The sequence below is a fragment of the Nicotiana sylvestris genome, chromosome 9 (assembly GCF_000393655.2).
Source record: "Nicotiana sylvestris chromosome 9, ASM39365v2, whole genome shotgun sequence".
Classification (NCBI taxonomy): domain Eukaryota; kingdom Viridiplantae; phylum Streptophyta; class Magnoliopsida; order Solanales; family Solanaceae; genus Nicotiana; species Nicotiana sylvestris.
Window position 1 is genome coordinate 100966754 of NC_091065.1, and position 72089 is coordinate 101038842.

Sequence of the window (72089 nt, forward strand, 5' to 3'; positions counted from 1 at the left end):
GGTACAAAGACGCTTACCCCGCTGGGGATGATGTGTAGTCTTATTTTGTATTTGTTTAGGGATTTTTGCACGGGTCGTGCTTGGGCCCGTTTGTAGGGGCCAGTGTAAATGATGTTTTGCTGCAAAGTAAAATTTACTTTTGTCGGCTTGTTTTTATTTTTTTGCATTCATCGCACATATGATATCGTTGACGCCCTCGACTATTGGGATGTTGCTTCGAACTGTTGTCGAGGTGGGATCTCGTCCTAGTTCAAACGAGGTCGAACTTATGCTTTCGTCGATGGCCTTGTCCAACGGGGTATTGCTTCAACCTGTCGTCGAAGTAGACTCCCATCGTAGTTCGAACGTGGTCGCACTTACATTGCCGTTGATGGCCTTGGCCATTAGGATGTTGCTTCGAACTATTGTCGAAGTAGAATCCCGTCGTTGTTCGAACGAGGTCGAACTTACATTGTCGTTGATGGCCTTCACCATTGGGATGTTGCTTCGAACTGTCGTTGAAGTAGAATCCCGTCGTGGTTCGAACGAGTTCGAACTTACATTGTTGTCGATAGCCTTGGCCATTGGGATGTTGCTTTGAACTGTCATCGAAGTAGAATCCTGTTGTGGTTCGAACCAGGTCGAACTTACATTGTCGTTGATGGCCTTGGGCATTGGGATGTTGCTTCGAACTGTCGTCGAAGTAGAATCCCGTCGTGGTTCGAACGAGGTCGAACTTACATTGTTGTTGATGGCCTTGGTCATTGGGATGTTGTTTCAAACTGTCGTCGAAGTAGAATCCCATCATGGTTCGAACGAGGTTGAACTCATATTGTTGTCGATGGCCTTGGCCATTGGGATGCTGCTTCGAACTGTCGTCGAAGTAGAATCTTGTCGTGGCTCGAACGAAGTCGAACTTACATTGTCGTTGATGGCCTTGGCCATTGGGATATTGCTTTGAACTGTCGTCGAAGTAGAATCTCGTCGTGGTTCGAACGAGGTCGAACTTACATTGTTGTCGATGGCCTTGGCCATTGGGATGTTTCTTCGAACTGTCATCGAAGTAGAATCCTATCGTGGTTCGAACGAGGTCAAACTTACATTGTCGTTGATTTGATCGTATTCCCATAGGAATACGTCACATGTCGGCTAGTTAAGATATGGTTCTGCACATACAATGGAGGTTTGATTCCGTACATACAATGGAGATTTGATTCCGTACATACAATGGAGATTTGATTCTGTACATACAATGGAGATTTGATTCCGTACATATAATGGAGATTTTATTATCTATATGTAGTTCCTTCATTACTTCGATCCGAAAGTCATATCGACGGGTCGAGGTAATGAACAACATGTCGCTCCTTAAGGCACCCCCTTTGTCGCCTCGTTAAAAACCTTCCCGGGAAAACCCGATTGGGACAAAACCCGGGTGAGGGAAAAAGAGTACGACTTAGGTGATGCCTTCTTTTAGAAGTGGAAATACTTGAGATGGGCGATGTTCTAGTTGTTTTGGAGTAGTTTTCCCTCCATTGTTTCTAGCTGGAACACTCCTTTGTTTGCTGCTGCTATGATTTTGAATGGTTCGTACCAGTTTGTTCCCAATTTTCCTTCATTAGGGTCTTTTGACGCTTGTATTTTGGCTTTGAGGACGTAGTCGCCAACTTTGAGTGGTCGCACCTTGGCTCTCTTGTTGTAGTATATTTCTACTTGCTGCTTCTGGGTTACCATTCTTATGTGGGCTATGTCTCTTCGTTCTTCAACTTCATCCAGGTCTTGTAGCTTGCTTTCGTCGTTGCCTGTTCCGCTCCCATTGGAGTATCTCAAACTGGGCTCCGCCACCTCGACCTCAACGAGTATGACTGCGTCGGTCCCATAGACTAGGGAATATGGCATTTCTCCTATGCTGGTTTTTGGCGTAGTGCGGTATGCCCATAATACTTCCGGTAGTAGTTCAGGCCATAGCCCTTTAGCTTCCTCAAGCTTCTTTTTCAATGTGTTCAATATTAATTTATTGGAGGATTCGGCTTGACCATTGGCAATAGGGTGGTATGGCGTGGAGAGTATTCGTTTGATGCACCACTTTTCGAAGAACTCAGTCGTTCTTTTTCCGACGAACTGAGGTCCGTTGTTGCAGCTGATTTGGGGATGCCAAAACGACATATAATGCTTTTCCATATGAAGGCGATGACCTCCTACTCGCGTATCTGAGTGTATGCACATTCTTCCACCTATTTAGAAAAGTAGTCAGTTAAAACCAAAAGGAAACGTACCTTACCTCATCCTGCTGGGAGGGGGCCAACTATGTCCATTCCCCATTTTATGAACGACCATGGCGAAGTAACAGAATGAAGGATCTCCCCTGCTTGGTGTATCATAGGGGCGTACTTTGGCATTGTTCACATCTCCTGACATAGTTGGCGGCTTCTTTTTTCATAGTGGGCCAGTAGTATCCGGCGCGAATAAGGCATCGGACGAGGACACGGTTTCCCGTGTGGGCACTGTAGTGCCTTTCATGTACTTCTTCCAGCACTTGCCTTGTTTGATGTGGCCCAAGACATTTAGCTAGAGGGCCACCGAACATTCTTTTGTAGAGATCGCCGTTTACTAGGCTTTACCGGGCTGCCTGCCCCCAGAGTTTTTTGGCTTCTTTTTTGTCTTGTGGGAGCGTTCCATACTTCAAATAGGCTACGAAGCGATTACGCCATTCCCAAGTTAAGTTTATAGAATGTACCTTGACGTGGTCTATTGCGGAATGAAGGAGGGTGACCACATTTTCTTTGTTGATATTCTTGGTGGCCGTAGCCAGTTTGGCGAGGCCATCTGCTTCGATATTTTGCGCCATGGGTATTTGATCGAGGCAACATTTATCGAATTCTGGCAGTAGTTTGTGGATTTCTGACTGGTATCTTTGTAGCCTTTACTATTTGATTTGGAAAGTCCGGTGACCTGATTCACCATGAGTTGGGAGTCGCAGTAGAGGACGAGTCATCGAGCACCATATTTGAGGGCTAACTTCAAACCTACAATCGCAGCTTCATACTCAGCCTCATTGTTAGTCATCTCGGGGCATCGTATGGACTGGCGAATTAATTCGCCTGTAGGGAGCTCAAGGATGAGTCCCAGTCCCGATCCCGAGGTATTAGAGGCACCATCGGTGTAGAGGACCTAGAGGTCGGTATGTGTAGACATGTGGAGTGCTTCCTGTTCTACCTCGGGCAATATTTTCGTGCTGAAATCAGCGATGAAGTCTGCGAGAACCTGCAACTTGATGGCAGTTTGTGGTTGGTACGTTATGTCGTGCTTGCATAGTTCTATGGCCCATTTGGCTAGTCTACCATATAGTTCAGGTTTATGTAGGATATCCCTTAGGGGGAAGGTTGTCACCACTTTTATAGGGTGACATTGGAAGTACGGTCTAAGCTTCCGTGAAGCTATGACCAATGCCAGAGCAAGCTTTTCAAGGTGAGGGTACCTCGTCTCGGCATCAATTAAAGTTTTGCTAACATAGTAAATTGGAGATTTCGTACCTTTATTTTCGCAGACCAAGACGACGCTTATCACAACTTTGGAAACTACTAGATTCACAAGTAGACATTCACATGGGTCTGCTTTGACGAGCAATGGTGGTGAGGATAGATACGTTTTCAGCTTTCTCAGGGCATCGATGCATTCGTTGTTCCATTGCAACATGTGGTCTTTCCTTAGTACATCGAAGAATTTATGGCATCTATCCAAGGATCGCAAAATGAACCTTGATAGGGCGGCTATTCGTCCCGTCAACTTCTGCACCTGCTTTTTGTTGGTCAGTATTTCGGTATTGTATCGATAGCCTTGATTTGATCCGGGTTGACCTTGATTCCCCTTTGTGACACTAGGAAAACGAGGAGCTTTCCAGAAGTCATGCCAAAGGCACACTTTTCGGGATTCAGTTTCATTCCGTACTGCCTTAGTATTTCGAAGGCTTCCTTCAGATGACTAATGTGATCTTCTTTTGTTGCTGACTTCACTAGCATGTCATCAATGTAAACCTCCATTGTCTTACCGAGTTTTTCTTTGAACATTTTGGTGACCAACCTTTGATACGTGGTCCCTGCGTTCTTAAGCCCGAACGACATCACCTTGTAGCAGTACGTACCTTGGTGAGTGATGAAAGTGGTCTTTTCTTGATCTTCTTCAGCCATTAGAATTTGGTTATAACTGGAGTACGCGTCCAAGAAGCTCAACAGTTCGTGCCCCGCTGTTGCATCGATAAGTTGGTCGATGTGGGGCAACGGGAAAGAGTCCTTTGGGCATGCTTTGTTCAAATCGGTGAAGTCGACACACATTCGCCACTTCCTGTTCTTTTTTTGACCATGACCACATTGGCGACCCATTGGGGGTATTTCGATTCCTTGATGGAACCGTTGGTGAGTAATTTATCAACTTCTTCGTTGACCGCCTCATTGATTATGTCATTAAACTTTCTCCTTATTTATCGTACCGGTGGATAAAGTGGATCGACATTTAGTTTGAGTGTGGCGATCTCCCTTGGGATTCCTGGCATATCTGAGTGGGAAAAAGCAAACAAATCAGCGTTGTTAGTTAAAAACTCACGATACTCACCTGGCTCTGAGAGGTTGTGTCCAACATAAGCCTTTTGGTGTAGGTGATGTTATCTAAGTGGATGGGATCAAGATTTTCTATGGTTGCTTTGCAAGCTTCTACAATGTCCGGATCTTTGATGACCTCTACTTGTATGTCGGGTTTGGTGCCCGACATGGCTGAGTGTTATGCTTCCGCGCTTGCCCCTTTTAGCTGTTTGGTGTGTGTGCAATCTTGGGCGGTACGTGGCTCACCTCAGATGCTGAATATCCCCCATGGGGTGGGAAATTTGATCACTTGATAGAAGCTTGAGGGGACCACTCGCATGGCGTGTATCCATGGTCGCCCTATGATGGCGTTGTAGGCCGTTTCCTGGTTCATGACATGGAATGTTGTTTCCAGGGTGACCCCTCTTGTTAGGATAGGTAGCACTATTTCTCCGGATGTCCGCTCTGCTGCATTATTAAAACCCGTTAGTGTTATGCAGCGCAGTATTATTTTATCCTCGAGCCTCATTTGCATGAGAACTCGCAGGTGAACAATACACATGCCGCTTTCATCATCTACCATGATTCTTTTTACATCGGTGTCAGCGATGCGTAAAGTTATAACCAAAGCATCATAGAGAGGGAAAGACAAACTGTCGGTATCTGACTTATCAAAAATGATACTATCTTCGAGGTCATCATACCGTTTGTGGGCGACTGTCCATTTGAGTTTGTGCGTGGTGGTGAACTTTACATGGTTGATTACCGTATCATCGCTGCCGCCAATGATCATTTGTACGGCACTGGCAATGGTGGCTTTGGACGTCCTTGAGATGGGTCGTACCCTCAAGCGAAATTGGCCCTTCCTTTATTGCCTAGCAGTTCTTTCAGGTACCCCTAGTTCAACATCCTAACTACTTCTTGCTGCAGACCTATGCAATCTTGGTCTTGTGTCCTCTTTCTTGGTGGAATTCACATATGATGTTCGACTTCCAGGTACTTGGATCCGATTTCATCTTTTGTGGCCACTGCACCTTCGTTCCCAATTTCTCCAGTGCTTACACTATTTCTGAAGGGGAAACACAGAAATTATGAGCAGATAGTAGTGGAGGCATACCTCTTTTGTTTCGGAGGGGTGCCGTTTGTCGTGGCACTACGTTCGCATGTCGCGGAGGGGGTAGGTTGGATGTGCGGGTAAAGAAATGATGGCCAATTTTGAAATGATGTTCCGTGCCATGAAAATGGTACCTCCGAACCATGACGCCTTTAAATAATGTTATGCAAATTTGAGAGATCTTTAGGCCATGGCATGGTGTCTTCCGGCTTTGAGGATGGTGCCTTTAGACTATGACGCCTTTAGATAGATTGGCAATGTTTCAGCCCATGAGATGCAATAACATGATGTAATAAGACAAGGTTTAGTCTTGCAAAGTAGAGAGCAGAGCTTAGCCTGATTGAAAAGCAGGTACATGATAGTAGAAAATAGAGCAATATTGGTGCAAAGAGGGATAGTGCTTAGTTCCATGCAAGTGGGGAGGCAAGGACTAGCCTTATGCAAATGGGGAGGCAAGGATTAGCCTTATGCAAACGGGGAGGCAAGGATTAGCCTTATGCAAATGGGTAGGCAAGGATTAGCCTTATGAAAACGGGGAGGCAAGGATTAGCCTCATACAAATATAGAGTCAGGGCTTAGACTCATGCAGAGAGAAGGCAGTGTTTAGCCTTATGTAAATGTGGAGTCCGGGATTAGACTCATGCAAATATGGAGTCAGGGCTTAGACTCATGCAGGTATGGAGGCAAGGATCAGTCTCATGCAAATGTGGAGTCAGAGATTAGACTCATGCAAAGAGAAGGCAATGCTTAGCCTTATGCAAAATGGAGGCAAGGCTTAGCCTCATGCAAGATTCGGAACAGGGCTTAGTCCCATGCAAAATGGAAGGCAGAGCTTAGTCTTATGCAGATATGGAGTTAGGGCTTAGACTCATGATAGATTGGAGACATGGCTTAGTCTCATGCAAATGTGGAGTCAGAGATTAGACTCATGCAAATATAGAGTCAAGGATTAGACTCATGTAAATGTGGAGTCAGAGATTAGACTCATGCAAAGAGAAAATAGCAGATAAGGGTAGAGTATATCTTAGCTAGGATATGTTCAGCGTCTAACGGCCGGAGGGATGGTGAATTTGCTTTGTGTGCGAATGATACCGTCAAATGTGCCTGTGTTCAAAGAAAAATAGTAAGTTTCATGAGGGGAGGTTGGTTCTTGCTTCGTCTGCCGGCCTTGCTTTGCTTCACTCTGGAAGCCCCCTTTCAAGTTCCCCTAGGTAGCACTTGACTGTTATGAAAAAATAGAGTTCTCGAAAAATATGCATTTATTGGTAAAATAGGATTGTTTTGGAAGAGTATTGATATATCAAGTAACTTTTGATGAACTAGCAACTGTGACACATTTCAAAGGCAATGCAACTCTCTTATGTTGGAATTTTGAGGGTCCTCCTCAAAATTCTTCCCCAGTTTGGCAGATGATTTTTAACCGCTTGCGGATAGCGGACCTTGCTGAATCTTCTTCGGAATTTTGAGAATCCTTCTCAAAATTTTGCCCTAGTTCTTGACTGATGACTGACTTCCTGGCATATGATGGCGCTGGCTGGACTTGTCCCGGAATTTTGAGGACCCTCCTCAAAATTCTGCCCCAGTTTCTAATTTTGAGGGAATGAAAATTTTATTATGATATGACCGAACGCATAAGGCTGCCTACGTATCCCCTCTTAAATGGGAATCAGGTCAAGCGTAGTTCAATTACATCAGAAAAGAAAATGTGAAATGATCTAGGCATAGTATCTCTTGACTGCATCTGAATTGATTGGTTTTGGCCAGATCTCTCCATCCATCTCTGCAAGTATGAGTGCTCCTCCTGTTAGTACTCTGTGAACCATATACGGACCTTGCCAGTTGGGAGAGAATTTCCCTTTGGCTTCATTTTGGTATGGGAAGATCTTCTTCAATATTAGCTGCCCTGGTGCGAACTGTCTTGGTTAGACCCTTTTGTTGAAGGCTATGGACATTCTGTTCTGATATAGTTGGCCGTGACATACTGCGTTCATTCTCTTTCCATCAATAAGGGACAACTGTTCATAACGACTTCTCATCCATTCTGCATCGCTGAGTTCAGCTTTCTATATGACTTTTAAAGAAGGAATCTCTACCTCGGCTGGGATGACAGCCTCGATACCATAAACCACCATGTAAGGGGTTGCCCCGGTTAACGTGCGAACTATGGTGCGGTACCCTAACAGAGCAAAGGGTAACTTCTTATGCCACCGCTTGTGATTTTCTACCATTTTCCTTATTATCTTCTTAATGTTTTTGTTGGCAGCTTCTACGGCTCCATTCATCTGAGATCTGTAGGCGGTGGAATTCTTGTGCTTGATTTTGAAAGTTTCACATATATCTTTCATTAGGTTACTGTTGAGGTTGGCGGCATTGTTAGTAATAATGGACTTAGGAATTCCGAATCGGCAAACAATACGATCCTTGACAAAATTTGCGACGACTTTCTTGGTTACAGCTTTGTAAGATGCAGCTTCTACCCATTTTGTGAAGTAATCAATGGCTACCAGGATAAACCAGTATCCGTTTGAAATAGGGGGTTCAATCGGACCAATAATATCCATTCCCTAGGCAGCAGTGGCCAAGGTGAGCTTGTTGCATTGAGCTCACTTGGCGGCAACTTTATTATGTCGGCATGCACTTGACATTGAAAGTATTTGCGGACATACTGAATACAATCCGTCTCCATGGTCATCCAAAAGTAACCTTCCCTGGGTATCTTCTTGGCCATAACAAAACCATTCATATGCGGACCACATGTCCCAGCATGCACCTCTTCAAGTAGCTTAGAAGCTTCTTTTGCGTCGACACACCTCAATAAAAGCAAATCCGGAGTTCTTCTATATAAGTTCCCTCCGCTGTGGAAGAAGTGATTTGACAATCGTCGGAGTGTGCATTTCTGAGTGTGATTTGCATGCTCCGGGTATTCTCCTTTGGATAAATACTCCTTGATGTCATGGAACCAAGGCTTTCCGTCCACTTCTTCATAAACATTAGTATAATATGCCAGCTGATTATGGATCCTCACCGGAATGGGATCAATATAGTTCTTGTTTGGATGTTGTATCATTGATGACAAGGTGGCTAATGCGTCGGCAAACTCATTCTGAATTCTGGGCCCATGTCAGAATTCTATCTTCGTGAACCTCCTTTTTGATTCCTGCATATGGTGCAAATATGGCAATATCTTGGAATTCTTGGTGGCCCATTCTCCTTGCACCTGGTGCACAAGCAAATCTGAATCGCCGATCACCAACAACTCCTGAATGTTTATGTCGACTGCCATGTTGAGCCCTAGTATGCAGGCTTCATATTCTGCCATGTTATTGGTGCAGGGAAATCTGAGTTTAGCAGATACCGGATAATGCTGACCTGTTTCTGATACCAAAGCTGCTCCAATGCCTACTCCTTTGAAATTTGCGGCTTCGTCAAAGAACATCCTCCAACCGTCATATGCTTTAGTAATGTTTTCTCCTACGAATGATACGCCTTCATTAGGAAAATATATTTTCAAGGGTTTGTATTTTCCTCCCACCGGATTTTCAGCAAGGTGATCTGCCAATGCCTGTCTCTTGACTGCCTTTTGAGTTACATAGACGATGTCGAACTCATTCAGTAGTATCTGCCATTTAGCCAACTTCCCAGTAGGCATGAGCTTCTGAAATATGTACTTCAAAGGATCCATCCTGGATATGAGGTAGGTGGTGTAGGCACAAAAATAATGCCTCAATTTCTGGGTTGTCCAGGTCAAAGCACAGCAAGTGCGTTCAAGCAGAGAATACCATGCTTCATAAGGTGTGAATTTCTTACTCAGGTAATATATGGCTTGCTCCTTTCTTCCTGTCTCATCATGTTGTCCTAAAACACATTCAAAGGCTCCATCTAACATGGATAAATAAAATAGCAAAGGTCGTCCTGGTTCTGGGGGGACCAGAACTAGCGGTGTGGACAAGTATTCCTTGATCCTATCAAAAGCTTTCTGACATTCCTTGGTCCAACTTGTCTCGGCATCTTTCCTCAGCATCTTGAAGATGGGTTCACATTTTACTATGGACTGTGCTATGAATCGACTGATGTAGTTGAGCCGTCTCAGGAAGTTCATCACATCCTTTTTGCTTTTAGGTTGTGGTAACTCCTGAATAGCTTTGACTTTAGTCGGATCTAGCTCGATCCCTCGGTGACTGACATTGAACCCCAATAACTTTCCTGTGGGAACCCCGAACACACTTTGCGGGGTTCAACTTCAAATTGTACCTCTGGAGCCTGTCGAAGAATTTCCTCAAGTCTGCTATGTGATCTGCAGTCTTTTTGAATTTTATAATGATGTCGTCCACATGCACTTCTATTTCTTTATGTATTATATCATGGAAGATGGTTGTCATGGCTCTCATGTAAGTGTCCCCAACATTCTTCAGACCGAATGACATCGTATTGTAATAGTATACACCCCAAGGCATAATAAAACATGTCTTCTCGGCATCTTCTTCATCCATCCAAATCTGGTGATAACCTGCGAAGCAATCTATAAATGATTGGAGTTCATTCTTGGCGCAGTTATCGATCAAGATGTGAATATTTGGCAGTAGGAAGTCATCTTTGGGACTTGCTCTATTTAAATCCCGATAATCAACACATACTCGGACCTTCCCGTCTTTCTTTGGAACTGACACAATATTAGCTAACCATGTTGGGTACTCAACCACCATGAGAACCTTGGCTTTGATCTGCTAACTTCCTCCTTGATTTTCAAATTCATGTCTGGTTTGAATTTTCTAAGTTTCTGCTTGACTGGCGGACATATAGGATTGGTAGGCAACTTGTGAGCTACTATATATGTGCTCAAACCGGTCATATCATCATATGACCATGAGAATATATCCTCATAATCCTTTAGAAAATGGATGTACTCTTCCTTTTCTGTTGGTGACAAGTGAATGCTGATGTGGGTCTCTTTGATGGTCTCGGCGTCTCCCAAATATACTACTTCTGTTTTGTCCAAGTTGGACTTAGGCTTGTTCTCAAAATTCTCAACTTCTCTGATAATTTCCTCGGGTATCTTATCTTCTTCCTCTAAGTCACTATTCTCATGTTGCGTTGCATCATTACCTGTCACGGTTACTGGTTCATCAGGAAAATTAATAATAACATTGTAGAAGGGTAAAGTATAAAAATATTAATGAATAATGATGAATGACAAATGCATTTGATTAAAACTGAGAAAATTGTTCAAACAAAGCTTGGCTCAGTGGATCGAGCATTTATTTTGAAACAAAGAAATCTTAAAACAAAAATTGCTAAAAAATTTAAATGCCTAGAACGGCTATAAATTCTGCCAAGCTACCGAGGGACTCGACGGGCTCGGGATGGTGTGGCGGTCCAGTTTCTAAGAACAACTCCCTTTGCCACAGTCTAAATGGAGAGGCCTTCTTCCTCCTCCTCCTTAATTATGACACTGCTGTCCATATCCTCATCTTCCAAGAACATGTCCTTCAACCCAGCTAGTGCTTCTTCTTCAGTAGTTCCCCATATTGTGTCTGCCTAATAGAAAGCTTGTTCCAAACGAGGTACCGATTGATCAAGAGGGTAATACGGTCCTCGCCATGGAGGCGACCACTCCCTGTACTCTTGCCATGTATACTGGTACCCGAGCCCAAAGGTGGTGCCATGATTTTTTAGTCGTATCGGCTTGGTAATACCATGGAGGTTCTTTCCCAACCCTTTTGTCGGGTTCGTATCCAGATCATGCTATTATGCTTTCTATTTTATTACTCCACCACTTATCCTTCTCGACGACATTGACCCGTTCAATGTGATGATAGGTTTTCCCTCCTAGCCTCCTTGTATGTATAATGGCTAGGATGGTTTGACTAGTGTAGATAGGGTTACTCCCATCTCCATGAATAATTACCTCCTGACGGTTCCATTCGAATTTTACAACTTGATATAATATGAAGGGAACGACTCCAGTAGCATGGATCCATGGGAGGCCCAATAAAAGATTATATGAGGTTGGTATGTCAAGCACTTGGAATTCAACGTCGAACCAAATTGGTCCCATCTACAAGCATAGGTTGATTTCCTTGATCGTGGCCCTATGGGACCCATCGAAAGCCTTCACATTCATGCTTCCGGTTCGTATTTCATGAAAACCTTTATCCAACCTTTTCAGTGTGTCTAACGGAAAAATGTTCTGTCACTGAACTTGTCTTCAAATTGTACCGTAATGTGCAATGCTCGATTGTGATTCAAACCTTTGGGCGGCAGCTCATCTTCGTGGAAGATAATCTTATAGCTCTCCAGCACCTGATCGACCATGTTGGCCATTTCTCCACCAGTGATATTATTGGGTATATAAGCCTCGCTTAGTGCTTTCATCAAGGCGTTCTTGTGTGCCTCTGAATTTTGTAATATTGTCAGGATAGATATCTGAGCAGGGACTTTGCTCAGGTGTTCAACAACAGAATACTCTTTCGCCTGTACTTTCTGCCATAGATCATCCGGCCCAGTCTCAATTATAGGTTTCCTAGCAGTGGCATCCTTACTTGAACCTCCCAAGTGTTCAGGTGTGTAGACTCTTCCAGTTCTTGGAATTCCTTGTGCGGCGTCAGATTCCTCTATCTTAGTCTTTCCTTTTCGCTGAGCCTCGGCAACATAATCCTAGGGTATCACTTTTGAGTTGAATGGGGGTATGGTTGACACTATCACAGTAAAAGGTGTGACCACTTCTACTTAAAATGGAGCGGAGGTGGCCGCGGGCGGAGCTACTTTCACCTCGAATAGAACTGATGCAGTTACATCAACATCAGTAAGTGCCTAAGTCTGAACCACGATAGGAGCGAGTGTAACTGCAACCTTGAAGTTATCGCCTTCTCGGATAAGCCCGATTGACCCCTAGGGGTCCCATTCCTCATTTATTTATATAACATGTACATCGTCACCTCTATGATCAGGGAGGGGATTGTTGCGGACATTAGGTGTGGCTTCCTTCGCTTGATGACCTTGTTGTCAATGAGTGTCTGGATCTTATCCTTCAATGTTCGGCACTCATCAGTGGTGTGCCCTTTCATACCGGAGTGGTATGCGCAGGTTTTGTTCGGATTGACCTATTGGGATGGATTTTCTAGCGCCACAGCGGGAATAGGAGTGACGTAACTTGTGGCCTTTAACCTTTCATACAATTGGTCAATGGGCTCAGCAATGGCGGTGTATTTTCTGGGTGGCTTGCGGTCGAAGTTGGGTCTTAGTCTTGGATAGTTTTGGCGATTTGGTGGTGATTGGAAGTAGGATGGTTGGGAATTGTAGGTATGATGGAGGTGGCTGGTTGGGAATATCTGGGAGATGAAGGCTAATATATAGATGGTGATGCTTGGTATGTGGGTGGAGGTGTTTGGTATGTGGGTGAAGGTGTTTGATAGGTGGGTGGAGGTGTCTGGTAGATGAGTGGAGGTGTTTGGTATGTGAGTGGAGTTTTTGGGCCTTGGGCCACCATTACTTCCCCAACATCTCTCTTCTTCGATATGCCACCTGATTGGAGTGCCTTATTCATGGCTTGCAGTGCCTCGAAATTTGTTACCATCTCGCTCTTGATTCCTTCCTTGATCCTTTCCCCGAGCTTGATGATATCCGAGAATTTGTGGTTTTTGATGACCATCAACCTCTCATAATATTGTAGATATTGTGCTTTGACGAAGAATTTATTCATCTGTTCTTCGTCCAAAGCGGGTCTAACCTTGGCGGCTTTCTACCTCTAACGAGTAGCATACTCGCGGAAAGTCTCAGTAGATTTCTTCTTGAGATTCTAAATGTAGAAGACATCCGGTGCATTCTCTATGTTGAACCTAAATCGGTCCATGAAATTCGATGCCATGCTTACCTAATTGGACCATTTCTTGGGATTCTGGCTGATATACCAAAACAAAGCGTCGCCAGCAAGACTCCTCATAAAGAGCTTCATTCGAATTTTCATCATTTCCAACCCCGACCAGCTTGTCATAGTAGGTACTTAGGTGAACCCTGGGATCACCTGCATCATCAAACATTTCGAACTTGGGAGGTTTGTACCCTTCTGAAAATTCTACATCGGGTTGTATGCAGAGATCTTCATAGTTCAAACCTTCTATTCCTCTCTCTCCTTCAACACCTTGAACTTGGCTTGTCAATTTCTTGAGTTCATCGGCCATGTTCTTAATGAGCAGGTCCTTTTCGGAGGATTCCGGTGCATAGGAGATTGGCTGGGTAGAATGTGGTATAGTTTCCACGTATATGGGGTTGCTCTGATGGGTGCCAGGAATTTGGGTATAGTGATGGTCATTGGTAGAGTTTTGTGGATCGGGAATGAGTGGTGGTGTATTTTGGGGAGTGTGGTAAGTAGTGGTTGGTAGGTACGGGATTGGCTGGTGCTGTTGTGGTAGAGTTGGTATCGGCAATGGATTGATATTTTGTTTGGAGTTGCGTATTAATTTGGTATGGTAGGATTTTGCGGCTGTTGGTTTTGTGTGTTTTGAGGAGGTGTTGGATTTTTTGCGTTCTGTTGATGGATATCAAGGACATTGAGGGTGAGTGACAAGTTTGCCAGGTTGCGGACCTGCTCAAGTTCTCCTTGCAGTTCTAGTATCTTTTGCTCAAGTCTCAAAACCAGGTCATTCGGGGCCGAAGTACTACGACCATCAGAGCTCTCTACGTTCTCAATGTTTTCTTTTCGTATTCCACTTAAGTTGTCCATCTTTGCTTTCCTTCTGCTTTTTGTGTTGCTTGGAGGAGGAGGAGGTGGAGGGCCTCTAGATCTGGTATGATATGCTGATGAGGCCAGTATAGATGAACCAACCTAAGGAGATGTGAATAATAATAAAAAATAAACAAAAACAAAAAGGTAACAAGTTAGTGAGGATTCTGGAATGTTTGCAGTATTTAAACACATATTGCGAAATATAAACTCGTATCCTAATTTGGGAGCCTCATTGTACCCGAGGTAGGCCTAGATACAAATAAATTTGGAGAACTTCAAATGCCAACAAATGCTTCATTTCATAATATAAAAGTAGACGAATCCAAAAACAACACTAACACAAAAAAAAACAAGTCGCTACTGGCACTTGGCCTTATTACATTTTAAGAAAAGCAAGTAAATCTAATATATTTGGTCCCAGGAGGACTTCCTTCGGTTGAATGCTCTCGTTGATCAAATCCTCCAGTTTGCGAAGGTTCACCAGTAAGAACACCTTTTCCAAACATCCTCGTTCGTTTCCCTCAGCATTCTGGCAGTCGGTGACTCTCTCCCTCACTTTTCCTTCCAGTTCCAACAGGCTGTATTCCAGATATTCCAGCTTCTCACTGGATTTGGCAGCCCTCTCTTTCCATTCATTGATTTTATCATTTGATGGAAGATTCCTCCACCAGTCTAGAAAGAGTGAGGGTTTGCTAACCATACCGAAGCTGGGGACCTCGTTCCTCATTTTCTGCAAAACAAAAGGGTTAGGACATACCCCCCACCAGACTCGACTATTTATACATTTATAATCAACATATCGGCATTTAGTTCTCCAAATTAATGCATAGAACGTGATCGTATCTATTGGGATTATGGAAAACCCGATGGACTTTAGATAAGGCTTATCTTAAAGGATCATTATGTGGACAACATAACTGATCCGACTAGGTTTGACCATGATGCATGCACAATTTAAATAGAGTAAGATTTCTATGGGGTTTTAGACTGGTACCCTCAAGCGGACAAGGAAGGCACGAAATCGTTGACTGCACCGCTGATCTACTAGTTTTACCGCAAATAAGCCTTTTCGAATTTAAGGGTAATAAATAGGAAGAGCGCAACCACTATTAAAGCATTGCTATAGGATTTGAGACGCACGAGTGGAATATGATGTGGAGCATGATTTATGCAGTAGTTAATAACATGTAGGCAAGTATTTTCACGTAGAAAAAAATAAATACAGCATTTAAATAATTTAAAAGACAGTTACAGAAAAAGGAAAAAAAGAGACAAGTCAGTTTTGAGGGTAATAAAGAAATCATAAATGCTTGAAAAAAGAGACAGTTAAATTCTGATAAGGGAGCAGGGTACGGGATACACATGCTTGGACTAACTTTTAAAGACAAGTTCATTATGGTAAGAGCCTAAAGGATCCCCAGCAGAGTCGTCATGCTGTCGCGCCCCCTTTTTCCCTCCCCTTTTTGACGGGGAAGAGGTACGGGTTTCGACATTCATGGTGTGTAATGACTCATTTGCTTTTGGGAATTGGGTATTTCTAGAGTCGCCACCTAACGGGTTATGGTGCATTAGGGCACCTAGCTATTAACTCTAAGTTGGTTTGCATTACCAGAGATTAGGGTAAAGGCTCGAAGTAACCTCGAGGGGAAGATATTAGGCACCTCTCTTCGTCCACAACTGTGGGTCCCGACCGAACTTATATTTACAAATTAGTCCATTTAAACAGTTGAATCAAATAAGTTGCAAGTAAAGCACCTTAGATAACTCAAGTGGCAAGATAAAGGTTTGAACAAGCTTAAATAGAGAGAGAGGATTTGGTAAAGAGGGTCCTAGGTTGTTTATCCTATAGGATCACCCCACGCAAGGTCCGGTAAACACTCCTCAATGAGGGGCTACACATGACATTAAGACGTAGTCATCATATCCCATGTCTACCCTTCCCATCTCCTTATTGGTCATGCAAAGTGAGTGTTTGGTCACTGATTCCTATTGCGTGCTGCTACCCGTCCCTTCTTAATGGTCCCGGGGGGGGGGGGGGTTAGGACCTCTACCTATAGGTAGTTCTAAACGTAACCCTAAGGTTTAGAAAGGCAAAAACTCTAAAGCGACAGTCAAAACATTTAGGACTTTCACACATAATGGGAGCAAATAAGAGGCTCACAGTTTCCTCATCAAGTAAACATACAAGCAGCACGACTCAAACACAATTAAGGTCTTTATTAATTAATGTCCTAAAGCAGGATATCTAAATGAATATGCAGAAACAGACAAAAACTTTTATACCCAGAAGTTATAACCTAGTAGTTGCCTAGGGACTCTTTTTTAAAAAAAACTTATTAGGATCAGAAACGTTAAACGACAGAAACAGCTTCAGGGAAATGTAGTTTTTTTTATTACGCCCTAAGGCTTGCCTATATGCAGTACTGGTATCTATGTTAATGCAGAAACAAACAGGTTTTTCTAAATAGACTCCTTTAATACCTATAGGCATGATATCTAATGAGATTGAGGCAATTATGAAAGAGCTTGTTTCAGGAAACATTTAATACTTAATAATACCAGTTTTTTAAAAAAATGAACGAGGTGTAGTGAAGTTGATTTATTAGGCCGAATTAAATTATTAGACAGTATTGCGAGTAGAATCCCTATAGGTATGATGTCTAGGTGGATTACTAATTTTAATCGATTTGCAGCAACATACATGAATGCTTATTAAAACTGAATTGGAATTGAGTCCTATAGGCATGACATCTACTGATTTAAGACATGATTGTTTGGAACCTATAAACATGGTTTCTAACATGACAAAATGCAGAACCTTAGGAACATGATTTCTACTTGATGCAAACGAAATTAGAAATGAGATCCTATAGGCATGATTTCTATTAGGCAAAACAGTCAGTTTTAAAAGAGTAAAACCCTATGAGCATGTTTTCTATTGAGTAAAGCAGGCAGATTTTAAAAATAAGATCCTAAGAGCAGGATTTCTACTCATATTACCCCATAAAGTATACATCTACCTACCCTTTTACTAAATACCCCAAATATCTGTTTACAAATTATTACAGGCCAATAAATGAATTACATAAGTAAAATAGAAAATCAAGAAGCTATTCTATAGGGAGCCTGCAATTAGTCCCAAGTTTCCCCAAAGCCTCCAATGGTCTCATAAGCTTCAATTCCATAGACAAATCAGAGTCTAGGTGCATCAAAGTTCCCTAAGGGTCTCAAGGACCCCGGGCAATGCTTACACCTAGACTTAGCAACCAAGAATTGAACCAGTGTAGTGTGGAAAGGCCAGCCTCAGTATGCTAGAGTTCAGAGGTCTCTCAAGAGGATCCCAATGCAGTATACATACTAGAGGGGGCAAAACTTATTAACTAAGAGTAAAGTGGAAGTGCAGGACAGAAGTTGAAAAAAAGGTTTATTAAGGACTGGATCAGAAAGTCTGTTTTTGAAAGCAATTAGTAAAGCAATAGAGATTGTTTGAAAAGAAGTTGGAGTAGTGAACAAAGCTCAAACACTTTAAGATAGTATTACACACAGCTAGTCTACAGAATCCAAATGAATTCAGTAGTCACACAGGGGTCAAGGGGTTTGCGACACATAGACATTTGACTGCAAACACATAACCTAGCAAGGGTCTTAGAACTGGTTTGGACATGCTCAGAAATAATTGACACTGGCCTAATCACAAACCAGTCAGGAAGAACACCAACACATAGAGGGGGATAGTGATCTGGGGATTCATAAGATGGTAAGTACACAGTAAGTAAAAGATAGTTGACAAGGCATGCTTTGAAACACACATAAGGGAATACATTAATCTAAAGGGAAGGGGAGACATAACAACATGCTGATAATGTAACTTAACTACAAGTTTCACAACAGAACCACAAGTAGAAGCAGACTAGAAATAAGATAAACTAAAACAATAAGAGAATCATGTTGTTGTTGAGGCTTTAAATTAAAACTAGGAAATACCAGTGAAAAGAGAAGTAAGCAGAATGAAAGAACAAGAGAGCACAGATGATTAGCCTTGGCTTGCAGCCGGCTAATAGCAACAAATAGCACAAGAGAGAGGGGAGAGCATAGATTTTTAGTAAGAGAGGTAGTTTTGAAAACCAAGTGTTCGTTAATGAAAGACTTAGGGTATTTATAGTTTTGAAAACAGGCAGAAAATAAGGTAACAAGTAAAGGTTTAGCACAATTATGGAAGTAATCACAATTAGAATCCAATTAATACAAGTACTCCCCTTTAATCAAGGAATCACAGCTTAAACTGATACCAACAGGGATAACCAAGGAAAGAAAATCAATTGAGAAAGACTGATTTTTACCATATAAGGGATAGTAAAAGCATAGAGCATATGATTGGGTCTAAGTACAGAATATACCAATTAAGGAAAGGATTCAGTAAGAATGAAGTATCACAGCAAATAAGGAAATGTAATCAGTCAATTTAAATAGACGAGTAGAAATTTAGGGTTTTGAAAGGAAATATTGCAATGAAACCATAAATTAAGGAAATCGGAATCAATCAAGAGGGAGTCATGATTCTGTACTTCAACATATAAATAGAGGGGAACGAATAGGCGTAGCAATAGGCAAGGTTAGCCATATCGACAGAAAGAAGCAAAAGATGAATATAATCATACAGAAGTGACATAGGTAGGCTAAAGACTTAGCAGAAAACTCATTCAAAGCATGGTAACAAACAGAAACTTAGCAAAATCAAGTAGTCATGGCTAACACATAGAACTAAAGCAAAGAAAGTCTTAAAAATTAGGGCTTTTTAACAAAGTCGAGTTAAAAAGTAGTAGGAACATAAGATTAGTCAAAATAAGAAAGGAAAGAGGTTTAATCATAAAGAAAAATCGCTTAAAACAAGTGTAGAAGAAACTCCGAGAAACCCTAATTTTTAAAGAAAGTAAAATGGTTTAAATTTGAGGGTCTTTTAGAAGAAGTTGGAGAATAGTGCAAAACATAGGAAGAAACAGACTTAAAGCATAAAAATAGCACAAATCTGAGAGATTCAAACGAGAGTTAGGGTTTCAAAGGAAACCCAGATAGAAATGAAAGAACCTGTTGTAAACTTCACCGATCGTAACATATAAGGTGTGATTTTGCCAAAAATCACACCGGAGAAGCCATGCATAACAGAAAACAGAAACCCTAGATCCAAATCGGCATGGTCCAGGACCCTTGAAGGCCTTAGAGATGATGAGCAAGGCGGTGGAGTGACCATTGGAGGCTTGGGGTTGAAAGGTAGTCGCCGAAGATGACCGGAGAAGGAGGCAGTGGTTGAAGAATGATTAGGGTTAGGTTGAGAAAGAAGGGAAACGAGAGCATCTGAAGGCAGCTGGGGTTTGGAAATGAGTAGGGCTAGGGGGTCGTTTAGGAATTAAAAAGGAAAGGGTGTGTATGGATCGTTGATCTAGGAGATCAACGGTCAGGATTCAGCCGGGTAGGTGGGTTCCGTGTTTGGGTAAGAGTTTATAGGGTCTGGGTTGGGTTATTTAATAGGAAATTGGGCTGGGGATTGAGTCCGATTTGGGATACAATTGAAAGCCAAATCTGGCTATTATTGAAATAGCCACTTTCCCTATTTTAATTTATAATAAATAATAGGTAATTTCTGGAAAATAATTTAATGTGATAAAATGATTTAAAATACATAGTTATCATTTTAAAAATATAGATACCAATTTTACGCATATAAAATATAATTATACCTTAAAATGGGCTAACATTGCAATTATATGCAATTTAGCTATAAAAAAAATACTAAATGCAATGCATAAAAATTATATTAGTTATATTTTGGCATAAGTATAGAAATCAAATAAATAAATTATCATAACAATAATTTTAGAAATAATTATTGGGGTTTTTATGAATAAAAGGGGAGGAAATAAATGAATTTAAACCCTTAAAATTATGAAAAAAATTATAAAAATCTTGTGCATGCTTATCTATGCATGTATATGCTATTTTGAAGGTATTTATGCATACTTAAAATATCTAGGAAAAAATTGGGTATCAACAACCATACTTACCGCACTCAAAGCATCCACCTGAGTGCTGCGGCTGAGGGAACTGAGACTGACCCTGGTGGGCCGACTGACCATGAGAATAGCTCTGAATAGGAGGTGCTCTGATAGGAACTGATGGTGCACGGTAGGACTGCTGATCAGAATACTGCATATGAGAACTACGACCACCTGAAGCACCATGAGAAGTCTGAAGTGCTGAATGAAACGGCCTGGGAGGATGGCCCCTACCAAAAGAATCCCTGCTTCCAGATGAGGCACCACTGAACCTGCCTGAATGACGGCGGGGCCTCTTGTCAGACCCCTGACCACTACCCTGTGATAGAACCATCTCTACTCTTCTGGCCACATTGGCCGCATCCTGGAAAGAAATCTCGCTCCCAGTCTCGTTAGCCATCTGCAATCGAATCGGCTTAGCGAGTCCCTCAATGAACCTCCTCTCTCTCTCTCTCAGTAGGAAGTATGATAAGAGCATGACGGGCCAAAGCAATGAATCTGGTCTCGTACTGAGTGACAGTCATAGAACCCTGCTGGAGACGCTCAAACTGCCTCCGATAGTCCTCCCTCTGAGTGATATGAAGAAACTTCTCCAGAAATAGTTGAGAGAACTGATCCCAAGTCAAGGTAGGCGACCCAACTGGCCTAGCCAAACAATAATCACTCCACCACGTCTTGGCAGAACCTGACAGATGCAAAGCAGCAAGGTCGACCCCATTGGTCTCCACTATCGCCATGTTCCGAAGAACCTCATGACAACTGTCTAAGTAATCTTGGGGATCCTCTGAAGATGTACCACCATAAGTAGTAGTGAATAGCTTGGTGAACCTGTCATATCTCCACAAAGCATCGGCAGACAAAGTTGCTCCATCACCGGTCTGAGCTACTACACCCAGCTAAACTGCTCCAACTGGCTGAGCTGCTGGAGTCTGAAACTGGGGAGCCATCTGCTCTGGAGTGCGGGTAGTGGGAGTCTGTGATCCTCCCCCAGTCTGAGAGACGGCTGGTGCTACAAGAAGTAAGCACACTCCATAAGGCCCATTAGACGGACCAGAGCATCCTGGAGTACAGGGGTAGTAATGAACCCCTCTGGGACCTGAACTGGGCCCACCGGAACTGTCTAGGCCGGAACCTCATCATCAAACTCTACCTGAGGCTCTGCCACTGGTGCTGCTGCTCTGGGCTAAGCTTTACCCCTACCTCGGCCCCTAGCACAGCCTCGGCCTCGTCCTCTGCCCCTCATGGGAACTGCTGCTAGGGGCTCGGATTGCTGGTCAGTGGATGAAGAAGCACTTGTTCTTGCCATCTACGAAATAACAGACTAGAAATTCAATTAGTATTGAGAAAAAACTGCACGGCAGAGGTGAATAGAAGTGAAACTGTTCCTAACTCTGTAGCCTCTGGGGGATAAGCACAGACGTCTCCGTACCGATCCCACAGACTCTACCAAGCTTGACCGTGAATTGTGAGACCTAAGCAACCTAGAGCTGTGATACCAACTTGTCACGACCCAAATTTTCCACCCTCAGGAGTCATGATGGCACCTACTCGTGAAATCTAGGCAAGTCGAGTATTATAGAATCATTAACCCTTTTACTTAGCCTTTTTGACAATTCAATATAATAGGTGATCAACAGTGGAATAATTATAATGAACAGAAATGCGAAAGATGAAAACTAATAGTTTAACCATATACTAGTACAGAATCCAACATACAATTCTACCCAAAATTTGGTGTCACAATGCCACGGACTATCTAAGAATACTACAACTAGTTGTCTGAAGGAAAATAATACAAATCTATCTCTGAAATACATAAGAACATAATGAAAAGATAGAAGGGGACACCAAGGCCTGCGAACGCCTGCAGGACTACCTCTGGTATCCTGATGGACTTTCAGGCAGCAACCTCACTGTGGTCCAAAAGCTCCAGCACCGAGATCTGCACACAATGCAGAGTGTAGTATCAGCACAACCGACCCCATGTGCTGATAAGTGTCGAGCCTAACCTCGGCGAAGTACTGACGAGGCTAGGACAAGACTACCAACTAAACCTGTGCAGCTAAAGCATATACGACAAGTAATAATAACGGGAACTAGCAGTTAAAGATGGGAAGGGGAACATGCTGCGGGGGAATATCAAGTACCAACAGTAACTCAGGAGAAAAACATAAAGAACGTTTTAAAGTTCACATCAGTAAGAATAAGGAAACATAACAAATCAATATCCACTTTTATTATTTATTGTTGCGGCGCGCAACCCGATCCAAAACCCATCGCGAAGACATGGCCTTGCCCAGTACTGACCGCGAAAACCCCACTGTGGTCACGAAGATTCACCAGACCGCGAAGCTCACTTTTGAGACCTGCAACTTCTCTGAACCTGCAACTGTTATTTTCTAAGTCTAAATTCACCCCGTGGCCTATCCAAAACTCACCCGAGCCCTCGGAGCTCCAAACTAATCATGCACGTAAATCTAAAAACATCATACGGACTTGCTCATGCAATCAAATCATCAAAATAACATCAACAACTACGGATTCAACCTCAAATTCATAAAAATCACTCAAGAACATTGAAATTACTATTTTCTCAACTATAGGTATGTTTTATACCAAATCAATTCCGATCTTTACCAAATTGCATAGATTCAACTTAATTAATATTTTAAATCTGTACCGGGCTCCGGAACCAAGATACGGTCCCGATACCATCAATAACACGCATTATTTCATTTCAAAAGCCTTTATATTTTCTAGCAACAATTTTCTCTAAAAATTCTTGTTCTCGGATTTGGTATCTCGGAATTTGATTCCGGGCATATGCCCAAGTCCCCTATTTTACTACGGACCCTACAAGACCATCGGATCACGGGTCCGGTCCGTTTACCAAGAATGTTGACCAAAGTCAACTTTAACCAATTTTAAAGACCAATTTCATAAAGTTTCTTATATTTCACATGAAAGTTTTCCGGAAATGTACTCGGACTGCGCATGCAATACGAGGTGAGATAAAAAGAGATTTTTAAGGCCTCAGAACGCAAAAATTATTTTATTAAAACAAGTAATGACCTTCTGGGTCATCACACTAAAAGATAATTTTATATAATTATCCAAATAATTAAAATTAGTAACTTAAAAATAAGGTAAATTACCTACTATGATAAATAAAAATACACTGGTTTTGTGTATATATGTATATATGTATGCCTCACAATGGTGGTGGTATTTCTCCTTATATGGTCATGGGCAATTCTCATATCTTGAGCTAGCTTTTAACGCGTTGAGTTAGGTCTAAGATCCATTTCTTTATTACGGTATCATAGTCATTGCCCACCAAATTCATGTTTCACCCAATATTAGGTTCCCATATTGTCTTGTTCCAGTTATCAGGACGTGCAGGGTGTTAATATCCCACATCGATGATGGAAAGGCCATGTTTCTCTTTGGTCTTTGATAATACTCACCTATTCATAGTAAACAAATAGAGAGTAGAATGATCACATTTTTCTATTACATAGAAATGAAAAAATGGTCGCCCAAGGGCATTTATGTCATTTCCTAAAACTCCTGCACTGTTTGTATTTTTTAAATAATGCCCCTCCTTGAATTTCTTAACATGTAATATTTGATATATGTGAACCCACACAGCTCTCCTTTTTGCATGAAGTAGTGTGAAACTTTTTTCTTAAATGCACTGTATGACAGTGTTAGATTAGACATTTTTGCAAGAGGTACTATGAACTTTTTTCTCATTTGGTAAAATTTTTAATTTTGTTTTAGTCAAATAGTAGAAGTTTTCATAGAGAAAGTAAAATTAATTTTAAATAATAGGGCAACAAAAAGAAGTATCGATAGATATTTTACAAGATTTTCATATACCTATACTATTTTAAAGTAGTTTAAAAATGAAAATTAAATGGTTTCATCTATCCACATTTTTTGAAAGCGATTTCAAACTAAAAAAATTTAAAATTCAAAAGTATTTTTAAAAGGTATAGTTTGTTAAACTTGAAAAGTTAATTTAAGCAATGAGATTTGTTCCTACTATACTGGGAGGCTATATGTTATATATTTAATTGATGTGAAAGTATAATCTATATGGTTTGAACTCCATTCTTGACAAGTTTTCAACTACCAATAAATTGTCTTAAATACTACCTATTATAATTTTTATATGGTTTCATTATGAAAAATAACATATGATAATTCTATGAAAAATAAAAACATTTCTCCCATCTCCTTAAATTGAGGAAAAAATTAAAATCCGTATAATTTATATAGACTTCTATCAAAGGTTTATTATTTTATCATCAGTTAACATTATTTTAAATGAGTTATAACAAAATATAATTTGAACTGCTATATTGAGTTCCTACAATTTATATCATATAAAAAATAATAATTTATATCCCGTTAATATTTGTTTTAGTGTCCAGTGTTCTCTTTGAAGTAGTAAATTGCCTCATTAGGAATGCAAATCCCCTTGGAAGTTCTCTTTCCTTATTGTACTAAAAAAATTCTTAATTTTGATGTATAGAAGATATGAATTAAAATCATAGACCTTTCCCATCTTTTATCGTATTATAAGGAATGGCATTTCTTTCATCGAATAGCTAATTGTTTCCATTGTCGAAGCACTGGCAAGACCAATTTGGATGTATTCCAGATTAGTTTATAGAAGATAGATTGATATGCTTTTTATCTAGAAAATTATTAATATAGATGACACTTATAGCTTTTTAATGTATTCTCTTGTAAAATATTCGAATACCGTGGGGAAATAATACCATTGATATCAATTTTTAATTTGTTTTTTGTATTTGACATTAACAGAGGTTTAAATGAGTATTATATCACGTACTCTTTTTATGTTAATTGAAGCAACTTAAACATGTTATGATTTGTAGCCTAATTTTATGTAAATTATTAAAATAAATAATTGTAAATTGTGATCCTCAATATCATTCTCTATCCATGATTAAATGCATATAATAATGATAATTCATTTATTAAAAAATTAACTAAGAACCGACAAATAATAATTTTAAAATTATAATGTTGGGCCCGTATAGTGGCCTTTCCTCATCTAGTATTAAGAGAGAAAGAGGAAAGGGAAAAATAGGAAGAGAGAGAGCGGAAGCATAATAGAGAATAGTTGTTAAGGGTGTTAGCCCCTTGACAAAAGTCCTCGGCAGGTGTGGGTTGTGACAAGGATTTTCATGATAACCTTGGCACACAACCTGAAAAATGGGGCAATATCATGACAGGCAGCTTGGCATGACGGACTATGCAGGGTTGACAAACGCACCTTGAACGAAGGTAAGACGCATTTCACTTGGACGTTCCGGCTATGTCACGACCCCGGTTCGCCCTCCGTAAACCATCGTGACGGCACCTAGTCTTTACGACTAGGTAAGCCTAAATTGTAGAAGATAACCAAAACTTGCGGAAGTAAACAATTTAAAAACAGAAATAAAGCAATAATAGTGTTTAAATGTGTTGCTCGGCATACACCATTTATAAATCTCAAAACCAATATCCAAATCCAAGACCCGAAAACCCACGAATCACAAGCTAAGGAAAGGAAATACTACATAGCTCTAACTCCGGAATTTGTCTAATAAAAATAGAAAGTACAGAAGGGCTAAATACTAAAAGTAGGAATAGAAAGGGACTTCTCGGTCAGCGGATGCGGCAGATGTACCTCGAAGTCTCTAAGCAGTCGCCTCCCTCGAGGATGGTAGGCCTGAGTAGAAGTACCTGGATCTGCACATGGAAAACATGCGTAGAAGAGGCATGAGTACATCACAGCGGTACTCAGTAAGTGCCAAGCCTAACCTAGATTGGGTAGTGACGAGGAAGGTCAGGGCCCTACTGAGATTAAATAAATATAGAGAATATGAGACATGACAATATAAGATAAGCAGTACAGTTGAAAATCTACAGTAAGAATCTACACAGGATAATAAGGAGTACAATAACGGAAACAGAAATAATGGCAAACACCAGGAAGTACCACTCATAACAAGGATGATAACCGGGGATCTCTCAGTATCCCGAGGATCTCTTAGTACCCTCAATATATGCCAGGGATCTCTTGGTATCCCGAGGATCTCTCGGTATCCTCAATGTATGCTAGGGATCTCTTGGTATCCCGAGGATCTCTTGGTATCCTCAATGTATGCTAGAGATCTCTTGGTATCCTCAATAAATGCTACGGATTTCTTGGTATCCTCAATAAATGCTACAGATCTCTTGGTATCCTCAATAAATGCCAGGGATCTCTTGGTATCCTCAATAAATGCTAGGGATCTCTTGGTATCCCGAGGATCTCCTGGTATCCTCAATAAATGCTAGGGATCTCTTGGTATCTCGAGGATCTCTTGGTATCCGCAATATACGTGCCAAGGATCTCTTGGTATCCCGCACCTCAGTCCAGATCATAAATACGTACAGAGGATCTCCCGGGATGCCATCCTGTAGTCCCAAATTAAGAACACATAGAACCAACACAAGAATACACAATTAAATGCAAATTTTCGTACCAAGTAACAATTAATTCTAACCTAACATGCTTCACGTAATGCAATTAAGGCAGTTTAAGCAGATAGGCAATTAAATCAACTAAACATGCTTTTCTAAACTATAACAGGCTAAATTCGCAAGTAGAATAAAGCAGGAAAAAGGAACTCAATTGAAATACTTAAAGTAAAACCGGATTTTCAAAAATAAGCTCAAGTACGCACTCGTCACCTCACATACAAGGCATTTCAATTACCAAATATATCATATCATAAGGGGGAGGTCCCCCACACAAGGTTAGATAAGTCACTTACCTCGAACCGGCTCAAAATCAACCCAACACCACGTCTTTGTCATGAGTACTCGACTCCAAATGGCCCAAATCAATTCAATTCAATTTCATAATGTAAATAACACTTCAAGTAACTGATTCTACAATTAAATTCTAAGTTAATACACAAAATTATGTAAAATAACCAAAACACCCCTTGGGCCTACATCTCGGAATCAGGTGAAATTTATTTTTTCAGAAACCTCGTACTCTGACGAGTCTATACATAACAAGAACACTAAAATCGGAGTCCAAATGACCCCTCAAATCCTTATTTAAAGGCATCTTAAACTCAAGCCCTAATTACCCATTTTTTTTCAAATTTCTCACAACTAATTAGGTTTTTAATCACATAAAAACGAGTTACGAAGTCAAGGATGTTACCTCCAAGCGATTCCCCTTTGTGTTCCTCAAAAATCACTCTCAAAAGCTTCAAAAACGATTAGAAATGGTGGAAATAATCTCCCAAGTCGCGGAACCCCTTTTAAAATAATGCCCAACAGTTTCCGCATCTGCGGTCCTGGGACCACATCTGCGGTCCCTCTTTTGCGGAACAAATGTCGCATCTGCGACTTCCCACTTAAGGCCAGATTCCGCATCTGCGGCCCTTTACCCGCAGGTGCGGTACCGCTTCTGCGGAAAATATACCGCATCTACGGAAAATATACCGCATCTGCGGTTCCTGGAGAGATGGCCAATTTTCGCTTCTGCGGCTCCTTAGCCGCTTCTATGGCTCCGCATCTGCGGTCCCCAAACCGCAGATGCGAAAATACCAGAAGCAGCAAAAAAAATACAACAACTGCAACAATTTCTCAAACTTCCCGTCAACCATCCGAAATCACCCCGAGGCCCCCGAGACCTCAACCAAAAGCACCAACATCACCTAATACCTTATTCAAACTTGTACCAATCCTTAAAGCACCTAAAACAACATCGAAACCTCGAATTAACCATGGATTTAAGCCTAAGAACTCCAAATTTCTCAAAATACGCTTTTGATCAAAAAGTCTATCAAACCTCGTCTGAATGACCTGAAATTTCGCACACACATCCTGAATGACACAACGGAACTACTGTAACTCTCGAAATCCCATTCCGACCCTCAGATCAAAATCTCACTATCAGACCGAAAATTTCAAAAATTCAACTTTCGGCATTTCAAGCCTAAATTAGCTACGGACCTCCAAAACACAATCCGAACACGCTTCCAACCCTAAAATACCCAACGGAGCTAACGAAACCATCAGATTTCCATTTTGAGGCCGTCTTCACACTGTTCCAACTATGGTCAACTTTCCAACACTTAAGCTCTCATTTAGGGACTAAGTGTCCCAAAACTCTTCGAAATTCAAAACCGAACATCCCAGCAAATCGCATTAGCAGAAATAAACTTGGGGAAAGTAGTTAATAGGGGATTGGGGCGTTAATTCTTAAGACGACCAGCCAGGTCATCACAGGTTGGTATGACAATGGCTAAGCAAAGCCATGTCAAAGTAGGGACAAAGACATGGAAAGACAAAACAAGGCAATGCGGGACAAGCAATGACAATTGATACGAGCAAATTTGATCAAGTTGAGGGCAACTTGACATAAGCGGGCAGCTGTGGCAATGGGCGTATGCGGCTAAGTCAAAATGTGGCAAGCTATAGTCATGGCATTGGGGCAGAGCAGTGTCAAAGGGCAAGGCTGGGAGCAATCCCAGCCTTGGGCATGCAGAAAGCTGGCCAAAACAAGCATGCAATGCACATGACAGGGCAGTTGAGCGATTACAACGGCCCGTTCAAGCATGACTGATCATGGGGCTAAGTTGAGGCACGTTTTTGGATCATGGCTGATTGTATGGCTTAGTTATACACATTTTTAGCATGTTCCCTATATTTGGTCATCAGTTGGGGGTTGTCAACTGATTGTCTTAAAAGCTGCCAAGTGTAATTGGTCAGCCTACACTATAAATAAGTGCATAGGCTATCCCAAATAGGCAGAACTTAGTTTTGTGCATCTTCCTAAGCCAAAAACGTCTAAGGTATTTCCTAAGGGTGGGAAAATCATTTTGGGGAAGGGAACTAAGGAGTTCTTTGTCTTGGCCATAGGGTTGGTTTATTGTGTTCTTCTATTCCCATTTTAATACAAGTTGGGGAGAAATTCCTGTAATTTTTGTGTATGCCTTTTACTTTATTTGCTGCCTAAATCTGTCTAAGTCTAAAAAGTTCCTAAATCACCCCTGTGACAACTAGTATCAGAGCGCGGTTGGATCAAGGTGAATACACGATGTACGATGGTTGAATTTCGTGAAAGATGGCTGGTGGCAATGCAGAACTAAGGGAAAATATACTGCATTAGAGGCACTCGTAGGAACTGTTGATGGGGATCAATTTCTGACCATTGTGACTCGTCTCGCGTATCTTGAGGCTGAGATGAACAGGCTGAGCCAAGAGTGCGCAGATCTGAAAGCAGAAAATGTGATGTTGCATCGTGCTATTGGTAATGATAAAGCACAGCGTGGGGAAGATCGTACCAAGGTCAAAATTCCGGAGCCTAAGGAGTTTATGGTGCACAGAGTGCCGAGAAACTCGAAATTTTTTTGTGGTATATGGAGCAGTACTTTCAGGCTGCCTATGTGCAACATGAAGACAAGGTCACCATTACGGCTTTATACTTGGTGGACAATGCAAAGCTTTGGTGGCGGACGCGCGTGGCAGATGATGTAAGTGCTAGTAGGCTGAAGATTGACTCTTGGGAAGGGCTGAAGAAAGAGTTGATGGATCAATTCTTTCCTAGCAATGCGGGCTGGATTGCTAGAGATCGTTTGAAAAAGTTGAGACAAACTAGAACGGTCAGGAACTATGTCAAAGATTTCAGTTCTTTGATGCTGGATATTAGCAACATGTCTAAGCAAGACAAGCTGCATAATTTCCTTTATGGGTTGCAGTCATGGGCGTAGATGGAACTCTGAAGGCAGAATGTGAAAGACCTTCCTAGTGCCATCACTGTTGTGAATGCTTTGGGTGACTTCGGGCTAGGGCAGGAATGTTCTGATTTCTTTACTACTTCAAAGTCCAAAAACGGGAACAAGAACAAGGCTGAGTGGAGGAAAATTGGAAATGACAAGGGTAATGCTGTTGAGGGAAATGGCAATGGAAAGGAAAAGCAATGTGCCGGACGTTCGACAAATAAGGGGCAAAACAGCAAGTTTGATGGCTGTTTTATTTGCAAAGGACCACACATGGCGAGGGACTGTCCAAAAATTGAATGGCTTTCGACTTTGTATAGTGAAGAAAAGAGTGAAGATGAGCCTAACGAGGAAGAACATGAGCAAGCAGCAACATATTTAGGGCCTATGGTAGTTCTAAAAAATGTGGAAACTACTTCGTTGAGGATGGCAAATTCTTCAGGTGGGGGTGGTTTGTTAGCCCCTCTACAAAGGTCCTCAGTAGGTGTGGGTTGTGACAAGGATTTTCATGATGTCCTTGTCACACAACATAAAAAATGGGGCAACATCATCAAGGGCAGTTCGGCATGACGGACTATGCGGGGTTGACAAACGCACCTTGAATGGAGGCAAGGTGCATTTCACTTGGACGTGCAGGTTAGCATGACAATGACAAAGCAAAGCCATGTCAAAGCAGGGGCAAAGGCATGGAAAGACAAGGCAAGGCAATGCGGAACAAGCAATGATAATTGATGCGTGCAGATTTGATCAAGTTGAGGGCGACTTGACATAAGCGGGCAATTGTGGCAATGAGCGAGTGCGGCTAAGTCAAAATACGGTAAGCTATGGTCATGGCATTGGGGCGGAGCAGTGTCAATGGGAAAGGCTGGGCGCAATGCCAGCCTGTGGCATGCAGAAAGCTGGCCAAAACAGGCATGCAGTGCACATAACAAGGCGGTTGAGCGGTTACAGCTACTTCATTCAAGCATGACTGATCATAGGGCTAAGTTGAGGCACGTTTTTGGATCATGGATGATTTCATGTTCCCTATGTTTGCTCATTAGTTGGGGCTTGTCAACTGATTGTCTCAAAAGCTGCCTAGTGTAATTAGGCAATCTACACTATAAAGAAGTGCATAGGCTGTCCCAAATAGGCAGAACTTAGTTTTGTGCATCTTGTTAAGCCAAAAATGTCTAAGTTATTTCTTAAGGGTGGGAAAATTGTTTTGGAGCAGGGAACTAGGGAGTTAGAGTTTACTAAATATGTCTGAGTCATTTTCATCATCCTTTTCCCTTGAAAAAATGAATATGTCCTTTACTTTATATAAAACCTTATCCAAAAATATATGATTATCTCTATGAAGTAGATATCCTACCCGACGAACAAAAAGTAACCTCCACTGAACTACCACTCATAAACCCTTACTCAACCTTTGCTAAAAAATCATTTGCACCATGGACCCAAATCAGTTTCTTAAACAACACAGACCAAAAGGAGTCAAAGAATATGTTGGTGCCTCAAAACTTGACCTGCATCCTATTCTTGCCACTCGAGAGAAACAATTTATTACCCTTCAAATCCCAGATGATTTTCCTAGACAATGGAGAAATCATGGTTTTACCCATATCCATTTCGGTGCTATCCGAATCGCTTTAACATATCATGGAAGAAAAGGTCAACTTGTTGTTGCTCAACTTTCTCTTCTAGATACAATATACTTGGAGTACCAACATGCAAATTTGGGTACTGCCGAAGTTACCCTAAATGCTGGGACAGTGTTTATAACTATCTTTCCAAATTTCAACATGTCCCTTTATGACCAGTACTTAACCGAAGCCCTAAAAATCTAAGTCCAAATCCAGGGAGCCCCACAAGCCAAAGATTCTATCCAGGCCACTCTTCATCACCAAATGGCGTGGCGGCTCCAAAATCATGTCATGGATCTCTACCTTCCCGAAGGAGAAAATGCTTTACTCTTGAACATTGATGCTACCAAAGGAAACACCATGTGCACCCAAATACCCAGACAAATTTCCAGAGATGAGCTTGTCACAATCCTTCCTGATTCATGGATCACAAATTATGAAAAGTTAAGGGAACTAGAACAATCTCTGCATTTTGGAGAGCCAACTTTTACCAAAAGAAATGACAAAACCATTTCCATAAACTTTGACCATTCCCATCTCAAAAAACCCAATAAAACCATCTTCTCTTGCCAAATGATTCAACCAAAAGATATAACAAATACATACCCTGAACCTGATAGAGAGTTCTTCTGAAAAATACAAAGCATCATGGAGGAACATGACTAGTGCCAATACTTTGACAAACAGGGCAAACAAGTTTGGTGGTTCAAATGCCCCTTTATGGGGCACTGTCCTTGGGATCTTGGTTGCAACTGCCAAGACTGTTTGGAAGATCCAATTGGAGAATATGATGATCACCGTTAGCGTCATTGGGAAAGGTTCAGCCTCAATGAAACCAAACCAAAATCCAAGAAAAAGGGAAAAACCACTGGAAAAAATTTCGAGCCAAATATGAAAATAATGATCCTTCAGTTAGCTCATTAAGCCGTCCAGGTAAATATGTATTTCTTGTCAGTTATAAACCCCAGGAATGGCCAAAATTACCAGAAAAGTTCACTCCAAGCTGGGGAGACAGCGAAATAACACCCAAATCCGAACCACCATCAGTTCATACCCCAAAGTCCAAAAAGCCACATGAGCCTAAAACTCCATCAACCTAAAAGTCCACACAACCACAAATATTCATGCTAAGTCCTTCAAGCTCCAGTCATACTCAAGATTTTCTTTCACTCCAACCTTTTGAAAAAGAAGGTATCAACCATGCTCCAAAAATCCCGAAGAAAAACATAGTACTTCCTATTGGAGAAAAACCCCCAACAAGTGACATCGAAGCAACAATTAACTGGCAATCAAAAAATTCCATCTGTCAAACAAAGTGCTCAACAATAGTGACAACACCATAAAACACGTGGCCCATACACAAAACAAGATGATGAGAAAAGTGGAAACAATTGAGAAAAAGGTGGAGCAGACATTGTCTCACCATGCAGGACTAATCAAAGCCTTGGAACTAAGATTGACCAATTTACAATATAAAATTTGTCTTCCAAGAACTTCACTTTTCTAGTTCTTCCAACAACAACAAAAGGAGATGATTTCCATCAAGGAACAAATTCAACTTATGGGAAATGACCACTTTGAGCCATAAAAAACCCCACTTCTCCCTTCAAAATCTACCTTCTACCCCATGTCGCCACAAGCATATTCACCACCAAAATTGGACTACACCCTTTCTACTTTTCCAACTACCTCGCAAAATCCCATTTCTTTCACCCAACTTTTGAAAGAAAAAAACTGAATTTGATATCGCAAAAATGGTTTGGGAAAGGAAAGATGCCCTTGCAGCCCAGAAACAAACCAAGAAAAGGGAGATGAAGAAGAAAGTTCAAAGGGGTTCAACCTCGAAAGTCAGATGATCTCTGATCACAAGACTCCGGACCTCTATGTCTCCCAGCCAAGATACATGTCAAAAGGAGATACCACATGGTCAGAATCTCTAAATTCATTAGATGATGATACAATGGAAGATAGCTCTCAATCAAGCAATGATTCCACAACAAACTCTTCTGAAGAAGAAAATCCCCCAATATTTGGAAGCCATCCAAGAGACCCAGAAATATCTGAAGTAGAGGAGGATCAAGAAGGCATGATGGATGAACCAATCCCATAAAGAAGACATGAACCCATGGCGTCAAAACCAGTTGGAACTAGATTCCCCACTTTCACCTTGGACGACATCAAAGTTTCAAAATGGACTCAAAGGATCCAAGACTTCTATACTTGGATGGTGACCAAAAATTTGGTGGAACGAGAAAAGTATATCATCCTGTCAAAACTAACTTCCCGGTTCTTAGGAATCCGCAGAGATTGGTGGAATTCCCTTGGGATTCAGGACAAAAATATTTTTCTTACTTCCCAGGATTTTGCCTTCAACATCAGAATCCTACATGAAGTTTTCTGCGGAGATACTGACCAAAAATAAGAGAAAATGCGAAGACAACTCTTTGAGATGAAGTGTGTGTAATTTGCCAGAAATGGCATTGACAGACATTTTCAAAAAATGGTAAAGATATACTTTGAAATCGGTGGAGACATCAACCTGAAGTAAGCCTTTGTCTCTTCCCTTCCAAAGTTGTTGGCTAGCTGAACCATGACCATCATTGAAGAAACGTTTCAGTCAATAACAATCCGACAAGTTGGCTACATTAGGCAAGCCATTTTCATTGCATTAGATGGCATTTGTACAAAGCGCTTAGCCCTAAAACAAATTATCCAGCACTTGACAAAGCATGTCGCAGATTCGATCTGATCACCAGATCAAGATGTGCCTGCCACACAACTAGGCGGCAAAAAGGATTCAGGAGGTTTAAATGGCCAAGAATTCCAAATGGAAAATCAAGGTCCAAGAGACGCACAAAATATTTTAGACGTAGAAGGCCAGGAAATTTTCACAAGAAAAATAGATGCTTTATTTGCCACAAGATTGGACATTCGCAAAAAATTGTCCCCAATCAAGAAGATCTGTCAAACGCCTTGAAGAGATTGAAGATTACACGGTCATACATCTCGGAAAAGAGGAGGATCTTGAATCCATATTCTCTGTGAATGATGAACCTAGTGAAGAAACTTTATTCTCTCTTAATATCTATGAAGATCAAGGCAATGATCACTACCAAATTTCAGAACTAGTGATCGAAGCCCGAGAGGAGATCAACGCTCTCATAGTCGTTCCTCAAGTAGAACTCATAGTCTACTCATCCGAATAAGATAAACCAACTCGAGTTAGTGCTTTCATCGACACTGGAGCTGCTTCCTCACTCATAAATTCTGCTATTCTCCCTGAAGATTAATGGATGTTGTACTTTAAGGATTTTAACACTGCATCAAATGGAATCTTGAATACCACTGTCATCACAAAGCATCCGATCACAATTGAATTCTTTCGAGGATTGAAATACAGAACCAAACTGATAGGGTCTGATGTATCATGAAAAAATCTTATTGTTGGATTCGACATTTACAGACAACTTAGAGATCAACTCCAGATCAAAGCTAACGGGGTAGCTTTTAAAAAGTAGTTCAAACCTTATTCTAAGATTCCAAGGCTATTCCAAATCACCAATAACGAACAAATCAAAGAGATTGAGCAAAATCTCATTGAGCATTCATGTGCTGAATCCCACAAGGACTTCATGAAGAAAGGGAAAAGCCCGTTATGGAAAAACGATGAGTTTTTTATCAAGCTCCCTTTCAAGAAGAATGAAAACATCAATCCAACAAAATCCAGTCATTCAGGCATGAATCCAGATCATCTTCAGCTTGCAAAGAAAGAATGTGAAGAACTCTTAGACTTTGATCTAATAGAGCCATCAGATTCACAATGGGCATGCGAGTCATTTTATGTCAACAAAAGAGTTAAGCAGACAAGAGGAAAACTCAGGTTAGTTATTAACTACCAGCCACTTAACTACTTCCTCCAAGATGATAAATTCCCTATTCCAAATAAACTCATTCTTTTCTCCCACTTAGCCAAGGCCAAATATTTTTCTATGTTTGATCTAAAATCTGGATTTCGGCAATTGGGAATCCACCATGAAGAAATACCCAAAACAGGATTTTGCATCCCCGATCATCACTTCTAATGGAAAGTCATGCCCTTCGGATTAAAAATTGCACCCTCTTTATTCCAAAAAGCCATGATAAAAATATTTCAACCCATCCTCCATACCTCCTTAGTTTACATTGATGACATCCTGTTATTTAGTGATACATTAGAAGAACATGTCAACTTGCTTCGTCAATTTGAGGCATTGATAACATAGTACGGGATCATGCTTTCAGCAAAAAATTGGTTCTTGCTCAAAAAGAGATCGATTTTCTCGGAATGCATTTTGTCCAAGGTGAATACAGTTCAGGACCACATATATATCAGGAATTACTCAAATTTTTGGATACCAACCTCATAACAAAGCAGATCCAACCATTCTTGGATGTAATAAATTATGTAAGAGATTTCATCCCAAATATCTCTACATACATTTCACCACTTATAGAAAATGTTCAAGAAAAATGCTCCATCATGGGGAGAGAAATAGGATGAAGCGGTCAGAGAAATAAAGGAGATATCTAAAAATGTCAAGTCCCTCTACATCCCTTCAAGTGGTAAAAAGATACTGCAAGATGATACCAGCAATGAATATTGGAGTGCCGTTCTATTTGAAGAAAGAGATGTCCAGAGAAACATATGCCAATATGCCAGCGAAAAGTTCAAAGATGCCGAGCAGCATTATCACTCCACTTTCACGGAAATTCTTGCAGTAAAGAATGGAATCAAGAAATTCAATTTTTTCCTAATATATACGGAATTTCTGATAGAAATGGATATGAAGGCCTTCCAAAGATGATCCAGATAAATGCAAAAATTATTCCCAATCCTCAGCTTCTCAGATGGGCACAATGGTTCTCTCCATACAAGTTTCAAGTCGAGCACCTGAAAGGAAATGATAATATTCTCATACATTTTCTGTCTCGTCCGAAAGAATTCTCAAAGAGATTTTCCCCTGCAAAGATGAAGTCAAAACAAAAGCTAATCAGCCACATCTTCATGTTTACAAATATACCTGGCACAAGTTCATTAAAGCCAATGGATCATCTACCAGAGTTGTTCAATCTCATAGATCCTTTTGATCCATCAATTATAATAGAAAGAAGAACTTATTATGAGCTCCAAGTTTTTCGGCAACATGGAGAATCCATTCTTAAGCCGTATGGGGTCAATCCAGAATATCCATTCTGCCATATATTCATAGCACAAGCCAAGGATTTTCCACATGAACTATTATGGTTTTTCTGGTACCTATGCTATCAGTATTATAATTTCATGGAATTCAAATGCAACGTCTTCAAGGATTTTGATAACTTGAACCAGTTCTTAAAGTATTTTTGCTATGGTTCAAACCTAGAAGATATTGGATAAAATGTTTCAATAATTCCTACACGGCAAAAGTATTCATATTCCATAGGCTAATAAAGATTATTAATGGAAAAATCTAGGCGCAAGCAGAGGCATCATTCTGGTGGAAGTTTCCCGTGTTCATTTTATCCAGGGAAGAAGAATATAGAGAGGCACAAAGAATCCTTTTCCAGCAAAATAGGTGCATCCCGAGGGAAATATGGCCAAAAGATTGGGCAAGCTGGAATAATACCAGCAATCATCCTCACTGGGAAAGAGTCCGGGAAGCAGCAAAAGAATATCAACCCCATATGAAGTCATCCGAGAAAAGATTATCATGACATTCCTAGATTAAGGTTGCGGATTATATCTCTTGATACAAAAGAGAAAGAGCACAGCGAAGAAGGACCGTCAAGTTCCAGGCGTTACTATACAAGGTCTTTGAAAAGATGTCTAGAGGACAACCCTAAAATCAATGAAGGATAATTATCTAAATCTCTGCTAATCCCACCATAATCCTATATTACCTACTAAAAATCCCTCAAAAATCATCTACCCATGCCAAGACAAATTTTCACATCTTTCCATACTATCCGAGCCCCACTTCCACTTGTTTTCACATGCTTCCACATGCTTCATCACATGCAACACCCTACTTTCACATGGCGTCACATGCTCCCTCATACTTTCACATGCTTTACCATGTATATTTCACCCCTTTCACATGTTTTCAGGGGCTTTTGAGTTATTTTGCCTAAGTCCTTCACATGCCAAGAGGGACCCACTTGTAGATAAGTTTGATATGTAAGATAGGCTTATTTTATAATGTAAATTTGTCTTGTAATAACCTCCTAGTCCTATATAAAGGGGGCCTTGTAGTAGTTGTAGAATCATCTTGTAACCTTTGTAAATCTTTTCTGATATATTACATATGAGTACTTTCTAAATTTTTCTCTTGTTCTTTCTTTCGAATGGATGAAAAAGCCGGTCCATGTATGAAAATAGAGTAAGAATACTCTAAGAAAGTTAGCTTATTATAGTACGAACGTTTTCTGAGTTATGAACAACTAAGGTTGGTTATAGTACAAAAGTTTTCTGAGTTGTGTAACTTGGCATGCCGTTTCTTATGGGTTGTTGAAGCCAGCCCCTTTGTAGGAAAACTTTTGCGACTATAAGTAATTTAACTGTTTGTGTAGCTTAGCAAGCCGTCCCTTATGGGTTGTTGAAGCCAGCCCGTTGTAGGGAAACTTTTGTATCTATGGTTTAGTTTGCTTTATTGTAGTCTCTTGCTCTGTTTCTTATACTGTGGTTCGTGTGTGCCTTTTACTTTATTTGCTACCTAAATCTATCTTTGTCTCAAACGTTCCTAAAATTATTCTAAGTGTTGGAAAGGATGAAGTCAAGGCTGGGCTTGACTGTCGCACGATGGTGAATCTCAGGCAAAATTCGATTGACATAAATCACCCCTGTGACAACTGGTATCAGAGCGTGGCTAGATAGAGGCGAAGACACGACGTTCGTTGGTTGAATTTCGTAAAAGATGGCTGGTGTCAACACAGAACTGATGGAAAAAGTTACTGCATTGGAGGCACTCGTTGGAACTGCTGATGGGGATCAATTTCTGACCATTGTGACTCATCTCGCGTATCTTGAGGCCGAGATGAACAGGCTGAGCCAAGAGTGCACAGATATGAAAGCAAAAAATATGTTGCTACGTCTGTTGGCAATGATGAAGCATGGAAGATCGTACCAAGGTCAAAATTCCAGAGCCTATGGAGTTTAATGGTGCAAGGAGTGCCAAGAAACTCGAAATTTTTTTGTGGGATATGGAGTAGTACTTTTAGGATGCCCATGTGCGAGATGAAGATAAATTCACCATTACGACTATGTACTTGGTGGATGATGCAAAGCTTTGGTGGCAGACGTGCATGGCAGATGATGTAAGTGCTGGTAGGCCGAAGATTGACTCTTGGGAAGGGCTAAAGAAAGAGTTGAAGGATCAATTCTTTCCTAGCAATGCGGGCTGGATTGCTAGAGATCGTTTGAAAAAGTTGAAACAAACTGGAACAGTCAGGGAATGTGTCAAAGATTTCAGTTCTTTGATGTTGGATATTAACAACATGTTTGAGAAAGACAAGCTGCATAATTTTCTTTATGAGTTGCAGTCGTGGGCGCATATGGAACTCTGAAGGTAGAATGTGAAAGACCTTCCTAGTGCCATCGCTGCTGCGGATGCTTTGGGTGACTTCAGGCTAGGGTAGGAATGTTCTAATTTCTCTACTACTTCAAAGTCCAAAAATGGGAACAAAGATAAGGCAAAAGAGTGGAGGAAAAATAGAAATGACAACGGTAATGCTGTTGAGGGCAATGGCAATGGAAAAGAAAAAGCAATGTGCCGGACCTTCGACAAACAAGGGGCAAAATAGCAAGTTTTATGGCTGTTTTATTTGTAAAGGACCACACATGACAAGGGACTATCCCAAACTTGAATGGCTTTCGACTTTGTTTGCTGAAGAAAAGAGCGAAGATGAGTCGAACGAGGAATAACATGTTCTTGGGGTAGGGATGGTTTGTTAGCCCCTTGATAAAGGTCCTTGGCAAGGGTGGGTTATAACAAGGATTTTCATAATTGCCTTAGCACACAACCTGAAAAATGGGGTAACATCATGACGAGCAGCTTGACATGACGGAATATGCGGGGTTGACAAATGCACCTTGAACGGAGGCAAGGTGCACTTCACTTGGACGTGAGGGTTGGCATGACAATGGCAAAGCAAAGCCATGTCAAAGCAGGGGAAAATACATGGCAAGACAAGGCGAGACAATGCGGGACAAGTCAATGACAATTGATGCGGGCAGATTTGATCAAGTTGAGGGCGACTTGACATAAGCGGGCAACTGTGGCAGTGTGCAGCTAAGTTAAAATACGGCAAGCTATGGTCATGGCATTGGGGCGGAGCAGTGTCAATGGGCAAGGCTGGGCGCAATGTCAGCCTTGGGCATGCAGAAAGCTAGCCAAAACAAGCATGCAGTGCGCATAACAGGGCAGTTGAGCGGTTATACTGCCCCATTCAAGCATGACTGATCATGGGGCTAAGTTGAGGCACGTTTTTGGATCATGGCTGATTGTATGGCTTAGTTATACACGTTTTTAGCATGTTCCCTATGTTTGCTCATCTGTTGGGGCTTGTCAACTGAATTTCTTAAAAGCTGCCAAGTGTAACAGCCTACACTATAAATAAGTGCATAGGCTGTCCCAAATGGGCAGAACTTAGTTTTGTGCATCTTGTTAAGCCAAAAACATCTAAGTTATTTCCTAAGGGTGGGAAAATCGTTTTAGGGCAGGGAACTAGGGAGTTCTTTGTCTTGGCCATAGGGTTGGCTTATTGTGTTCTTGTATTTGTATTTTAATACAAGTTGGGGAGAAATTCGTGTAATTTTCGTGTGTGCCTTTTACTTTATTTGCTGCCTAAATTGTCCAAGTCTTAAAAGTTCCTAAAATTATTCTAAGTATTGGAAAGGCTAAAGCCAATGCTGGACTTGACTGTCGCACGGTGGTGAATCGGGCAGAATTCGAGTGACTTAAATCATCCTTGTGACAAGGGGATATTGCACTTCAAGTCGCAACCCAACCCGTACAGGCTGCGCCAACCATCTATAAGGTCTATATAACGAGAGGTGATATATTAAGCACCTGAGGCATTTGCCTAATGTTAGGCCTTACTTATTTGCCTTAATTAACTTCACGTTTTTTGGTTTTTACGGGACCAATATAAAGTCAAACCTCTCTATACCTATGTTGTTTGTTCCGAATATTTTTGGATGTCATAGCGAATTATTGTTATAGAAAATATATATTATAACAAAATATGACATTTAGTTCCGAAAATTTTTGATTTTTATAGTAAAGTGTTGTTATATAATAATGTTGTTATAGAAAGGTCTAACTGAGATTGTCTCAATGTCAATTGTTCTAATCTAACCTCGAATTTAGTGGGTACATAAGTATTTTTCACTTTTCATTAAATATACGGAATAAAAAGGTCCAGCTTTTGTATGCATGCAGTTAGATTTCATATATAACATTATTTATTGAGAATCAATTGTAACACCCCCATATGATTGGTCGTGGATTTAAGTATTATATCAACTTGTATGTTGTATTTGACTAATAGTAACAAAATATTAAAGCAATAAATGAAATTAAATTTGATGGAAAACCATTTATTTAAATTAGATTAGTCAAATAACTAAGTGGGCGTTTGGACATAAGAATTGTAAAATTTCGGGAAAAAGTGGAAAAAAATTCAAGTGAAAATGATATTTGAAAATTAGAGTTGTGTTTGGACATGAATATAATTTTGGGTTGTGTTTGAATTTTTGTGAGTGATCTGAGTAAAATTTTTTAATTTTTTTTTTGTTGGAGTTTTTCAAATTTTTGAAAAGATTTATTTTCAAGTGAAAATTAAAAATTTTATGGCTAAACGCTAATTTCGAAAAAAGTGAATTTTTTTTTTAAAAAAAAAGTAAAAAATATTTCATGGTCAAACGGGCTCTAAGTTGATTTCTTGGAACGTATCCACTTATGGAAAATAATATATATAAAGAGTAGAATGATCATGTCACTGTTAGAAATAACACAATTATAAATGAAAAGTGTGACGACCCGGAATTTCCACCCTCGGGAGTCGTGATGAGACCTACTCGTAGAAGCTAGGCAAGCCATGAACTTAGAAATCATTAACTCTTTCATTTTTAATACATGTTTAACCAGTTAAATCATCAATGATCAAGCATTTAAATGACCGCGAAAAATAAAATTTAGCAGAAGTCTTAAATAAATATGAAACCAAAATATCCAAAAACCAACAATACTTCTATCCAGAACCTGTTGTCACAACATCCACGAACTATTAAGGGTGCTACATACAACAGTTTGAAAGAAGGATGATGATATTTGTCCCGAATACATGAGATAACAAAGTACAAAATAGGATAGAGGAGACGCCGGGCATGCGGACGTCTGCAAGGCTACCTTGGTATCTTGGTGGACTGAAGGCTGGTTCCCGAGCTACTGCTGCTGACCAAACACTGCTCCGGTATCTGCACATAAGTGCAGAGTGTAGCATCAGCATAACCGACCCCATGTGCGGGTAAATGTCTGGCCTAACCCCGGCGAGGTAGTGACGAGGCTAGAACCAGACTCCAGATAAACCTGTGCAGCTATATAATATGTGGCGAAAAAATAAACAAGTAATAGACAGTTAAAAAGGAGGGGGCGTACATGCTTTAGGGAAACAAATCAACCTAGCAGAACCAAATAGATATAGGAAAGAACAATACAGTATCTACAATAATACAATAACACTACTGTTGCGGCGCACAACTCGATCCCTTATCATTTAACACTGTTGCGGCGTGCAATCCGATCCATATATATATATATTTAGCTGTTGCGGCGTGCAACCCGATCCATATAATATATCTGTTGCGGTGTGCAACCCGATCCAATATAATATCTGTTGCGGCGTGCAACCCGATCCATATAATATATTTGTTGCGGCTGCAACCCGATCCATATATATATATATATATATATATATATATAAAATAATAAAAATATTGCGGCGCACAATCCATTCCAAATATACAGCTTACAGGGATCATAACAACAGTCCTGGCAAGGGATTTAACCATAAATTTCATAATCCGGGCAAAGGAACTCAACGGCACAGGTATATACGTCCCGGCAAGGGAGAATAAGTTATAACCAATCTCAGCTCAACTCCTACTTATCTCCATTACCACCATTGCTAACTCATAAGTAACTTTCACGAAAATAAATTAAGTCTTTGCTCAATACCACGAATTTACTCACTATTGCAACCACAGTATCATTCAAGAATACAACAAGTATCAATTTAAGACTCAAGGTCATGCTCGACACCAACGTATAGATACTCATGCCTATACGTCGTACTCAACAAAAACAAGTAGCAAATATGACTCAACTCCTAATCCCTCAAGCTAAGGTTAGACCGAACACTTAACTCAAATTTCCACGGCCAAGTCAATCCTCTATTACCACTTTTTCTCTCGAATTCGGCTCCAAATCATTTATATCTATACATAATTGACTCAATATTATCAATAAGAGCTAAACAATCCAATTCTAATGTTCAATTATAACTTTCCAATCATTCTTCCCAAAATCCCAAAAATCGACCTCGGGCCCGCTTGGTCAAAACACGAGGTTCGGACCAAAACCCGATCACTCAGTCACCCACGAGCCCGAATATATTATTTATTGTCAAATTCGACCCCAAAATAAGGTCTAAATCCCAATAAATCAAAAAACCCTAACTCTACCCAAATCCCTAATTTTCTACACTTAATCACAAGTTTTAGGCCTAGAAATTCAATAGGTGTTGATGAAAATGAAAAAAAATAAGTTAAAGATTACTAACCCAAGAGATTTTGGTGAAGAATTGCTTCAAGGATCGCGTAAGAGCTTTGGAGAAGTAGAGGTTTTGTAAAATTTTGAGAAATCCCGTAAGTGTTCTGTTTTGGGTTTTTAAAAATCACTGGGCGATTTAACTCTACGCGTTCGTGACAGACCCCTCGCGTCCGCGATGGGTTAGGCTGGTTAAGCCTTCACGTTTGCATTAATGGGCTTATGTTCGCAAAGATTTAGCTACTCGAGCCCTCGCGTTCGCAGCCAACGGGTCGCGTTCGCGATGCACATGCTAGTGACCCCTCCCCTCAACCTTATGCGTTCGAGATTGGAGAGACGCGTTCGCGAAGGGTCTCTCTCCCTCAGCTTCGCGTTCACGTCACAACCTTCACGTTTGCAAAGAAGACTTTGGGCACCTGGGATCTTTGCCTTACGTGTTCGCGAAGAGGTCCACGTGAACGCTAAGGGTAAAATCCCTGGGCTCTGACTGCAGAAAATCTGCAACTTTTTCTTAGACTCAAAACTTCCCAAAACACATCCGAAACACTCCCAAGCCCTCGGGGATCCTAAACAAACACATGCACTAACTCAACAACATCATACGAACTTATCCGTGCGATCAAATCGCCTAAATAACCTCAAAATCAAACATGTTTCCAATTTAGAATTTTAAGTCCGAAACATGTCAAACGACGTCCGATTTCAACCAAATTTTGCAGGAAGAACTTAAAACATATATAAGACCTGTACAGGGCGCTGGAACTAATATACGGGCCCGATACCATCGCTTTCTAATCAGATTTCATTTCCAATTTCCTTAAACATTTTCAGAAAACAATTTTACTTAAAAATTTGTTTCTCGGGCTTGGGACCTCGGAGTTCGATTCCGTACATACGCCCACGTCCCATATTTTCCTACGGACTCTCTGAGACCGCCAAATTACGGGTCCGGGTCCGTTTGCCCAAAATATTGACCAATGTCAAACTTATTCATTATAACATCAAAACTTAGCATTTTTCACAAAATTTTATATTTAAGCTTTCCGGCTATGTGCCCGGACTGCGCACACAAATCGAGGCGACTCTAAATGAGGTTTTCAAGGCCTCAGAGACACAAAATTTAATTAAAAATAGGTGATGACCTTTTGGGTCGTCATATTCTCCACCTCTAAAACAATCGTTCGTCCTCGAACGGACAGAAGAAAGAAGTACCTGAGTCGGGGAAAAAATGAGGATAACGGCTCCGCATATCAGACTTGGACTCCCAGGTCGATGCCTCAGGAGGCGGACCTCTCCACTGAACACGAATAGAAGGAAAACTCTTCGACCTCAACTGACGAACCTGCCGGTGTAGAATAGCTACCAGCTCCTCATAAGACAAGTCCTTGTCCAACTGGACAGTGCTGAAACCTAACACGTGGGATGGATCGCCGTGATACTTCCGAAGCATGGACACATGAAACACTGGATGCACGACTGATAAGCTGTGCGTCAATGCAAGTCTATAATCCACCTCTCCCACTCGATCAAGAATCTCGAATGGACCAATGAACCTAGGGCTAAGCTTTCCCTTCTTCCCGAATCTCATCACGCCCTTCGTAGGCGACACTCGGAGCAATACCCGCTCACCAACCATAAAAGCCACATCTCGAACCTTGCGGTCTGCATAACTCTTTTGCCTGGACTGAGCTGTACGAAGCCTATCCTGAATGATCCTGACCTTGTCCAAGGATTCCTGAACCAGATCCGTACCCAACAACCGAGCCTCCCCCGGCTCAAACCATCCAATCGGAGATCAACATCGCCTACCATACAGAGCCTCGTAAGGGGCCATTTGGATGCTCGAATTGTAGCTGTTATTGTAGGCAAACTCTGCTAAAGGCAAAAACTGATCCCATGAACGTCCAAAGTCAATGACACAAGCTCAGAGCATATCCTTCAACTCTTTCAACTCTGGCGGGGCCATGCGATATGGCGGAACAGAAATGGGCTGAGTGCCCGGAGCCAAATCGATGCAGAAATCAATATCCCTGTCGGGTGGATCCCGGGCAGGTCTGAAGGGAATACCTCAGGAAACTCGTGAACAATAGGCACAGAATCAATATAGGGAACCTCAGAACTAGAATCGCAAACATACACCAACTAGGCCAAACACCCCTTCTCGACCATACATCGAGCCTTCACATACGAGATAACACTGCGGGTAGAATGACCAGGAGTCCCTCTCCACTCTAAACGAGAAATACCCGGTAAAGCTAAGGTCACAGTCTTGGCATGGCAATCCAAGATAGCGTGGTAAGGTGATAACCAGTCCATCCCCAATATAACATTGAAGTCGACCATGACTAAAAGCAACAAATCTACATGAGTCTCGAGACCCCCAATCACCACAATACAAGAACGATGGACTCGATCAACCACAATAGAATCACCCACTGGTGTGGACACATAAATAGGAATACCTAATGAATCACTAGGCATGACCAGATACGGTGCAAAATAAGATGAAACATACGAGTATGTAGACCCTGGATCAAATAACACTAAAGCATCTCTATCACAAACCAGAACAGTACCTGTGATCACCGCATCTGAAGCCTCAACCTCGGGCCTGGATGGAAGAGCATAATATCGGGGATGGGCCCCACCACCCTGAACTACCTCTCTGGGAAGGCCTGCAGCTGGCTGGCCCCCATCTTTGGTGGTTTGAGCTCCACCTCTAAATCCTCTACCTCCACCTCTAGCACCTCTAGCCCCACCTCTAGCTGGTTGGGTGGACTGTGGAACATCTGGTGCTTGAACCATTGTACGAGGACCCTGCTGCTGCGACTGAGTGCCTACCAACCTCGGACAAGCCCTCCCACCACACTCATAACATCTACCTGAATGCTACGACTGAGGAAACTGAGACTGACCCTGGCGACCTGAATGACCACCTCGGAAACTCTGAAGCGGCGGTGCACTGATGGGAGCTGATGGTGCGCTATAAGGTTGCTGATCAGAATAATGCGCCTGAGAACCACGATCACCTGAAGTACCATGAGAGACCTGGAGAGCTGACTGAAAGGGCCTAGGAGGATTGCCTTTACCATGTGAATCTCTACCTCCAGACGAGGTACCACTGAATCTGCCTGAATGATGGAGCCTCTTATCTGATCCATGACCACCTCCCTATGACACAACCATCTCAACTCTGCAGGCTACATTGGCGGCCTCCTAAAACCTAATCTCACTCCCAACCTCCCTAGCCATCTAAAGACGAATCGGCTGGATAAGACCGTCGATGAACCTCCTAACCCCCCCTCTCTCTCTCTCGGTAGGAAGTATGACAAGAGCATGGCGAGCTAAGTCGATGAATCTGGTCTCATACTGGGTAACCGTCATGGAACCTTGCTGGAGGCGCTCAAATTGCCTCCGATAGGCCTCTCTTTGAGTAAAGGGGAGAAACTTCTGCAGAAACAACACTGTAAACTACTCCCAAGTCAAAGATGGCGAACCGGCTGGTCTAGCTAAGCAATAATCCCTCCACCAAGTCTTGGCGGATCCAGACAGGCGAAATGTAGCAAAATCGACCCCATTGGTCTCAACAATACCCATGTTCCTGAGAATCTCATGGCAACTGTCTAGATAATCCTGGGGATCCTCAGCAGATGCATCGCTGAACATAGAAGTGAAGAGCTTGGTGAACCTATCCAGCCTCCACAAAGTATCGGCAGACGTGGATGCTCCATCACCAGTCTGAGCCACCACACCCGGCTGTACTGCTCTAACTGGCTGAACCGCTGAAGTCTGAATCTGGGGAGCTACCTGCTCTGGAGTGTGAGTAGCAAGAGTCTGAGCCCTCCTCTAGCCTGAGAGACGGCTGGTGCTACATGAAGCAAACCTGCTCGGGTGACACTCTCCATGAGGCCCACCAATTGGACCAGCGCGTCCTGAAGGACGGGGGTAGCAATAAACCCCTCTGGGACCTGAGTTGGGCCCACCGGAACCAGTGGGGCTGGAACCTCCTCGTCAAAATCAACTTGAGGCTCCACCACTGGTGCTGCTTCTCGGGGCTGAGCCCTGCCCCTACCTTGGCACTAGCACGGTTTCGGCCTCGACCTTTGCTCCTCGTGGGCGCTACTGCAGGGGGCTCAGGCTGCTGAGCGGTAGATGAGGAAGCGCGTATTCTCACCATCTGCGAAAGAATAGAGTGGAAATTCAATTAGCATTTGAGAAACAAGACCGCACGACAAGAAAGAACAAATGTGAAGTTTACCTAACTCTATAGCCTCTGGGGGATAAATACAAACATCTCCATACCGATCCCTTAGACTCTACTGGACTTGTCCGTGAATTGTGAGACCTATGTAACCTAGAGCTCTGATACCAACTTGTCACGACCCAGAATTCCCACCCTTGGGAGTCGTGATGGCGCCTTCTCGTAGAAGCTAGGCAAACTATGAACTTAGAAACCATTAACTATTTTGTTTTTAATACATGTTTAACCAGTTAAATCATCAATGATTAAGCTTTAAATGACAGCGGAAAATAAAATTTAGCGAAAGTCTTAAATAAATATGAAACCAAAATATCCAAAAACCAACAATACTTCTATTCAGAACATGGTGCCACAACATCCACGGACTATTAAGAGTGCTACATACAACAGTTTGAAAGAAGGATGATGTTGTTTGTCCCGAATACATGAGATAACAGAGTACGAAATAGGATAGAGGAGACGCCGGGCCTACGGACGTCTGCAAGACTACCTCGGTATCTCGGTGGACTGAAGACTAGCTCCCGATCTACTGCTGCTGACCAAACACTGCTCCGATATCTGCACATAAGTGCAGAGTGTAGCATCAGCACAACCGACCCCATGTGCTGGTAAGTGTCTGGCCTAACCCCGGTGAGGTAGTGACGAGGCTAGAACTAGACTCTAGATAAACCTGTGCAGCTATATAATATGTGGAGGAAAAATAAACAAGTAATAGACAGTTAAAAGGGAGGGGGGGGGTACATGCTTCGGGGAAACAAATCAACCTAGCGGAACCAAATAGATATAAGATAGAACAGTACAATATCTACAATAATACAATAACACTACTGTTGCGGCGCGCAACCCGATCCCTTATTATTTAATACTGTTGCGGCGTGCAAACCGATCCATATATATATATATATATAGCTGTTGCGGCGTGCAATCCGATCCATATAATATATCTGTTGCGGCGTGCAACCCGATCCATATAATATATCTGCTGCGGCATGCAACCAGATCCATATATATATAAAATAATAAAAATATTGCGGCGCGCAACCCGTTCCAAATATACAGCTTACAGGGATCATAACAACAGTCCCGACAAGGGATTTAGCCATAAATTTCATAATCCGGGCAAGGAAACTCAACAACACAGGTATATACGTCCGGGCAAGGGAGAATCAGCTATAACCAATCTCAGCTCAACTCATAGTTATCTCCATTACCACCATTTCTAACTCATAAGTAACTTTCACGAAAATAAATTAAGTCTTTGCTCAATACCACGAATTTACTCACTATTGCAACCACAATATCATTCAAGAATACAACAAGTATCAATTTAAGACTCATGGTCATGCTCGACACCAACATATAGATACTCGTCACCATTCCTATACGTCGTACTCAACAAGAACAAGTAGCAAATTTGACTCAACTCCTAATCCCTCAAGCTAAGATTAGACCGAACACTTACCTCAAACTTCTACGGCCAAGTCAATCCTCAATTACCTCTTTTCCTCTCGAATTCGGCTCCAAATCAATTGTATCTATACATAATTGACTCAATATCATCAATAAGAGCTAAACAATTCAATTCCAATGTTCAATTATAACTTTCCAATCATTCTTCCAAAAATCCCAAAAATCGACTCCGGGCCCGCTTGGCCAAAACACGAGGTTCGGACCAAAGTCCAATCAGCTAGTCACCCACGAGCCCGAATATATAATTTGTTTTCAAATTCAATCCCAAAACGAGGTCTAAATCCCAATAAATCAAAAAGCTCTAACTCTACCCAAATCCCTAATTTTCTACGCTTAATCACATGTTTTAAGCATAGAAATTCAATAGGTGTTGATGAAAATGAAAGAAAATAAGTTAAAGATTACTAACCCAAAAGATTATGGTGAAGAATTGCTTCAAGGATCGCCTAAGAGCTTTGGAGAAGTAGAAGTTTTGTAAAATTTTGAGAAATCCCGTAAGTGTTCTGTTTTGGGTTTTTAAAAATCATTGGGCCATTTAACTCTACGCGTTCGCGACAGACCCCTCGCGTCCGCGATGGGTTAGGCTGGTTAAGCCTTCGCATTCGCGTTAATGGGCTCGCATTCGCGAAGATTTAGCTTCTCGAGCCCTCGCGTTCGCGACCAACGGGTCGCGTTCGCGATGCACAAGCTAGTGACCCCTCCCCTCAACCTTATGCGTTCGCGATTGGAGAGATGCGTTCGCGAAGGGCCTCTCCCCCTCAGCTTCGCGTTCGCGAAGAAGACTTTGGGCACCTGGGATCTTTGCCTTACGCGTTCGCGAAGAGGTCCACGCGAACGCGAAGGGTAAAATCTTGGGCACTGACTACAGAAAATCTGCAACTTTTTCTTAGACTCAAAACTTCCCAAAACACATCTGAAACACTCCCGAGCCCTCGGGGCTCCTAACCAAACACATGCACTAACTCAACAACATCATACGAACTTATCCGTGCGATCAAATCGCCTAAATAACCTCAAAATCAATGAATCAAACCTCAAAATCAAAAAAAAATTCCTTAAACTTCATCAAATTTCCAATTTAGAATTTTAAGTCCGAAACACGTCAAACGACGTATGATTTCAACCAAATTTTGCAGGAAGAACTTAAAAATATATAAGACTTGTACCGGGCACCGGAACCAAAATACGGGCCCGATACCATCTCTTTCTAATCAGATTTCATTTCCAATTTCCTTAAATATTTTCAGAAAATAATTTTGCTTAAAAATTCATTTCTCGGGCTTGGGACCTCGGAATTCGATTCCGGACATACGCCCACGTCCCATATTTTCCTACGGTCCCGAAAATCATGGGTCCGGGTTCGTTTGCCCAAAATATTGATCAAAGTCAAACTTATTCATTTTAACATCAAATCTTAGCATTTTTCACAAAATTTCATATTTAAGTTTTCCGGCTACGCGTCCGAATTGCGCACGCAAATCGGGGCGACTCTAAATGAAGTTTTCAAGGCAGAATACTAAGTAATTCGTGGTTCAAATTGTAACATGAATGTTATATATGGTTATAATTAATGTCACGACGCCTTAAAATCAAGGACACATACATTCAATGAAACGTAGGCACACCTACAATCTACTACTTAATCTTTCACGATTACAAAGTGCAGAATTCATAAATTCGTGAATCATAACTGACTATCAGCTAGTCGAATCAGCATATTTAACATTTAATTGATTTTAAGACAAGCTATCCTAGCAGGGTATATTAAATAAGCTCAAGTGCTTATTGTTTATTCAGGAAAAAGAACCACCCAGTTGGTCCTGGATGCATATTTAAGAGAAGTTTCAATTTGGTTCATAATCTATTGATTCTTAACCTAGCTATATATTGCGAGTTAACAGGAAAAATTTTGTAAGGTCACATGAGCTCAACGTGATGCGATTAGGGGGTAAATTTTACACCGAATTTTGTTTTCAAGAACAAAAGGTAATGAACAACAAATAATGAGAAGAAGGAAACGAAGTATCAAGGTACTAACTAATAAAAGTGGGGTGGTGGTGGTACTAGCTAGGTAAAAGATTTTGTATGGGGTATCAATCAATATTTGAAACTTGTCTAATATATGTCATTTTATTACTTAACTTTGATATATACATTATCGTCACATCATTTATTATTATAGTAGAATAAATTAATATAATTTTATGTTAATAATGTGTGTACGTATTTTTTTGCCGTCTAGTGTGTTTTACTTTTTCGTTTTCTCCTCTTACTTTTTCGTTTGAGAAGAAAGTGGAGTGTTGCCGTTTTATAGTTTTTTTTTTTTTTTGGTTCCTACCTGGTATTTGATTTTTATATTGAAGCTTTGATTAATTCGAATTTATGTCACATAAAACTCATTCAAAAAAAAAAAGTCTTATGTACTATGCATTTTTTATTTTTAGGGCTTGACCCCAAGGCTCTATTTAAAGGATCCAATCCTTGAGGTTCACCTGCCCTTTTTTCGGACTGTCTTGTTTTCAGGCCGTCCTGTTTCCGTTCAATTGGAACGCAATTGTGAATGGACACACTCAATATGCTAAACATAAGCCTTTGCTAAAACCCCAATAGTTTAAATTTACCAATATTCCCTGCCTTGTTGAGCATTCACAATTGTACGAATCCGATAGTAACTTTATTATTCATCTAAAATCTGTAATAATTGAGTAATAATTAAGTTTAAATTTACCAATATTATTCATCTAAAATCTGATACTATAATTTATTGAGCTAAAGTAACTCTTTAATGTTAACGGTTCCGATAGTAATTTAAACTCATGATTATTGTTTGTGGTTTTTGATTTCAACGTTTGAAAACAATATTGTATACGGTCATAATTAAGTATGTTCGATTTAAGGAGCTCGAGGAACCACTTCAAGAGTAAGCACCGAAGTACACTGGGTTCGAGGCCGATGACAGAGTTCGAAGTTCGAAGATCAAAGTGACCGATGAATGTCGAGGCCGAATGAGACCGGTCTCGAGATAATGCCGTTATGGATTTGTAACAGAATGAGCAAGATTTCTGCCATGTCCCCAAGATGGTGGCATAAATCCCAGAATAGATTTGTACGAATCCGTACTAGGCGGTTAGACAGCTGTCCCAATAAGATTTTTTACTGTAAATAGAAATGTGCCTTATTTAGGGTTGCTCTATTATATAAAGGGGACCCCAATCATTTGTAACGATCATCAATCATTGGCAAAGAATATACTCTCTTACTTTTTGGCTCATATTCATCAAAATTGTCTCTTTACCTAATTGTTCTTGCTTTACTGTTCTTAACCAACCTCGAGGCCACCTTAGCTGGAGGACGAGACTGTCTTGCACACTGGATTGATTTTACTTATTTCCTTCACTTATATGTTAGTTTTCTTGGTTATTAATTAGTATTGAATTAAATCGCATATCTTAAAACCATAAATCAAATTTAATTATTACTCGTATTTTTGAGGTAAACGTTTGGGCCCCACCGTGAGGCTAAAGATAATAGTGATTATTTAGTACTGATTTTGATAACACACGTTATTTTCACACTTGTTCTTGTCTAATATTATTTATTTTCAGGTTAAAACATGTCAAACTCACAAAACGCGCTCGTGCACGACGATGACGGTCTTGGATTTCATTGGGGAAAACAAAAATGTAGCTGCTCCGGGAGCCGGTGTACTACTGATTATCCCTGGAGAAGTGCAAAATGTGGAACCAGTCTGTTACACCCCGCAATATTACGTCAATATTACGTCCCGTAGTATTATATTACGACAATGTTATGCTCTGCAGTAATATGTTACGATGATGTCACCCTCTGCAGTAATATATTACGGTGATGTTACGTCCAACAGTATTAAGTTATTGTCACGACCCAGATTTTTCACCCTCGAGAGTCGTGATGGCGCCTACTAACGTGAGCTAGGCAAGCCAATCCTTTAACTACTTACTTCATTGTCCAATTATTTCTTTTTAACAAATATAAGGCGATAACATATAAATAACGGAACTTTAAATTAAAGCAGAAGACCTCAATAAAATATCTGAAATCCATGTCTAATACAATTACTCAAGCCTTAATCACCCAAAACCTGGTATCACAGTGTCACATACGGTCTAAGATTTACTACATACAAAGTCTAAAGAAAATATCAATACACTGTTTCTGAAGCGAAAAAGATGAAACAGAAAATAAAAGTTAAATGAGACGTCAGGGCCTGCGTATGCCTGCAGATCTACCTTGGATCTCCGCTTGGACTGAAGGTAGCCTCCAACTACGGTCCAAGAGTTGCTCCGGGATCTGCACATAGTGCATAGTGTAGTATCAGCACAACCGACCCCATGTGCTGGTAAGTGTCTAGCCTAATCTCGGCGAGGTAGTGACGAGGCTAGGACTAGATCACCAAATAAACCTGTGCAGTTATATAATATATAGCGGAAAGTAAAGCAGGAATAAACAAGTAAAGATGGGAGGGGGAAACATGCTTCGGGGAATAACAGGTAAAACAGAATAACAAGAGAACTATAAAGGAATCAAAATCCAACCACTAACAAGAATAAGGAAAGCAAAGACAGATTTCACTTTCTTTTCACATCTTGTTGCAGGCGTACAACCTGATCCCATTTTCTGTATCTCGTGGCAGGCGTGACACCTGCTCCCATTTCATGTATTTCGTAGCAGGCGTACCACCCGCTTCCATTTCATTTATCTCGTGACAGGCGTGCCACCCACTCCCATTTCACTGATCTTGTGGTAGGCGTACCACTTGCTCCCGTTTCATTTTTCTTGTGGTAGGCGTACCACCCGCTCCCATTTCATTGTATCTTGTGGTAGGCGTATCACCCGCTCCCATTTCATTATATCTTGTGGTAGGCGTACCACCCGCTCCTAGTTCATTATATCTTGTGGTAGGCGTACCACCTGCTCCCATTTCATTATATCTTATGGTAGGCGTACCACCCGCTCCTAGTTACCAACCAACAATAATCACAAGGAATCCCGACAAGGGAATAATAATATCAAACAAATATCTTGGTAAGGGAACAATGATATCTCAACAATATCCTGGCAAGGGAACAATAATATCTCAACAATATCCCGGCAAGAGAACAATTATATCTAACAAACATCCCGACAAGGGAACAATGATGATAATAACATGTGAGGCACAATAAACCATAACTGAGTCATAACAATTTATAACACAAGACTCACGGTCATGCTTGACACCGACGTATAGATACTCGTCACCATGCCTATACGTCGTACTCCACAATTAACACGTAGAAAATAGACAACTCCTAATCCCTCAAGCTAAGGTTAGACCAAACATTTACCTCGATGCCACGAACACAATTCACGATTCAACTATAGTTTCACCCCTTGATTCCACCACCAATTCGTTCGTATCTAGTCACAAGTTACTTAATTATATCAATAAACGCTAAATGAATCAACCCCAATGCATGAAAATGAATTTTCTAAAGTTTTACACAAAAAGTCAAAAATTGCCCCCAGGCCCACAGGGTCAAAACCCGAGGTTCGAACCAAAACACGATTACCCATTCCCCCACGAACCCAAATATATAATTTGTTTTGAAATCGAACCTCAAATCGAGGTCCAAATCCCCAATTTTTGAAAAACCTAGGTTTTACCCAAAAAAAACCCAATTTCCCCCATGAAAATCATTGATTTTGAGTTGAAATCATGTTAAAAGATGTTAATGATTGAAGGAAATGAGTAAAAATTACTACAATCGATTTAGAAGAAGAGTTGTTCTTGGAAAATCGCCCAAAGGAGTTTGTGTTTTGAAAAGATGTGAAAAATGAGTTTAAAATCGTTTAAGTATAAAAGTTGCAGGTCTCAGATGTGGGAATTGCGAACAGGATTCGCAACCTCTGCTGTCTTGGGAATTGCAAAGGGAAGCTCGCATTTGTGAACCCTTAGAAAATATGGGTTTTTCGCATTTGCAAACAATAAGTCGCATTTGCGACTTCAAGTCTTCCCAGTATACGTCGCATTTACGAAGGGGATCCTTGCATTTGCGAGGTCGCATTTGCGAAACATAGCTCGCATTTGCGAGATAAGGTAGGCCTAGGCTGGTTCGCATTTGCGATATCGTATTCGCCAACCAGGCTTCGCAATGCGAAGCCTGCGGGCTTGATCATACCAGCAAAATTTCTGCAATTTTTCTAAGTTCAAAATGCACCCCGTGGCCTATCCAAAGCTCACCCGAGCCCTCAGGGCTCCAAACCAAATATACACACAACCTCAAAAATATCATACGGACTTATTCGTGTACTCAAATCACCAAAATAACATCATGAACATCAAATTAGACCTCAAGATCAATGAAATTTCTCAAAACTCCTTTAAACCTCAAATTTGTATTTAAGGTTCGAATCACGTCAAACGGATTCCGTTTCTTACCAAACTTCACAAAATTAACTTAAATCATATATAAGACCTATACCGGGTGCCAGAACGAACATACGGGCTCGATACCAACATGTTCTAATCAAAATTCATTTCCAAAACCTTTAAACAATTTTAGAAAAATAACTTTCTTTAAAAATATATTTCTCGGGCTTGGGACCTCGGAATTCGATTCCGGGCATATGCCCAAGTCCCTTATTTTCCTACGGACCCTCCGGGACAGTCAAATCATGAGTCCTGGTCAGTTTACCCAAAACGTTGACCGAAGTCAAATTAATTCATTTTATAGTCAAAATTTATCATTTTCACAGATTTTCACATATAGGCTTTCCGGCTACGCGGCCGTACTATGCACGCAAATTGAGGTGATGCTAAAAGAGGTTTTTTTAAAGCCTCGAAATGCAGAATTCCTTTTAAAAACAAGTGATGCCCTCTTGGGTCATCACATTCTCCACCTCTAAAACAACCGTTCATCCTCGGACGGACAGAAGAAGGAAGTAACTGAGTCGGGGAAAAGATGGGGATAACGGCTCTGCATATCAGACTCAGACTCCCAGGTCGATGCCTCAGGAGGCTGTCCTATCCACTGAACACGAACAGAAGGAAAACACTTCGATCTCAACTGATGAACCTGCTGGTCTAGAATAGCTACCGACTCCTCCTCATAAGACAAGTCCTTGTCCAACTGGACAGTGCTGAAATCTAACACGTGGGATAGATCGCCATGATACTTACGAAGCATAGACACATGAAACACTGGATGCACGACTGATAAGCTCGACGACAATGCAAGTCTATAAGCCACCTCTCCCACTCGATCATGAATCTCAAATGGGCCAATGAACCTAGGGCTAAGCTTGCCCTTCTTCCCAAATCTCATCACGCCCTTCATAGGCGACACTCGAAGAAATACCCGCTCAGTGACCATGAATGCCAAATCATGTACCTTGCGGTCGGCATAACTCTTTTGCCTGGACTGAGCTGTACAAAGCCTATCCTGAATGATACTAACCTTGTCCAAGGCATCCTGAACCAGATCCGTACCCAATAACTGAACCTCCCCCGGCTCAAACCATCTAACCGGAGACCGACACCGCCTACCATATAAAGCCTCATAAGGAGCCATCTGGATACTCGACTGGTAGCTGTTGTTGTAGGCAAACTCTGCTAAGGCAAAAACCGATCCCACGAGCCTCCAAAGTCAATGACACAAGCTCAGAGCATATCCTCCAAAATCTGAATGGTTCGCTCAGACTGCCCGTCCATTTGAGGATGAAATGTTGTGCTTAACTCAACCCGCGTGCCCAACTCTCGCTGAACTGCTCTCCAGAAACGTGAGGTAAACTGTGTACCTCGGTCCGAAATGATAGACTTGGGCACGCCATGAAGACGGACAATCTCCCAGATATAGATCTCAGCTATCCTCTATGAAGAATAGAAGACTGCCACAGGAATGAAATGCGCTGACTTGGTCAGCCTATCAACAATAACCCACACTGCATCGAACTTCCCTTGAGTCCGTGGGAGACCAACAACGAAATCCATAGTGATACGCTCCCACTTCCACTCAGGAATCTCAATCTTCTGAAATGAACCACCGGGCCTCTGATGCTCGTACTTAACCTGCTGACAATTCAAACATCGAGCCACATATGCGACGATATCTTTCTTCATTCTTCGCCACCAATAATGCTGACGCAAATCCTGATACATCTTCGCAACACCCGGATGAATAGAGTACCAGGAGCTATGGGCCTCCTCTAAAATCAACTTTCGAAGACCATCCACATTAGGCACACAAACGCGACCCTGCAATCTCAAAACTCCATCATCACCTAAGGTAACCTATTTGGCACCTCCGTGCTGCACCGTGTTTATAAGGACACACAAATGGGGATCATCATACTGCCGATCTCGGATCGCTCCACTAAAAAAGAACGAGCGACTATGCAAGCTAACACACTGCTGGGCTCAGAAACATCCAACCTCACGAACTGATTGGCCAAAGCCTGAATATCCAAAGCAAGCGGTCTCTCACCGACCGAAATATAAGCAAGACTGCCCATACTGGCTGACTTCCTACTCAAAGCATCGGCCACCACATTGGCCTTTCCTAGATGATATAAGATGGTGATATCATAGTCTTTCAACAGCTCTAACAACCTTCTCTGCCTCAAATTCAACTCTTTTTGCTTGAACAAATACTGCAGACTCTTGTGATCCGTGAACATCACACATGCCACGCCATACAGATAATGCCTCCAAATCTTCAACGCGTGAACAATGGCTGCCAACTCCAAATCATGAACCAGATAGTTCTTCTCATGAATCATCAACTGCCGCGAAGCATAGACAATGACCTTGCAATCCTGCATCAACACCGCACCGAGTCCAATACGAGATACATCACAATAGACTGTATAAGGCCCTAAACCTGTGGGCAAAACCAACACCGGTGCCATAGTCAGAGCTGTCTTAAGCTTCTAAAAGCTTGCCTCACACTCATCTGACCATCTGAACTGGGCACCCTTCTAGGTCAACCTGGTCATCGGGGTTGTGATAGATGAAAACCCCTCCACGAACCGACGATAGTAGCCTGCCAATCCCAAGAAACTCCGAATCTTTGTAGCTGATGCTGGTCTAGGCCAGTTCTTGACTGCCTCAATCTTCTTCGGATCAACCTGAATACCCTCTGCTGATACAACGTGACCCAAAAATGCAACCGAACTCAACCAGAACTCACACTTCAAGAACTTAGCATATAACTTACTATCCCTCAAGGTCTGAAAAACCACTCTAAGATGTTGCTCGTGCTCCTCCTGGCTGAGTGAATAAATTAAAATATCATCAATGAAGACTATCACGAACGAATCCAAATAAGGCCTGAACTCTTAGTTCATCAAATCCATAAAAGCTGCTGGGGCATTTGTCAACCCGAATGACATCACCAAGAACTCATAATGCCCGTACTGAGTGCAGAAAGCTGTCTTAGGGACATCAGATGCCCTAATCCTCAACTGATGGTAGCCAGATCTGAAGTCAATCTTCGAAAATACCTTGGCACCCTAAAGCTGATCAAACAAATTATCAATCCTCGGCAATGGATACTTATTCTTGATTGTAACCTTGTTCAATTGTTGGTAATCAATACACATTCTCATCGATCCATCCTTCTTCTTAACAACCAACACCGACGCACCCCAAGGAGAAACACTCGGCCTAATGAAACCCTTCTCAAGAAAGTCTTGCAACTACTCCTTCAACTCTTCAACTCAGGCGGGGCCATACGATACGGCGGGATAGAAATGGGCTGAGTGTCCAGAGCCAAATCAATGCAAACGTCAATATCCCTGTCGGGTGGCATACCCGATAGGCCTGAAGGAAATACCTCAGGAAACTCACGAACAACAGGCACAGAATCAATAGAAGGAACCTTAACACTAGAATCACGAATGTATGCCAAATAGGCCAAACACCCCCTCTCGACCATACGCCGAGCCTTCACATAAGAAATAACACTACGGGTAGAATGATCGGGAGTCCCTCTCCACTTTAAACGAGGTAAACCTAGTAAGGCTAAGGTCATAGTCTTGGCATGACAGTCCAAGATAGCGTGGTAAGGTGATAACCAGTCCATCCCTAATATGACATCAAAATCGACCATGTCCAAAAGAAGCAAATCTACACGACCTCCAATCACAACTATACAAGAACGATAGACTCGATCTACCACAATAGAGTTACCCACCGCTGTAGACACATAAATAGGAACACTCAAAGAATCACTAGGCATGACCAGATACGGTGCAAAATAAGATGACACATACGAGTATGTAGACCCTGGATCAAACAACACTGAAGCATCTCTATCACAAACCAGAACCGTACCTGTAATAACTACATCTGAAGCCTCAGCCTCAGGCCTGGCTGGAAGAGCATAACATCGGGGCTGGGCCCTACCACCCTGAGCTACATCTCTAGGACGGCCTGCTGCTGGCTGGCCTCCACCTCTAGCGGCTTGAGCTCCACTTCTAATACCTCTACCTCCACCTCTAGCACCTCTACCCCTACCTCTAGCTGGCTGGGCAATCTATGGAATACCTGGTGCTTGAACCATGGCACGGGAACCTTGATACTGAGAGCTACCCGGTGCTCGAGGGCAATACCTAGAAATGTGCCTCGTGTCGCCACAAGTAAAACAAGCCCTCGGCTACTGGGGCTGACGACCCTGAAAACTCTGAAGCGGCGGTGCACTGATAGGAGCTGGTGGTGCACAGTAGGACTGCTGATCAGAATACTACATCTGAGAACCACGGCCACTTGAAGTATCATGAGAAACCTGAAGTGCTGACTGAAAAGGCCTAGGAGGATGGCCTCTAACATATGAATCCCTACCTCCAGACGACGTACCATTGAATCTACCTGAATGACGGGGCCTCTTGTCCGACCCATGACCACCTCCCTGTTACATAGCCATCTCCACTCTCCTGGACACATTGGCCGCCCCCTGAAAAGATATCTCACTCCCAATATCCCTAGCCATCTGAAGATGAATCGGCTGAATAAGTCCATTAATGAACCTCCTCACCCTCTCTCTCTCTCGGTGGGAAGTATGATAAGAGCATGACGAGCTAGGTCGATGAATATGGTCTTATACTGGGTAACAGTCATAGAACCCTGCTAGAGACGCTCAAACTACCTCCGATAGGCCTCCCTCTGAGTTATGGGGAGAAACTTCTCCAGAAATAGCTGAGTGAACTGCTCCCAAGTCAAGGCTGGCGATCCGGCTTGTATGGCCAAATAGTAATCTCTCTACCAAGTCTTGGCGAATCCAGACAAGCAAAAAGTGGCAAAATCGACCCCATTGGTCTCAACTATCCCTATGTTCCTGAGAACCTCGTGACAACTGTCTAGATAATCCTGGGGATCCTCACTAGATGCACCACTGAAAGTAGTAGTGAAGAGCTTGGTGAACCTATCCAACCTCCACAAAGCATCGACAGACATAGTTGCTCCATCACCGGTCTGAGCTACCACTCCTAGCTGAACTGCTCCAACTGGCTGAACCGCTGAAGTCTGAATCTGGGGAGCTGCCTGCTCCGAAGTGCGAGTAGCAGGAGGCTGGGATCCTCCTCCAGCCTAAGAGACGACTGGTGCTACAGAAAGCAAGTCTGCTCGGGTGACACACTCCATGAGGCCCACTAGACGGACCAGAGCATCTTGAAGAACTAGGGTAGCAATAAACCCCTCTAGGACCAGAGCGGGGCCCACCTAAACTGCTGGGGCCAGAACCTCATCATCAAAGTCAACCTGAGGCTCCGCCGCTGGTGCTACTACTCAGGACTGAGCTTTGCCCCTACCTCAGCCTCTAGCACGGCCTCGGCCTTGCCCTATGCTCCTCATGGGAGCTGCTGTTGGGGGCTCAGGCTGCTGGTCAGTGGAAGAGGAAGCGCATGTTCTCGCCATCTACGAAAGAACAGAGTAGAATTTTAATTAGCATTGAGAAACCAAACCGCACGACAAGAGAGAATAAATGTGAAGTTTTTCCTAACTCTATAGCCTCTGGGGGATAAATACAGACTTCTCCGTACCGATCCCTCAAACTCTACTAAGCTTGTTTGTGAACTGTGAAACCCATGTAACCTAGAGCTCTGACACCAACTTGTCACGACCCAGATTTCCCACCCTCGGGAGTCGTGGCACCTACTAACGTGAGTTAGGCAATCCAATCCTTTAACTACTTACTTCATTGTCCAATTATTTCTTTTTAACAAATATAAGGCGATAACGTATAAACAGTGAAACTTTAAATTAAAGCGGAAGACATCAATAAAATATCTGAAATCCATGTCTAATACAATTACTCAAGCCTTAATCACCCAAAACTTGGTGTCACAGTGTTACAGACGGTCTAAGATTTACTACATAAAAAGTCTGAAGAAACGATCAATACACTGTTTCTAAAGCGAAAAAGATGAAATAGAAAATAAAAGATAGAAGATACGCCAGGTCCTGTGGATGCCTGCAGGTCTACCTTGGATCTCCGTGTGAAATGAAGGTATCCTCCAACTACAGTCCAAGAGCTGCTCCGGGATCTGCACATAATGCAGAGTGTAGTATCAGCACAACCGATCCCATGTGCTGGTAAGTGTCTAGCCTAACCTCGGCGAAGTAGTGATGAGGCTAGGACCAGACCACCAAATAAACCTGTGCAGTTATATAATATACAACGGAAAGTAAAGCAGGGATAAACAAGTAAAGATGGGAGGGGGAAACATGCTTTGGGGAATAACAAGTAAAATAGAATATCAAGAGAACTATAAAGGAATCAAAATCCAACCACTAACAAGAATAAGGAAAACAAAGGCAGATTTCACTTTAATTTCACATCTTGTTGCAAACATGCAACCTGATCCCATTTCCGGTATCTCGTGGCAGGCGTGCCACCTGCTCCCATTTTATTTATTTCGTGGCAAGCGTGCCACCCGCTCCCATTTCATTTATCTCGTGACAGGCGTGCCACCCACTCCCATTTCACTTATCTTGTGGTAGGCGTACCACCCGCTTCTATTTCATTTATCTTCTGGTAGGCGTACCACCCGCTCCCATTTCATTTATCTTGTGGTAGGCGTACCGCCCACTCCCATTTCATTATATCTTGTGGTAGGCGTACCACCCGCTCCCATTTCATTATATCTTGTGGTAGGCGTACCACCAGCTCCCAGCCTGTGGTAGGTGTACCACCCGTTCCCAGTTACCAGCCAACAATAATTACAAGGAATCCCGGCAAGGGAATAATAATATCAAACAAACATCCTGACAAGGGAACAATGATATCTCAACAATATCCCCACAAGGGAACAATAATATCTCAACAATATCCCGGCAAGGGAACAATGATATCTAACAAACATCCCGGCAAGGGAACAATGATGATAATAACATGTGAGGCACAATAAACCACAACGGAGTCATAAAAATTTATAACACAAGACTCACAGGCATGCTTGACACCGACGTATAGATACTCGTCACCATGCCTATATTTCATACTCCACAATTAACACGTAGCAAATAGACACAACTCCTAATCCCTCAAGCAAAGGTTAGACCAAACATTTACCTCGATGCCACAGACACAATTCACGATTCAACTATAGCTTTACCCCTTGATTCCACCACCAATTCGCTCTTATCTAGTCACAAGTTACTTAATTATATCAATAAACGCTAAATGAATCAACCCCAAAACATGAAAATGAATTTGCTAAAGTTTTACCCAAAAAGTCAAAAATCGCCCCCGGGTCCACATGGTCAAAACCCGAGGTTCAAACCAAAACCCGATAACCCATTCCCCCATGAACCCAAATATATAATTTGTTTTGAAATCGGACCTCAAATCAAGGTCCAAATCCCCAATTTTTTAAAAACCTTGGTTCTACCCAAAACACCCAATTTCCCCCATGAAAATCATTGATATTGATTTGAAATCTTATTAAAAGATGTTAATGATTGAAGGAAATGAGTAAAAATTACTTATAATCTATTTGGAAGAAGAGTTGTTCTTGGAAAATCGCACAAAGGAGTTTGTGTTTTGAAAAGATGTGAAAAATGAGTTTAAAATCGTCTAAGTATAAAAATTGCAGGTCTCAGATGTGGGAATTGCGAACAGGGGTTCGCAATTGCGAACCTCGACCTCTACTGGCTTGGGAATTGCGGAGGGAAGCTTGCATTTGCGAACCCTTAGGAAATCTGGGCTTTTCGTATTTGCGAACAATAAGTCACATTTGTGACTTCATGCCTTCCCACCATACGTCGCATTTGCGAGGTCGCATTTGCGAAACATAGCTCGCATTTGCGAGATAAGGTAGGCCTAGGCTGATTCGCATTTGCAACCAAGACCTCACATTTGCGATATCGCATTTGCGAACCAGGCTTCGCAAATGAAATGCTTGCAGGCCTGATCATACCAGCAAAATTTCTGCAATTTTTTTAAGTTCAAAATGCACCTCGTGGCCTATCCAAAACTCACCCGAGCCTTCGGGGCTCCAAACCAAATATACACACAATCTCAAAAATATCCTACGGACTTATTCGTGTACTCAAATCACCAAAATAATATCATGAACTCGAATTAGACCTCAAGATTAATGAAATTTCTCAAAACTCCTTTAAACATCAAATTTGCATTTAAGGTCCGAATCACGTCAAACGGATTCCGTTTATTACCAAACTTCACAGAATTATCTTAAATCATATATACGACCTATAACGGGCACCGGAACCAACATATGGGCCCGATACCAACATGTTCTAATCAAAATTCATTTCCAAAACCTTTAAACAATTTCAGAAAATAATTTTCTTTAAAAATTCATTTCTCGGGCTTGGGACCTCGGAATTCGATTCCGGGCATACGCCCAAGTCCCATATTTTTCTATGGACCCTCCAGAACTGTCAAATCACGGGTCCTGATCCGTTTACCCAAAATATTAACTGAAGTCAAATTAATTTATTTTATAGTCAAAATTTATCCTTTTTCACAGATTTTCACATATAGGCTTTCTGGCTACATGCCCGGACTGCACATGTAAATCGAGGTAATGCTAAAAGAGGTTTGTTTAAAATCCTCGAAATATAGAATTCCTTTTAAAAACAAGTGATGACCTCTTGGGTCATCACAATTACGAAAATGTTGCACCCAGTAGTATTACATTACGGTTATGTTATGCTTCACAGTAATAGGTTACGACGATGTTGCACCATGCAGTAATGTACGTTGAATTTGTCGTAAGATAATTGACATTAGTCCAAGGAAAAGATTATTTGGGGATTATAAGGACTATAAGTAATGAGTAAATTCATGAAGGTAAGAGGGTAAGTAATATCGAAGAAAATAAATTTTGTCGAAGTTTGGCATGTTGGGATAAAATACAGCCCGAGCTAAAATACCCGGTATTTATGAAATAGTACCATACAAAGTACTACATGACCATGATAGTAACGTGTATAAGTTATATAGAAAGTGAGTAATATTTTAAGTAATTTGTGGTAATTTTTAAATTATGCGGGTAATTGATTAATTACTAGGTAACAGGACATTACCCGATTAACTAATAAGTGGATAAAAATTTATAATTTTCCCCCTCAAAACGTGACAAAAGGCCACAAAGTTAAGGTGTGACTCTTGTTATCCATAACTAGGTGGCTATATAGGATTTATTTGGAATAAATAAATAAAGACTTATGATAAGTCTTATTCCATTTTTCAATTTGGACAAAAGAAGCCCAACGTTCTTAACAAGAATGATTATCATTCTTCCTAGTTTAAAGCATTTCATTGTTCAAGAATTGACCCTTAACTTTAAATGCACATTGACCACAACAATGATCTTCAGCTCTTTTTCTACAAGAAAATCAATAATCAAAGAAAACTAGCAATATTCTAGTTACTCGAGAGTTCTTAAGTTCTGATGCATTCCAAAGTTCTCTCCTTTTTGTAAGCAAGCTTCTAACTGACGAGTCCAACAACAACAACAATTCTTTTTGCTTTTCAAGAATAGAAGCTATTCAATCCACAAAGACTTACAATGAATTTTTGCAACACAACTCCAATGAGAATTGTTAGAATTGTAGCAACGTAAAATTTTGCAGTTCTAAAGAAGTACGACGCAATCTTCTCCAAGAATATTATAAGAAATTTTTCCTACTCCAGGGATGTTAAGGATATCCCTTCTTTCTTTTGACATGATCCATATGATACGAGCAAAACGTGCAAATGCACAAATTCCATGAATGACTCTATTCATAGAAGTATTAGAAATATCTATGTTCTTGAATTTTTATGTGTCATAATATTTATCATATGTTCATGGGTCTCAGAAAAATACGAAAGTTGAAAAGAGGTTACTTTATGATATTACTCAAAGGCAAAGTGGTCTTATGACAATTCCGAAAGATTTTATTAACGTACTTTTTATGCATTGCATTCATGTACATTGACCCATGACCAGATGGCATTATATATGCATATATATGTATGTATATATATGTATATGGGATATGGGAAAGGTTAGGTGTTACATGCGCACCACCACCTGATCAGCTGGTATATGATAATGATGTTTCCCACATTGACTGAAATATGATTCAAACGGCATTACATACACGTATATATGTATTTATATATATGTATATAGGATATTTGAAAGGTTATGACATTATATATGCACCACCACCTTATCAGCTGGTATATGATGTTGATGTTGACTATAGTGGCTGAAATATGATTCAAACAGCATTATATACACGTATGTATGTATGTATGTATGTATGTATGTATGTATGTATGTATATATATATATATATATGGGATATGGGAAAGGTTAAGGCGTTATATACACACCAAACACCTGATCAGCTGATATACGATGATGATTTTGCCCACAGTGGCTGATATGATATGATGGGATGCCCTCAGAGGTTGATGATGTTATGAAACATGTACCTATGCACGACATGACATTTATACGCATATCCATGATGCTAAAAGTAATTTATGATTTACAAAGTTATTCAGACTTACAGGTTGAGTCATGTACTCTATATTTCTTCCGTGTCTCTTATGTACTTATTCATGTGCCTTACATACTCGGTACATTATTCGTACTAACGTCCCTTTTGACTGGGGATGCTGCGGTTCATGCCTGCAGGTCCCGATAGATAGGTCGAGATCCCTCTAAGTAGGCTATCAGCTCAGTAGAAGATGTTGGTGCCCTCCATTTGCTTTGGAGTTGCTTGTTTGGTTAGTATGATTCAGACGTGTATTGTTTGGTATGGCGGAACTCTATCCCGACCTTTATGACATTTATGTACTCTTAGAGGCTTGTAGACATATGTCGTATATGTGAAAGATTGTACGACCTTGTCGGCCTATGTTTTGAGTTTATAAATAATTATGTTGGCCTATTAGGCCCATATGTCACATGTATATGATGATGTAATAAGAAAGATACGTTACATTGGTACTCGGTCGAGTAAGGTACAAGGTGCCCGTCACGGCCCATCGGTTTGGGTCGTGACAAAAGTTGTATTAGAGCAGTTCTGTCCTAGGGAGTCTACAAGCCGTGTCTAGTAGAGTCTTGTTTATGGGTGTGTCATGCACCACACTTATAAGCAGGAGACTATAGGTTATTTAAGACTGTCACTCTTTCTTCTTATTCTAGATCGTGTGGTAGAGCTCACTTAGAAGAATTCAAGTTCCAAAATTCTATTTTATTCGTGATAAGATGATGTCTAATAAGAGATATAGCTGTGAAAGTGTCTAATTAGAGGAACTCGACTTTGTATCATCCTTATGATAAGTAAATATGAGGTCTTCAGCAGATCATGTGCGTACTGAAAGATGTAAACCTCTTGATAAGGAGCCTTAAGGCAAGAATGCCTATCCACCTTTATGGTGAAAGACAATGAGAAATTAAAAAGGTAAATACAAGTTTCAATAAGAAAAAGAAGCAAAATGAAGAAGGGTACGAGGTGCCCAGTTAATGAAGATTAATAGTGTTTATAATTGAGGCAGAGGAACATAACCTTATTGAGTTATATTCAACAGTAATAGAGGTATGTACAATTGGTCACACCCATTTCAGTTATGCCCTGTGGGGGCTAACAGGTATAGTTAAGAGAAGGATGGGATATCAAGATCTGGCTAGGGTTAGAGTAACCCAAACTAGTAAATGGATTACTTTTATTTGTTGGCATTTCCGAAGGGTATTACAAATATTCCAATAGATCTTCTTGTGAGACACCTCGATGGTGCACCCTAGAATATTATGATTAGATGTGAATACTAGCATTCAGAAGATAGGTAGTGAAAGCCTGGATAGGATAAATATTACTTTAAGTGTGGCTCTCATCCCTAGTAGAGCGAGGATGTTGAGCAACCCAAAGAGCCATTGAATGGAGCAAAGAGAAGCTAAAAACAAAAGAATGTCGTATTGAAGTTTTCATAAGAAAAGGGATATGCAGAAATATTAGCAGAGTAATGAGAAGGGAGATAAGGAAGCATTATGAATAAGGTGTGATACATAGATGAAAACAATAGAGTGTTACAGAACCTATAGTCAAATGAAGGAAGAGACGAAAAGTGATGGGCCTTAAGACAACGAAAGAGTATAGGCCATAAGGTTATATCCTCATTTTAAGAAATAAATTCGCAACTCTAGCGTGATTACCAAGAGGAAAAGCTAGACCCCAGAGTAATAAAACTAGTATGGATTGATGAACAAGATAAACTAAACATGAATTAGGGACTGAGTGACTGGTGATAGTCACCATCATAAGAACTTCAGATTTTGTTCCGCTAATAATAGAATGGACGACAAAAGAAGATTCATGAGAAATTCAGAGAATGATCATTCAGGAAGACGCTTCCCTACAACAAGTAATGTAAGCAATGTTCAGCTTAAAGGACTATATGTGCTAGTTATACTAAATTTCACCCTTGTGAGTAAGGGATTTTTCTATCCTTGGTATGGAAGGATTATCGCAAGGCGAGTAAGAGTCATCGATGATGTGAAAGGATGCCAAAGATGAAAAGGTGAAACATCTATAGGTAGGTCGTCATAGCTCCAACTCTTAGTACTCCCTTAAAGAGGGGAATATGGAATGATAAAAGGAATAATGCGATAAAAATGAGAAAGGGATGAGATTACACTTATCCAAATGCTACAGATATGTTACGATTCCAGAACATTATGCAAACGCGACGTCAAGGAGAAGAAGTAAGGGTTCCTGCCTGAGATGTTATTGATAATTAAGGAGCCAGTGCGAGATGTAAGTTAAGACCAAGGAAATAACCCAAGAAAGATTTCACGGAATATTGACATGAGGATGGGCCACCGAGTAGTTAGTAGTTGATTCGGAAAGAGCTTGGATATGGCTAGTCAAGAGGATATAAAACAAGATAGCAGGTCATGTAAGATAAAAATAGTAAAACCCAATATAGTGAATTTGGCCCCACAGTTATGACACTGAAATACTTGAAAAATGTTCAAATAGGAGTTGGGGTAGTTAAAGGTACCGTATGAGTGTTACAGAAATAAAAGATAGTTCTACTGGGAAGACAGTCAAAACTTCAGTTCAGAAGCAGCTGTACGAGTAGATGAGTACGGAGGTAAGTAACTAAGGATAATTACAAGTGAGCACGGATATCAAAAATTCTATCGGGAATACGGTATAATAAGCTCGCATCTTTGGAAGAGTCAGAAGGTCTTCGCTAAGTACTACGACGAAATATTAGCTGAGGAAATGAGGAAGAAGACTTCAACCTCAGTACAATGACCTAAAGAGGAAATGGTCGTGTGACAATAGTCTCAAAACAACATTGCATGCACTCCCTAAGAAAGTGGCACCTACAGTGGCTAATGAACAGGGAGTAAAACCAAAAGTGATATTCAGGATCATATGAGTTGTATGAAATTTCAATACATATGGGCACTAAGATAAGCTAAGTATGGACGCAACAAGGGGGCAGAAAGATCAGGAAAAGTAATAGATTACGTTTAAAGAAAGCTAAGATGGAAAAAAAGGAATTACTCGATCAATGATCCAGAGTTGGTTGCGTTAAGAACTCACTTAAGGGTTTGGAGTTTTATATATGCAACATATACGACTGTAGAAGATTCTGGTGTACGTTAAAAGAAAGAATTGAGCCCAGGTCATAAATGAATGATTAAATTGTTAAAGGATTATATCATGCATATTCCTCAGTGCCTATGAAAGGCTAAACATAATAAATAATACCATAAACCACAGATCGAAAGATAGCATAAGCCTACGTAAAGGCTGATCAGAAGGAAGAGGAAACTAAAGAATTACATCACCCAAGTAAATCAAGAGTCTGATTATTGGACCTAGAAAAATTATAGAAGTTGTGCTTGAGAATATGACATAATCACTCTTAATATCAGATGTTCAAGAGAAGTAACACAACAACCATAATCTATAATGGCTCTACAAGGAAGCTAGTTAGAAGAAGTACCAGCCTCATAAGAAGTCAGTACGAAGCTCCCACCGGATTGTATATGTACCAGAGGTGCGAGTATTATAATAGAGCTTCAAGTTATGGACGTGAATTACAGCTAGGTAGAAGGGAGGTTATGAAAGAGATAGAAGATATGATATAAGATTTTAAGGTAAGTAAGGTAAAGGTGAACAACGTACGAGATGCTCAAAGGTAGAAGATTGTGAATAGTCCATACTTCTGATAGAAGGCTATAAGCACGAGGATCCAATAACCAGGAATGATTGCGGCATCGTCGACGACATGTCTTCCAGCCTATGGTTTCTAAGTATTGAGAGATCTAGTTAAGAGAATAGAGAAAAATTGGAGACAATGTGATGTTTCGCTTGATGTTCCAGAATAACATAAGTAAATCTATGGTGCAAGCAAGTTGAAGGAAAGTTGTGAATAATATAAATGGATATGTATAGGTCGCAAGCTTAAGTATGGTAGAGAGACAAAGTTCTAAGAAAACATGAGTAAGAATGAGGAAAGGCAAGTGAAAGGGGGACGAGAATGGATAAGTCCTCAGGATTAAATCCATGAAAACAAGAAGAGCTGATGATTTCTCTAAGTTATAGAAAGCTCAGTATAGCCTGAATGAACTCAAAGGAGTCTAAGACTAGTAGCATTTAGAAAAGATGGAATGCTGCCCTGATAGTACAATGAGGGTGAAATTGTGATGGATAAAGGATGATGTTTAGACCTTTGAGTGAGTAATGATTTGAAGAGGATTTCATGGAATGTACAAGATTAAAATACCCACATAAGTGAATCACATTGGGATGCTATAAAATACGGTCATTGAAGTACAGTATCACCCCTAAGTGGATCAGGAAAATCACTTCAAATATTCCTCGATGGAACGTAAGCCCTAGTGGCAAGGTATGACGTAAGAAGTTTCAAGTTATCAGTGGTATATTGTAGATTAATATTGAGGTGAATCAACAATGGATGGACAAAAGTCACAAAGTATGATATGAGATTAGACCGTCATTCTAAAGATGAACAATAATGAGGAAGCATTAAAGGACTTAAATTTATACATATGGAATGAGCAACGAGAGTAAGCTGGGATTTGGTAGCAGACCTCAGCAACGATAAATTAAAAGTTATGGCAGTAAATTCATATGGATGGTTAAACGGACCTATGCGATGAGATATAACAATATTCGTGAATTCAACCAAGTACCGAGCGAAGAACTTCAGTATACTCATAAATGCCCAAAGGGACATCTTATCAAGCTCTACATGTGAAGCCTAGAGATTGGGCACATTTAAAAGATCAAAACTATACAGGCTGAATGATGAAAGGTAGCAACAGTTACGAGATTGGAAGGATTCCGACTACAAGTTGTGGTGTGAGAAGGAGGCCTAAGGGGGATGCCCTAGACTTTGGACTTATTCACAAAACAGTCGCCTAGATGGCAAGGAAAATTCAAAATTATTTGGAAGATATAATTTAAGAAAATGATAAGAGCATTAGTCAACATTCGAGGACGAATATTCCAAAGGGGGGAATGCTGTTACACCCCGCAATATTACGTCCCGCAGTATTATATTACGACAATGTTATGCTCTGCAGTAATATGTTACGATGATGTCACCCTCTGCAGTAATATATTATGATGATGTTACGTCAAACAGTATTAAGTTACGACAGTGTTGTACCCAGCAGTATTACATTATGGTGATGTTACGCTTCGCAGTAATAAGTTACGACGATTTTGCACCCTACAGTAATGTACGTTGAATTTGTCGTAAGATAATTGACATCAGTCCAAGGAAAAGATTATTTGGGAATTATAAGGATTATAAGTGATGAGTAAATTCGTGAAGGTAAGAGGGTAAGTAATATCGAAGAAAACGAATTTTGTCGAAGTTTGGCATGTTGGGGTAAAATACGTCCAGAACTAAAATATCCGGTATTTATGGACTAGTGCCATACAAGGTACTACATGGCCATGATAGTAAGGTGTATAAGGTATGTGGAAAGTGAGTAATATTTTAAGTAATTTGTGGTAATTTTTAAATTATGCGGGTAATTGATTAATTATCGGGTAACAGGATATTACCCGGTTAATTAATAAGTGGATAAAAATTTATAATTATCC